At 51.6% G+C, this 71,399-nt stretch overlaps 1 protein-coding gene across 1 annotated transcript; it reads left to right on the top strand.

Annotated features, from left to right (window-relative positions):
* Positions 1-10,752: 10,752 nt before the first annotated feature.
* LOC119103933 (arrestin domain-containing protein 17-like) lies at positions 10,753-43,892 on the top strand. Its single transcript, XM_037227633.1, has 6 exons — positions 10,753-11,085; positions 18,541-18,657; positions 29,206-29,423; positions 33,554-33,736; positions 38,119-38,304; positions 43,297-43,892. Exons 1-6 carry the CDS (start codon positions 10,965-10,967, stop codon positions 43,474-43,476), a joined length of 1,005 nt encoding a protein of 334 aa, XP_037083528.1. The 5' UTR covers positions 10,753-10,964; the 3' UTR covers positions 43,477-43,892.
* The last annotated feature ends 27,507 nt before the right edge of the window (positions 43,893-71,399 follow it).

Here is a 71,399-nt window from a genome sequence, read left to right as displayed (position 1 = left end):
CCTGTCGCAGAGTCTCGCCTATCGCCTCAACACACGACCACGATAAGTGAGGACGCCGAAGAGAATTCCGAGACAAAAAGCCAGGGCCCTTGTCGAGATAAGCATGTTTTTAAGGCCACACAGACTATTTTGGCGCAGGTTTGTCTGCACATTCCGAATGAAACCGCTGTCGAAAATCACAGCATTGTTGACGATGTTCTACAGAACGTCCGAAGCTCGGGCACTTACCAGGCCCCATGGAGACGTGGTACGTCCCTGGTATTGCTGCCAAAACGCTGTTTTTATTTTTAGTGTTTATATTTAGTGAGGACGCCGAAGAGAATTCTGAGACAAAAAGCCAGGGCCCTTGTCGAGATAAGCATGTTTTTTTTAGCAACGTTCGGCGACGACGGCAGCCCTCACATCGGACGACGGCAGCCCTCACTAGAACATTGGTTCGTCCCGTTAAAAACAGCTCAGCAAATTGCGTACGTACAATACGTACCGATTAAAAAAAAAACATGCCAAGAACAGTTCTAAGTAAATTCCGTACGTGCCTTGCATACCGAAGATTACAGAATGGCAGGGCAATGTGCTGAGCTTCCGTTTCGTATCCTTCTAAAAACCGGAACAATTGTGTCTTGATTATTTGCTCCAAAAGTGTGCGTATGGAGGAGGCAAGTGCGGCCGGGTGGTGCTCAGACAAGTCGATGCCACTCGCAGCCGGCCTCAGCTGCGAAACTAAGCACGGCTCTTGCCACAACGAACCTAGAAATAAGGGAGGGCTCTCGCCAGGACGACGGCAGCCCTCGCTTTGCCCACAGCTGGTTGAATACCCTCACGCATAGGTACAACACTGCTTCACCGACATCCGTGCAGCAAACTTCAAACTACGGAACTACTGGCTAGATTTTCTTCAAGACGGCATCAATCGAAATCTAGTATGCGGTTCCATTAAACGTTCTGAAACTGCTGACCCCGGGTCACCATCTTTACCTTCAAAAACCGCCTAAACCACTTAGGGCGTCGTTGCCAAGTCCAAGCTCGAAAACCGCTCAACCGATCTGACCAGAAATCTTCACCAGAAAATAGGGCACATCTGATTTCATCAGTCGTACTGAAATTGGTGATCTCAGATTTTCATCCTCCTCTTCAACACTTCCTCACAACATTGCTCGCGCCGAAGATCGGACCAAGCTGGACAAACTATGGAACATTTTATGTCGATATTTTGCTATCTGTATTTTGGTATGTGTATTGTGCATCTTTGCTGTTCTTAGTGTGAAAATCGAGAGGCTGAAAGATCAGAAATTGAACGAATATGCACCCTAAAAACACATAACCATTTCGAGGCACCGAAGCCAAGCCCACACTCGCAGGTTGCTCGGCTTACCTCTTCGAGACTTTATCAGCGAATAGCACATTGATGATCTCATCTGTGGTTCTGAAACTGCGGACCACATGCACCTTCAAAAAACCGATAAAATTTGACATTCGGATAAGCATCGTCCATAGAAGGGACCGTTCCACGGAGGTATGGGGTTTTGAACATTTGAAAGCCATCTTGACGGGCACTCGGTCACAACTCTGTCCTTTTTCTAAAACCCTCTAGTATCCTCCAATCTTCTTCCAAGCCCCTCTAGTAGCTGAGCCTTACCCCTGTGAAGGTGTGCAGACTATTTTAAGGGGACTATTTCAAGGGCACCCATGCATCCATGACGCCATGATCACGCCATTCAAATTCTGTCATGACTTAGCCATGCGGCAATCAAGGTCAAGAAAGATATCATTGACGACTAGTTCATATCCGGCGTTCGCGAGCAGCATTTTTTATGTAACGGCCGTCAATTGGCCCTCAGTCAATGTTGTGCAAGGCACGGTGACGTTATGAAACAATAATGCACTGAGGAGAATATCTATCAGCCTGAGAAATTATGTTTTCCAGAGCAGTCTTTTTCACGTAGGCGTGTAACCGTTGTCATAATTGAGCTTATTTCATCATATTTCATGCATGCTTCAATTCTTCAGGTGAGAAACATTCCCATGAAGACGTGGTACGTCACGGGTGCTGCTGCCAAAACGCGTGTGTAAAGCTTACGTTGCTTCACGTTGTATTGACGACGCAGCTCCACTCTTCGAGCTCCAGCTTCTCCAGCTCCACGACACTCTTGCAGCGCCATGGCCCTCCACCGTCGGCTATGGGTGCATGCCCCCTAACCGGGGGTCACACGGCAGCCTTATGGCGAGCACTACGAGTTCAGCATCCTGAGTGGTTTAAGGGCTTTGTGTGGTAAGAAACAGGCTTTCAAGATTTGTAGCTGTTCAACCGGGTTGTTCATGATGGGTAAGTTTGGCGTGTTTGATATGGTTCGTTAGAAGAAGGACTTGCAACAGAAGGGCATGAGTGCTTGAATGAGGTATCAAATGTTATCAAGGTGGTATCTCCCTTTTCACCTGGGTGGATATCCCTCCTCCCCCCCCCCCCCCCCCGCCCTCCACAGCAGCCTCCACTACCAGTATCTACGCATTGTGAACAACAGGCCCCACAAATGGTTATACATAGGTACAGTAGCTAGCGCATAAATAAGCTATCCATGTTGGCGTGCCTCAGTGGCTTAAACAATATTATTTCAGCTGCGCACTGTCATGTGCACACGGCTTTCTCCTGGTCTTGTCACCACCAAATTGTGTGTATCAGGTTTAACAAGGGCCCGGGTGACCGGATGACTGAACTTGACCCCCCAATGAGACCTCGAAAAAATAAGAAGGCTATAGACACCAAATTCACAGGGTAGGATGGCCTGTGCGTTAACTCACTTGAGTCAGGATTTGTGGTTCCTAAGTCTTGATGTTGGGGCCAAAATAGGTTAGATAAGTTCACTCTCTAGATCAGTGTCTTGGTTTGTTGGTTGTTTTTACAAATTCTATTAAGCTATCACCTAAGAAACTATTTCAGATCCGTATGGCTTCGTCCAACACTCCGTTGTTGCTTCATATTAAAAGATTCCGTAGAAATGCCCTTCGCTGACGGCCGTGACCTAGCTTTGACCTTGCAGAGGTCAGCGACCTTGCGAGATATATCTGATTTTTTGCATTAAAAGGTCCGCTTTTAAGCTATCTACAGCTATGCAAAGTTTGGCGCGGCTACGCCGCGCCGCTCAGAAATCATTCTGGAAAAACATCGGGGGAGGGGGGGGGGAGGGGGGAGGTAATTTGACCAACCACCCGAGCGCGTGTTAAGCCTTGCCCTGATTCGCCGTTTTTCATAACGCGGACTGATAGGGGGCTCAGCGTGACCCCCTGGTGTTTCGAAACTGATAATGATATGGCACAACAGGAGGCATCAGTGGATTGTTTTCAAAGATATCTCGCGATAAGCGATAAATGCAAGCGTTTATGGTGTTAGGTCAATAGCTGACCATGTTGTGCCAGGTCAAAGGTCAAATTTTCCGGAAAATCGCACTTAAAGCTTGACAACGTCATGCATGCGACAGCATGTCTCGTGACGACACAAAGCGTGCACAGGCGTATTCCTTGTTCAATTTTGGGCACAGTGATACATATTCTGAGGTGTTTTGCGAATATCTTTAAGAGGCTCCGTTATGTAACAATGTCGGCCCGCCGCGCGTTCCACGGCATCGTTGGTTGCCGTCCGCCGCATGCACCGGTCATGCAGTGATCTTCATAAACCGTCGCTGCTCCGCAACCATAGAACCTGCAAACAAGTTTTTGGTGTCGAAACACACGCAATGGATGTCCCATAGGCTGCTGAAAATTCGGGCGCAGTTGCAAAACATCCCGTCGAGGTATCCTCGAAAAATTGAGAGAGGGTCGTATCCCCCCAATTAGGTGAGGGTTAAAACTATAGTAGTTTTCCTGATCATCAAATTCCAGAATTATATTCATCAGTGCTGTGGTGATAACTGCGTTCGAACCCAACAGAGGGGGGAGGGGTAAGCCCGTGAGCCCACCCGTTGGGCTTTGACAGGAACCCAAGTCAAATCTGGAGGAACGCTGTTTTCTATGTGCATTTTGATGGTTGGTTTTCCAATTAACCCTGTAAAGACCGTTCACTGCATTTAGTAAACTTTATCCGTGCATGGCATGCCCGATATCTTCATCCTTGATGCATGCTTGATAACCTTAGAGCCAATACATTCACCATATATGCAACAGACATACTGTTCTGCTCTATTTAAGGAGCAAATATCAGTGCGGATGGTTCAGAAAGCTGTGGGCATATGCAAGAGATCTGTGGTGTTGACAAATCAACAGTAACTCAGTGATATGAATTACAGCCAACAACCAGATGGCTCGGGCGCAGCAGAGCCAGCGAGGTAGCGGGCAACGCGACGCCAGAGGCCCAGCCGGAGTCTTGGTAAGGGGGGAGAGGCACAGGTTTGGCAAAGGGCCCGCTCCTGGCGGACCGTCTTAAAATAAGGTAACAAGATGCACACACACACACACACACACACACACACACACCACACACACACACACACACACACACACACACACACACACACACACACACACACACACACACACACACACACACACACACACACACACACACACACACACACACACACACACACACACACACACACACACACACACACACACACACACACACACACACACACACACACACAGCGCGCGCACACGCACACGCACACGCACACGCACAACGCACACGCACACGCACACGCATGATGGAAACCTGGGCAATTCGAGTACGGCAACATCAGTGGGGACGGTGCACACTCTGTGGACCGTCGCCTGAACAGCTAGATTTCCTAGAAACTGATGATAATGCAAGCCCTTCGAGCGCAGTGGAGACGATAGACACGGAGTAAAGCCTATCACCTCGATTTTTCCCAGTTCGCAGTGGGGACCCAGACCTTCGAGTCCCGCGGCGCCGTCTATGGTAACACCTGTCGCAGGGTCTGGCCTATCGCCTCAACACACGACCACGATAAGTGAGGACGCCGAAGAGAATGCTGAAACTGAAAGCTAGGGCCCTTGTCGAGATAAGCATGTTTTTAAAGCCACGCATTCTATTTTGGCGCAGGTTTATCTGCACATTCCGAATGAAACCGCTGTCGAATATCACAGTATCGTTGACGATATTCCACAGAACGTCCGAAGCTCGCGCACTTACCAGGTCCCGTGGACTGAACGCAGTGAGTTTGACGTGTTCAATGACAGTCTGGAGGTATGGCGTAAGTATAGCCATGTTGACAAAAATAATTCAAGCATCAGAAGCTGTAGAGTTGATAAAACACGATATTTTGTTCGCAACAAACGGCTCAAAAGAGGATTTACAGTGCAACGAAACACTGTCTTAGAGACAACACGAAAACATTTTGTTTTAAACGCAGATCCATGTTTCCGAACAATGATTATCTTTACCAAGAACGCTGATAACAAGGAAAACCTTGCTATAAATTAAAAAAATACATATACTGCATGTATATGCAGTACACAGATAGTCTTCGGAAATACTTTTTCCCAAGCTCGCATGGAAACGCGACGAAACTAACAAATCTGTATTCAAAGACATCACGTTTTGCACTTAGAAAACGTTGGAGGAGCACGCAGAACACCTGACTGCGAGAGCACTTTACCGTTAAGTAGTGGTCGATAAAAGCGAGCCTATAAAGCCGCGAGATCTAAAACAAGTGGAAAACCTAAGACCCTAGGTTAAACGACAGAAAGTGAACCAAGCCTCATCCTCTGTCGACTTCGGCTGTTCTTATGGGGACCTTTACCTAAAAATTTTGCAATGCTGTATTGCTGAGGGCAAAGCATGTTTCCATGGAACGCGTTTTCTACGCGAAATCTCTTTCTCGGATAAACCTATCATATTTCTTCACACCGAACAGCAGCAAGTTGACGTTGGCAGGTTCTGTTGTGATCCACACAATTATTCCATCTTCGGTGTAGACATGACGTTCAACTTATGTGACTTACTTCACTGTGTCAACTTACAAAAACCTCAGCGTCACCTCAAAAGCTAGACGGAAGTATCCAACATCGCTAGGTCCAGTCATGGTCCATGTGAAAAAGACAGAGGCCCGTATTTGGCCTTTGCTTGCAAACTGCGCCACTTGGTAGACCATAAAAAGACCTTGGCATCATATGGTAGCGGCGATGACGAAGCTCTCCACAGTGCATTTAAAGCATGTTTTCCCCACGCTGGGCCACATTCATTTCAGGCGTAATACTGAGCATAAGCTTAGTGATATGCCCACCGGGGTATCTGAGCAGAATGTCGTTTTAACAGATATTTTTTACCCAAATGCTGGTTTGGCTCATAATACCATTGCCGATTTACTCTCTCAACACCTCGAGACATTTATGGTCAAGCGGATAAGTGTCAGGGGTCAAAAGGGAGTAAAAATTTCGAATTGGATCAAGAAATGCAAACTTGGCAGTTTTAATAGAGGAATTGTGGGTAAGAAATTTTCTACCAACCGCACTGAGAGTATAACTAATGTCATTTCCGCAGCATCCGGTCGGCAGCGTCTCGGCATCTGCCACATCGTTGAGACGTTACGTGATTTGGTTATGTACCAGCAGCCCGAAGTGGGCAGAGGTTATGACCGCCGAGGATCGTACACAGTCCATAGGTCCTATGAACATCTGACTACAGCGGCAGGTGACGAAATCAGCTTATATCAACGCAAAATAAGGCGCGATCAGTTTTTCAACCAAGCACCGAGGCCGTTATGCACCAAAATTAGTGAGTCACCGACAATCCCACCTTCGGTAGGGAGAAAGCCACATCAACGACCCCTCAAATATAAGACTCCAGTTTACCATAACTTAGAGCCATTCTTCATAGTTGCAAGCTCTCCTAAAGCAAAGAAATGTATATCTTGCAATGGAAAAATTGACTGGAGAGCGTTTCGCGAGCCTCGCGACATCGTCCTGCCTCATAATGAGCGGTGGGAGTTTCCAAAAGTTGTTGGAGATGTGGTGGCAAAAGTAGCGGTTGTTAAAAAGATGACTAGGATGTTTTATCATATTACGAAGGCATGTGTTGCGTCGCGGTTTCCCGATCTCATAGGCAAACGTGATTTTATACGAGATGACGCGTTTGTGCTTCCAGTACTAACAAGCGTACATAAAGAACACATCCTGGAAATGTTGGGAGTCAGAGTTTAACTGTGTGTGTGTGTGTGTGTGTGTGTGTGTGTGTGTGTGTGTGTGTGTGTGTGTGTGTGTGTGTGTGTGTGTGTGTGTGTGTGTGTGTGTGTGTGTGTGTGTGTGTGTGTGTGTGTGTGTTTTGGGTGTTTTCACACAAACACCAAAGCACACTGGGTTGTTCGGGCCTATTTATTGGGTCTTGGTGTTTGAATTTAGGCCCTACACTCCTGTTTGGGCAACCTGATAATCTGCTCGGATATACTCCATCTTTCGGGCGCCCTCCGCACTGGGTTTTGGCTACTTCTTATTTCGATGGAGGGCCTTACGCTCTCGTCGGGCCCCTTCTGATGTGCTTACCATTCGAATCGAGGGTCCTACGCTCAGATAAGATCGATCAGGTTGTCCACGGATTTTTCTCATTCGCCCGAAAGGCTCTTCACGTTTTTTTCCGGGGTGCTATATGCCAGAGTACACTCAGCTACTCAGGATTCCTTCATATAAGTCTCGGATTCTCTCCACTTGCTTGGAGGGCCTTGTGCTGTTGCTAGGGCTGTTATAAGGTGACGCACGGAGACACCCGATGCTCAGTGGCCCTCGATTCTGATCGAGGGCTCTCCCTTTGGTCTCATTTGCGGAAGACTCTTCGCTCCTATCGAGGGTCATGTTGTTAACCTGCCCGTACACTGTTGATTGCACAGGGGTATCGATTCATGACCTTGGATAATTTCCCTATGCTCGGAGCATCCTGTGCTATGGCAGGGGCCTTATATGTCAGGCTACCGGAGCACTACCGATCGTTTAGGGGCCCATCACGTTGGCCTTGGGTTCGTTTTGCTTGCCCTGAAGGCCCTATTGGTGTTGACAGGAACCACTTTGTTGGCCTCCTGCGGCACCCATGCTCGCTCAGTTTCCGTCCCTATTGGCCTCGGTGCATTTGTCTTAGAGCGGCAGTCGAATATGCGCCGATGAATTTTTACGCGTGATTGCCGCACGTAATTGTACATGCCGCCGGCGTCGTATGTGTCATTTCCATTGGCAATCAAGTGTGTAACACTTTTTATACTAGTGTATCATGTTCTTAACATATTTTGAATGCTTAGATATGTTGCGCTCTTTTATAACGAAGAATAAAATTGCATTAGTTATCAGCCATCAGCTGATTACATCGCCCAACCGGCTATACATACAACCGTAAATACATAAGCTAGGAATCAAGTCCATGCTTGGCTTTAATGGTTATTAGCAGCCAATTCAAGTTTATTTTGCCTGCTTTTCCAAAACACTTAGCCTCAAAATCATAGCATTTAAAACGATCTGTAGAAAATGAGTGAGCTCTGTGTGCATGTATGCGTAGCACGCCTATGCCTTATAAGTCTGTGCACAGTAAGATGAATTTCCGTATTTATGAAGTATATGAAGAAGTTAATACATACATACATATACACACACACACACACACACATATATATATATATATATATATATATATATATATATATATATATATATATATATATGTATTAACCTCTTCATATATATCATAAATACGGAAATTCATCTTACTGTGCACAGGCCTATAAAGCATAGGCGTGCTACGCATACATACACACAGCTCACTCATTTTCTACAGATCGTTTTAAATGCTATGATTTTGAGGCTAAGTGTTTTGGAACAACAGGCAAAATAAACTTGAATTGGCTGCTAATAACCATAAAAGCCATATACCATAACCGTAAAGCCAATAACCATATTTCATAAATATGTATATATATGCATGTATATGCATATATATATATATATATATATATATATATATATATATATATATATATATATATATCGCATACAACTTGTCTTGAAATGTAATGCCCGAAGTGCAAGGATATTTTTGGGAGCGGGCCCCAAACTCCAGGGGCCCCACAATGTTGCGTGCCCCCATCTTTTAACGAAATCCTGCATTCGCCCATGAGCTTTTGCAAAAACACCAGCACCAGGCGTAGCAGTCTTCGTATGCCGCGCTGCGTCAGCCCACGTTGTTGATACCAGGCGGCGGCCAACGGGCAAGCAAAATTGGCTATGTATCGGAAAGCAGCACTTTGGAACGCCTCAAAAAGTCAACTTCCGCATGTGGACGGTTGTCTGAGTACGTAATTTTGCCTCAGGAATTTTCATATCGGTTCTCAGAACGGATTATTTACAGCATTACGAACGCTTCACGTGGTGGTAAAATATCTATCATTCGTGTATCGTGTTTGCTAATCCTATCAGAAGATCAACATGAAAATGTGTGTGTGCTAAATATACGGCCCAATATAACACTTAAACAGTGCCAGTTTAACCCATATGACTTTTGGGGCATGATTTCTACCACATGTTCGTTCTCTCGCACCGGCCGCCCGCTGCTTGGTCTTGGTGTTACGGCCACCGACGCCGCATGGCCAGCTGTGCCGGTGTCTTTGTTGCTTGAGAGTGAGGCGCGAGCATGCTTCAGTGAATAGCAGATTATGTGTATATTTACACCACATTATTTTGAAAAAGAAGGACATTTACAGCCAAACATGAATGAGTTAGCTACGTGAATAGAGAATTTTGGCCCCGTTTTGATTTTGGACACTAACGGGACCTTTTATCTATACGAGACTTTATATCCCGGACAGAGAGCACTGCGGATAGACCACTAAAGGCGACCAATCACCTAGCCAGTCAGGGGCGGAGCTGCCCGACACAACCCGTAGTTACTATTGGTTGCCAGTCGGACGACAAGGGCAGGGGGAGGCAGCGGTAAAGCCCTCAGCTGGACGTCTGAAGTACTCCGAGAGATTTACCATATTTGGTTCTGTTCACTGACTTGGAGGGCCTTCTGACCGGGGTAGTTGGCCCCGGATCGACGTAAGGGCGCTCGCGGACTCAAGAAAATCAGTTGCCGGCGAAAGAGTCCTTACAGTTGGTTTAGACACTCCAGTTCAGACTGTAAGGGCCCTGAACGACATGGGCCAATGAGCTCTCTGTTGGGTGTTGAGCTCCCAGCCTGATGCAGCCCCTGAAATCGTCCCATTTGGAATATTTCGATTGCCATTTTGATGCGCGTTTCCATCGGCGGAGAGACAAGCCAACGTGAGAGGCCCTACTGCGACATTCGGTCCAAATCCTTTCACTGTTCAACACATGCGCCCGTGGTCGACTCAGGGCGCTTTGCTGAGCCTGTTAGGCACTGTGGGCCGCTGACATGCGCCGAGGTCCTTCATTGTTTCAAGGGTCTCGTGACCAATGTAGGAAGCCTTTTGTGGCATTCGTGGGCCCAGTCGTGGTAAATGCCTGGGACATTGACTCCCAAGGCCTCGAGGACACTTAGCCGACTGCTCAGTATTGGTAGAATCAGTCAGACGTAGACCTGCTCACTTCCCCCATGGTGTCCCTGATCGGCGTTATGGGCCAGCTGCCCACGCGACACCACACGCCACCTCGCGCTCCTCGCTGAGATGTCCAGGCGCCCAAGACAAGCTCAACTTCCTGATACCGTAACTAGATGGCGCGCAGTGCCACGGCAGCTCTCGCCGTTTGCTCTCGGGGCCCCAACTGTGCGTGGCGAAAGTGGTGGTGGCTCAGGCGTGGTGAGGGGCGCGCGGCGCCAGGAGGGTGGAGGCGCAGTGTCGCGAGGTGCGTCTGGAAGGCCTGAGAGGCAGCTCCCACCGTTGCTGCCCAGGTATGCGGCTGCGCTGTGTGTCGTCTGCCAGACTGGGACCGCGCCGTGCTCGGCTGGGCTGCTGACCTTCACGTGGGCGCCCGCCCGCGCCGCCGACTCTGTCGTGCGTATCACGCCAGGCGACGCGATGCCGCGCAAGCTGCTCAAGTTCCTGATTTTGTTCGACAACGCGAACCTGCTGTACTTCCCGGGCCAGTTCGTCAGCGGCCGGGTTCTCGTCGAGCTGGAGGATGAGACGCCAGTGCAAGGTGAGAACGCGCCGCCGCGGCCGTGCAGCGCGTGGTGGGAGCGCAGCGCACTGGAGGCTGGAGCACTGGAGTGCCCTAGCCGGGAGCTCAGGCCACTGGAGGCTGGAGCAGTGGAGTGCCCTGGCCGGGAGCGTGGAGGCTGGGGCACTGGAGTGCACTGACCGGGAGCGTGGAGGCTGGGGCACTAGAGTGCACTGGCCGGGAGCGCAGGGCGGTGCAGTCGAACGGCGGCGGCAGGGACGGAGACGGCTCGCCAGCTGTTAAGCACGTTGGTTGAGATAAATGTGATATTAGCCATACGCGTTTCATCGGGGAACTAATCCAAACATGCGCAACAGAGGTTTTCAATTTTTTCCGGGTCAATGCGTAGGTCTGAAGGTGCCGCAGCGTTTCACTCTCGCTGGGAAGAAAAGTGTAGTTGTGATGCTGATGATGTTGGCGAGCCAGGCGATGGCCTGTACGCGAAAGTTTGGCGCCCACTACAGATCTGCATCCTCGTGAAAGTAAATATTTGAGAGGCCTGGCGCCATTCAGTCAAAGCATTCATCATGACCAGCATACCAGGGACTACAGACCTTTACGGACACGTGCTACCTGGCTTGGGCAGCAGCCCGTCTTGGCCAGTTGGCCTGGCCATGCTCGCTTCAATGTCATTAATGATCAGTCCGGCCCTTCCGTGCTATCCCTATTCACATTTTTACAGTAACTTAGGTTGACGTGATGAAAACAACGAAAAAAACGGTTCAGACCTTGGCCTACCCTTTTAGCTTTGGTAAACGTCTATATCGTGCAGCTATAGGTAATAATGAATTAAGTCAAGGCAGCCACTGATATATTTTATCATTTCTTAAAGCCTTTGCCTACAGTTTCGAAAGTCGCCACAGATGCCGCTTTCCTTACTCGAAGTGTTTGCAGAAGATATGAATGCCTTAACGCATGATGTATTCTGCGTAGAATGCATGGAATTTCCCATTTCGTGAATCACTTTACCATAGCCCTCCCAATCCCCCAAGCCATCAAATTAAGAAGGCCTTCCTTCACTGCCAACAGCCAAATGAAGAAACACGTCCCTATCTCAAGGAGAAGGGTTCAGCGCCGCAAAGCACGTCACTGCATGGATAAATAACTTTTGTGGGATTATTTCAATGCACTTTCGGCTCTTTGTCTACCATGTCTGACCTAATGCTGGATTAGCTGTAGAGATTTTCTACATTTCATATACTGCAAATTTTCCTTGCGTCTTTCATATGCTATCACAGGTCAAACATGAGATAAAGGGCGTCACGGACTGTAGCCTTGCGTCTGCGTGAGGAGTTTGTCACAGTAAATGCAATTTCTACCAGTTTCGATTATAAAGTTCGATCACGCCTATTGTCACCTCGAAAACTTTGCACTTAGCACTTGTCTTTCGCCAATTTGGCTCAGAACTCTGAAATCAGTAAATGATGTACCACCAAATCGTATGATACCATCTTAATCTGTTGAAATAAAAAGAACTTTGCTAGTCGCACTTACCACTCCCATTCCTCTACACCACTCGCAACCAGTTGGGATCACCTATCTGGAGACGACAAAGGATGCATCAAGAAACAGGAAACAGGACGTCGCCTTTTTGCGGAAGTGTTCGTATCCCTGCAAGGGGACGGGTCAGCGCAAACCGGTCCAGTCTGGCGCCAGCTGCGGCCGCCGCGCCGGCGCGCGCACGGGAAATACCTCTCTCCCGCCTGGCCTTGAGCTGACGAGGCCGGCCTGGCAGACGCGTGTCCGGCAGTCAGGCCGACACTGATGCGTGTGCTGAGACTGATGTCGGAGCTGTCGGCGGACCTGTCGGACCGAGGCTGGTGTCGGGGCTGACCGTCTGGCTGAGATGCTTGTCGGACCTGTCGGACCGAGGCTGGTGTCGGCCCTGTCGGACCGAGGCTGGTGTCGGGACTGTCCAACCGAGGCTGGTGTCGGGGCTGTCGGACCGAGGCCGGTGTCAGACCTGTCAGGCTGACGCTGGTGTCAGGACTGTCAAACTGAGGCTGGTGTCGGGGCTGCCAAACTGAGGCTGGTGTCAGACCTGTCAAACCGATCGGACCTATCGGACTGAGCCTGGTGTCGGGACTGTCCAACCGAGACTGGTGTCGGGGCTGTCGGACCGAGGCCGGTGTCAGACCTGTTCGACTGACGCTGGTGTCGGGACTGTCAAACTGAGGCTGGTGTTGGGGCTGCCAAACCGAGGCTGCTGTCGGACCTGTCGGACCGAGGCTGGTGTCGGGACCGCCATGTTGAATTACCGCATTCCAGGGATTTCCGCAGTTCCCACCAAGCGCGGCGAGCCCCGATTACCTAGGCCATGGCTGTCTGAAGCGTCATTTGTGGCGACGGCTCCCGTCACCTCTCCATGTTGCTTTCACCGAAAACCGAATCCTTCAGCTCCTGGGAGGTCGAGCTGGGTCACCACCCATCGGAGCAGGAGGAACAAAAACAGCAGCAGCTTCTACAGCACATGCGGCACATGCGGCACATGTATCACACGCAGCTTTGCAGCTGTCGAATCCTGCCTCAAAAGCGAAGTGTTCTCAAATCGTCACCTGGCCGAACGTCAATGTTTTGCCGTGTTTCTTATTCATAGCTACATAATGTGTATATGTGTAGGCAAATTTTTAGTCTGTGTGTGTATCTAGTCGCGCGGCCACAGCCTTGGCAATTGGGGCACATGGTTGACAAAGGGCCCCTGATACTGAACGGCGCCCAAATTGCCAAATTTTGCCCATTCGAAGGCGTGCTTTTTTATATTTTTTTCATTTGTTGCCTTCCTTCACTTGAAAAGAAACCTGGAGCTACCGCGATATAAAGTCTGACTGAGTGTCATAGTCAATAAACTGAAAAATCATGTGTTCAACCATTGCACGAAATAAACCACCAGCGCCCTCCATCTTACAATGGCCTAGTGGACTCTTTCCATGGCGACAGAACTCAGAAGCTTCTTCATAATATTTATCTGGGTTCTACAGAGATATCAGGGTCCCGTGAATGTAGACTGTTGGTCAAAATGTTAGGCCATGTCATCATGTCACATATTTACCACGAATCGTTCCATATGTATGGCTTAATGATGATGTAAAACGGGTCAGCAATTTCTGTTAACTTTTCCAAGCCATGTTTGCCTGGAAATGTTCAACATACAGTCAGAATCAACTGGTGATGCAAATTATGTACATAGTTTTAAACATGCGTGCTCGCAAATTTTAGTAACAAAAACCTCGACGCCAGGCACTGCGGTCTTCGTGAGCCGCGCAGCGTCAGCCCCGCGGATAACACGTGGCCAATGGGCGGACGAAACTGATATGCATCTAAAACAGGAAATTTGAACGCTTTAGGAAATCAAATCGTACATTTAGAGGGTAGTCCTGGCGTATGTTTCACCGGCGCGATTTTTAGATTGATGTTAAAACGGACTGGCATTTACAGCACCGCGAGATGGTGCTGGCTGGAATCTGGTGGTGAAACTGCGAGGGTAAAGGTAGAATCTCTATCTGTCGTGTTGATGAAGCTGTTAATTTGTCCAGAGGGCAACCTCAACATTTTAAAAGGTACCCCAGTGTTTTTTTGAACGAATTAATTTTGAAAGACATTTGGACATTACAGGCAAAGACAGACATTGTGTCACGAGTCTTTCCCGCGCGGAGCGGGTGGCGCTATCTACAGTGGCTGACGCCGTTCAGTTTTACGGAAACTGCAACCCGGACAATCGCTACTCTTGCTCCTGAGATTTCGGGCGCGCAGGTCCAAACCTTTTGATGTAATTTGTTTCACTAATCCATTCTGCAAGAGGCTGAACGTTCTCAGGCCAACATGACATGGCCTCGTTTGTTTAAAAACTGATTTCGATTCACTCTTTTCAACGCTAATGAAACCCCTTTTTTCGTGTAAGGGCTTCTCTTGAGTAGAACACTAAGGGGCATACTAGAACACAAGAACACTTACTTTTTCCGGTTAGGAGCCGAACGTCCATTCCGTTCCACCGCAGAGTGTCTTACGGCTGCCTTTCTGGTGTCACGAAGCGGAATCCCCTGGTCCCTAGGCCCTTAGAGGGATACATCATAGCACATTGGTCTCTTCCTGCCGTAGGAGGCCTTCTGACCCGCACAGTTGGCCCTGGATCGACGCAGAAACCCTCATTGACGCAAAACATCCCTCATCCCTGCAAGTGGTGCAATAATTGGCGCTTAGACTCCAGTTCGGCCTAACGGGCCCATACTGGAATTGGGCTTGAGGGCCTGCCATAGGGTACTGAGGGTCCTGACTGACACAAGACCCTTCCGTTATCTCACCGTGAACACTCGTCATAAGTTATCTTGCCCCTTTCATTGTTAGAGGCCCCCAACCAACGCGAGACGTCCTATGCCATTCGGGTCCTTTATCCGCCCTGTTAAGCAAATGCCCCTCTGACCGACTCGAGGCCCCCTGTTGACACAGAGCACCCTGTTAAGCACTGGGCCCCTGGCCGACACAGGAGCCCCGCATTATTGCAGGGGTCCGACCAATGCAAATCGCGGGCCCGGCCTCGTCCCTGCTTGAGAAATGGGGCCCGGGAGCTCAGACAGACACGGAATCGACTGTTCGGTTTTGGTGATCTTTTGCCGAAATAAATAAACGTTTTGACTCAGGGGTCCCCAATCGGTACAAGAGACCCTTTTACTGAAATTTGAGATCACGGTCCTACGGGCGGGGGCATTGAATGTGACCCTTTGGGCCCTTCAGCCTTCCAATCGGGCCCTTGATCTTTGGTCCCGAGGGCCTTTCGTTCCCTCTACGGAACACCTTAAACAAAGATTGTGACCGACTTGGGACCACAAGTCGACATACGACCCCTGTTAGGCGCTGGGGCCTCTGACCGGCACAGGGTCCCAACCATTGTTTCAGGGACCTAGACGAATGCAAGCCGTGGCCCCCGGTCTTGATCCTTCCTGGGAGAGGGTCCCCAGGGTTTAGGTTGACAGGGAATCAACTGCTTCGTTCTCGTGATCTCTGGCTGACCGAGATACCTGTGTTGTCTCAGGGGTTCTCAAACAGTGCAAGAGGATCTCTGACTTATATTTTGGGTCACTGCCCTACGGACCGCTATTCTTTAAGTGACCGACAGCCAGCCCTTCGGGCCCATATGCCCACCAATCGAGCCCTTGATAGTCGGTTCTGCTGGACCTCCCGGGCCCCCCTCCGGGTCTCATAGAACTCTACCCTTGGCCGGCTCGGGGCCCCTTGCGAACACAGGACCTTCTGCTGGGCACTGCGGGCCCCTGTTATATCTATCGCCGTCCTGCCCCGACCAGTGTAAATCCCTGGCCCCAGCTTTGTAGCTGATTGGGAAGTGGGCCAGCAGGCCCACATCGACACAGAGCTAACTGTTCGGTACTGGTGGTGCATGACCAACATATAGGCCCATGTCAACTCAGGGGTCCCCGATCGTGGCAAAGAATCCTCAAAACCTAAGCGGGGGGGGGGGGGGGTACGTGCTCCTTTGCCCCCCCCCCCCTGCCTGCGCTACCGTGTGTATCGTGCATTTATGTTTTTACAACTGGCCTGCTTCCGCAATTGAACCTTTGCCGGCGGATTGCTTACGCCTTAAATAGACAGATAAACTATGTAAGAGCGGAGTTATAGGATGGGTTTACCATTAATGAGCTCTGTCAGCCAACGTAGGGTAATTCATAGTCGCGTTCCTCTCGTCTTTTCCAGTCGACTTTCGTTAGCGTCCACAGAGTGCGCGATTGTTTACGGTCCGGCTGGTACCTTTCTCCACGCTCTGTAACAGAACTGCGTGACCAGTTTGTTCGCCGGAATGTCCTGTTAGCCGCGTCAGTTCGTGCGCCGCCCAAACGTATTCCCAGCAGTGTTCTGTTAACTGGGGCGACCGATGGGTGGCACGGGTGTATTCGTGACCCCACTGGCTGTGGCTGGCGCGTTTACAAGCACGCTGGCGGTTCCGCTCCGACTTTTTGTGCACCGCCTCTCCTCACGTGAGCCGCACAACTGCGACCCCATCCTTCGAGAGCTAGGCCCATCCAGTGGCCGCGGGCCGGTCGGCGCACTCTCCGACCAGACAATGCGGGCTGGCCGTCACGAGGCCGCGACAGCCGCGTATGACCGCCGACGGTCAGGAGGTGACCCCGGCGTGACCTGGCCAGTCCTCTCGCGTGTCGAGCGGCGCCCGCGCTGGCTCCCACATCCGCTCAGCCGCGCCGACGGCCCTCAACAATAGCGCTCGGCGTGCCTGCGTTTTTGAAGTTGGTTTGGTGACCTGGATAGATGTCTCACAAAATAGCCGAATTCGGACAAGCGGTCCCTTGTTCAGTGCATTCTGGTACGATTGCGAAAGTGTCACTGAATCTTTGTTTGCTTCTCAGCGACTGAGCTAAAAAATGCAATTTTTAGAGATGGTTCAGCACAAGGAACTTAAGTGGCTACCACATGAATTAAACGAGAATGTCGAAGGCTTGCATGGCTCAAGTGGCCGCCTGTTTGCATAACTATTAGCACGCCTACCGCCGTTTTTCCATACAGTTCCTTACCAAACCTTCCTTGCAGTTCTCATACAGATCGCTCCCATCCCAATACGGTCCATTTGTTAGCCGTGACAATGACTTCACCTTTTTCCCACCGAGCCATTATAACTGAGAATAACGAGGCCTTTTAGCCGTACCAAACACCTCTCCAAATCATCCCGGTAACATCAACGACGCACATAACAGTACCCAGCGCCTCCAACGCCCCTATATAAAGCCAGCCGGGCTGTGCCGCAGACCGCCTGCACGAGCTGGCGTCGGGCCGGGCCACGACCGACGACACCGCGAGGCCGGCCGGTCCCAAGACCTGCCGGCCGGGCCCAGGACCTGTCGGTCGGTCCCAGGACATGCCGGCCAGTCCCAGGGCATGCCGGCCGGTCCCAGGACATGCCGGCCGGTCCCAGGGCATGCCGGCCGGTCCCAGGACATGCCGGTCGGCCTGAGGAATGGCCGCGCCCCGTCGCCGCCCGGCCGCCGCCGGCTGCCCCGGCTCCCATCCATCACGGCCGCCAATCTCACCAATGGATGAGCGATGTCGCGCGACGGCGCCGCGCGTGTTCCCCGGCGTTTTGACAAAAGCCTGATGGATGAAAATGGCCGTCAATTGGTCATTCGTGAGGAGCGTTGAGAGAAATAATTTTTAAGAGGTTCGTTCATCACGAGAACTCTCTTCTGTTCGTCACTTTAATTGAGCGGAACGGTCCATATTCAAGAAGCTCTCGTGGAAGTGCTGGAAGAACTGAAAATTCACTAATGGGCTCCAACGACTGTGTGCTGAGCGAATAATTAGTGTACCTGGTCATGCTAGTCGTAACAAGCAAATGACTAGCAACATTAACGTTTAAAATTGCATACCTACGTGCCTAGAAACCCGCTTATTACATCAACTTGTGTTCTTTTTCAGGAGTTTTCTTCCACGTGGTGGGCGAAGGTACTGTCAAAGTTAGTGACAACCAGAACCAGAGGCACACCGACAAGGAAAACTACATCGACTTCAAAATGAGGCTTCTCGGCGAGCACGGTAAGACAACCTAAGCGAAACTGAGATGAGCACGGGTATGATCTGAGACTATGGCCGGGGAAGCCGGGGGCCAGGAGAGCGGCCGCCCCGGTCCTCGGGCTGGTTTCGTCACACGGGGCCGCTCACAGCAGTGTGACATCACTGCAGAGCCACGTGCTGGCGTAACGCCACGCCTGAGGCGGGCCGTGACACGACGTCACGTCACGACCGGCCACTAGCGCGCCTCGTCGTCACGTCACGACCGGCCACTAGCGCGCCTCGACGTCACGTCACGACCGGCCACTAGCGCGCCTCGACGTCACGTCACGACCGGCCACTAGCGCGCCTCGGCGTCACGTCACGACCGGCCACCAGCGCGCCTCGGCGTCACGTCACGACCGGCCACTAGCGCGCCTCGACGTCACGTCACGACCGGCCACTAGCGCGCCTCGACGTCACGTCACGACCGGCCACTAGCGCGCCTCGGCGTCACGTCACGACCGGCCACTAGCGCGCCTCGACGTCACGTCACGACCGGCCACTAGCGCGCCTCGACGTCACGTCACGACCGGCCACCAGCGCGCCTCGACGTCACGTCACGACCGGCCACTAGCGCGCCTCGTCGTCACGTCACGCAGAGGCGCGCTGGGCTCGGCTCGGGGTGTGCTCCCCTTTGTCAGCGAGCCCATCGCCCGCTGCACGTGGTTTGCGCTTCCATTAACGCAAGCTGCGGATGCAGTGTCACTGAATTGCAAAGCCTGAGCAAAATATGCAATTTTCTTACATCATGTAGTTTAGTGAAAAACGATATGAAAGCGGCAAAGGCGTAGATGGCCATGTAGATATGCATACATGCAGATAGCCAGTTCTTCCCAGTTTGGAAGAGGGTTCAAAGATGGTGAAAGTGAGCATAGGACCACAAGTTTTACGCAATGGAAGTACATAATATGCCAATCAAACTGCTATACGAGCATTCGTAAAAAGTAACAAATTTGATAACTGGGATGCAGCCTACACTTAAGCGATAGAAATATTATGTTGGGTCCCAACTTTAATGACATTTATGAAATACTGCACAAAATTAAGACAAACTGGATGACCACGTGTTTGCGTCGCGTTAAACGAGCCATTCAAATAAAAACGAATACAAATGGTAGGTGTGGCGCGACTGGATCGTTACCTTTCGTACGGACTCTTTTATCGTATTCACCCCATTCGGTAAGATGGTGAAAGCACTTGGCGTGAAGCGAAAGAGCAGTATCGCGCGGCCAGACGCCGGGCCGAGGTAGTTGGTACTCGGTGTCGCAGCGACAGTGTGTCGGTGTCGCAGCGACAGTGTGTCGGTGTCGCAGCGACAGTGTGTCGGTGTCGCAGCGACAGTGTGCCGATGTCGTTGAGACGCTGGACGTGCCTTTTCACTAGATCCCGGTCGATATACCACCGAATCTCCACCCCGTCAACTCCAGCAAAGCACAAACTTGTTGACGCGCTGATCTGCCTTATCTCTATTGGTTGCGAGACGTGTCTGCCCAGAAGTCTAAATTTTTGTGTCCACTATTGACAGCTCTCCGCACGCTATCTCCCGGCTGGTTGCGTGCCGCGTGGGATGTGCAGTTGGTTCCAGGACCTGCCCATGGACCACCTATTCGGTGGCATTCTTGATATTTACCGACGTTCCCGGATGAACCGCGTGAATGTCTTCATAAATTCAAACGTTAAATTTGGAGTCGTATCCAGGATGATCTCCCTGAGCTTTGCAACTGTTTAAATTTATCAGAACTTAAAACGATTTTTCTTGGTAGGCAGTGAGTGTGGAGGTTTCACCACCGACTGCACAGTAAAGGCTGTATGATTCACCACTCTCGCTCTGATCTGGTGAATGTCAAATTTGACCTAACCCAGTATACTGTCTTGTACCAGACTTGAACAGGACCGAAATCTAGGTCGGCGTCGAAGTTGATCGCGAAATTCTGCTGACACGCATGACCTAAAAAGATAATGAATGCAAAATGGGATGCCGTGTGTTTGGTGCTGTTTTCAAAATGCTGCGATTAGTGGAAAGATACTTTGTCACACAAAGTCATGACTTCCATGACGATGCATTCAACTAAACGATGGATTAAAAAACTCCAATCAGCCACTCTGTGGGAAACATGGAATGCTTTGATGGCGCCGCGCGCGGAGCCTGTTTCAAAAGTCGCAGGCTTCAATGCTCCCCACGTGTCTGGAGCTCCCCACTCTTGAGTCTGGTTCGACCGTGCAGTAGCCTGGCATCTTCCGGGCCGCACCTTTCCTGTCATACGCCGTTCATGTCGGCTATGTGCCAATGGGAATAACAGTGGGATCCTGCCGAAGGTTTCCTGTATGGGGCAGTGGGCAGGGAGTTATTGGAGCTTCCTCCGTGCTAGTAAGCAGTCTTTGCTCCTGTCCTCGCGCCGACACGCCGGCTACTCGTACTCCGGGTGGCTGAGGACCGTATCATGAGAATCGCGCGGCACCGTGTCCTTTCTTTTGGCCCTGGATATGGCGCAAACGTCGCATGTCGACGTCTCTCCCATTCTTGCCGTCAATCACCGTCCTCGCTGGTCCACAACGGCGACATATTTATTCCGTGATTCATGCAATCACTATACAATGACCCATCTTTCATGACGTATGATTACGTAGATAGTCAAGGAGATGCTTGCTGAATATTGATTGAAATGAAGTTTCATTGACTCAATAGTACAGATATTTGTTTCTCTACGCATCTCTGAAAAATACAGGCAGCCATTTAATCAATACCCTGAAATATGGCTTGAAGTAGTTGTTTGTTTTAACAAGCATAAATATACCTACCATGCCATGGCCATGATGTCTATCATGTGACAACCTCTTCGGTGACTCATGCTCCACAATTCCATGGCGCCATGGCTCATGCCCGGCCGGCCGTTTTCGCCTCGTTCGCGCTCTCTCCCGAGCCCGCGCTGACCAACTAGAGCGCCGACACGCCGACAAACAACCGGCCGATGCGCCGACGACAAACAACAACCAAGCGCCGGCGGGAGCGCCGGCGACGCATCCTAACATGTGTGCCGGTGATTCGGCCGTTTATTTGCGGCCCCGGCAGTGTCGGGCTCGTTTTTGTCCCGTTTATCAACGGGCCTGGTGGATAAACTGATGATGGTGTCAGGTGATTACGTGAGCCGTGGGATAGGTGCTGGCCGATAAGCTCACCGCGGTAAGAAACCACCATCCAGGGTGAAAAAGACATTATGCTGATAAGTCAGTGCCTGCTAAAATGCACAGTCTTACTGGGTTATCACGCGAAAAGTAAGCAACTACTTGAGTAAACATAGGTAAATATGGCTTTCAGAGACACAATCAAAGCTAAAGCGGAGGAGAATTAGCAAGGCACGCATGGAAATCTATGCGCAGTAGGCCGGTTCGATCCAGTTTTTTCTGGCATTTCAGTGCTCCCTGTGGATAGGCCGATGGCCTAGAGTGAAAAATAGAATGTGTTGTTTTTATTATACGTCATGCCTACGAACGCCGTGGCCAGGCCAGTGATCCTGTGTGGTCTGCACCCCGAAAAATACACGCACAATCCCACAAACTCGGTCGTCTCCCACTGCGCACGTCCAACTGCTGCGGGGCTTGCAGGAATGAAGGCCGCGGAGTGTCGGTGTGTCGCCGCTCTTGCAGACGTCCGTTGTTCGTCCGTAACACCGCTGGGACCGGACCGAACGGCAGCCAGTCTGTGGTACGCGCAGTGGCGAAACATGCCCATGGGAGGTGCCATGCTCTGAATCTTGCGGGATCGTGAAGAGCAAATCGGCATCTCGAGAACAGGGATAGCCTCAACTGTCTGCTGATAGATCAATTAAAAAATGATGAAAGTCTGGAAGGAAATCCAGAAATACCGGCGGCGGCAGTGAGTATGGACTGGCATGGCAGACTGTAACGACAACGATCTTTTCACGAGGCGCCGCTCACAACGTCCGACTGCAGAACATCAGTAACATCGTTTGCATGCTGAAGCGAGGGCTTCCAAATGAAGGTCTCATGCTCAACTTTCAGTTGCGTATCCAGTGACATACCCAGTGACGTCACCCAGTACCCAGTGACGTCACACAACGTGTGGCGCAGCGTCAAGCGACGGCCAGGCGGACGCGCCACCCACAGTACACCGCGTCTGTCGTCGACGTTGGACGCCTCCGGGCATGCGGGTCCAGCGGCTCACATGCGACTGCGGGAAATGAGCGATATTAGCGAATTGTTGGGTACTCCGAGTGATAAATCACGCGGTTTTGTGCGGGCGTACTGCGTCCCAGGACCTCGGCCGGCCACATCTCACCATTAGGACAAACCGCACAGCTACATTACCGCAACTTGTTTGCCTCATAATTTGAAAATTGGTGTTTACTGATCAATTCATGAGCAAACGATGCTATTTCTTGTCGAATTCGAGGATATCTGAAAGTTTTTACCGCCAGCTCAGGCTGGAACAGACCTTGTGCATCAGTCTGATGCCCCGGTAGATACATGTGGGGATACACTCCACATGTTCCAGCTCCAGAGTGAACGATGTCAGGCGCAAGCAACCAACCTGTCAGGTGCGGGCGGCCAACTTGTACAGTCACACTCCGTTTTCTTAGTTTATAAAGGATCACGGGACCAAAATTTGAATTTATCCACATTCTAATATAGCCAAAGGCTAGCGCTTACTACCACCAAACAATACACAATTCTCTGCGTTAAAGCCTACATCTCAATCGGTGCTACGTCAGCCTATACCGAGGCAGCCATGAATGGGCCCAAAGGCGACACTGGTCAAGCCCAGTGGCGGCCACCGCCGTGACCACGGCGGCCGGCGCTCCACGGTGCTCCGGGGTTCCCCGGTACAGGGCCGCCCGCGCCCGCGCCAGGCGGGGCGGCGCCACGCGTCCTCGGTCGGCCGGACTGCAGACTCGGCACAGCCGACCCCATTCCGGCCCGGCTGCGGCGCGGTGCGCCACGTTAGCCGCGGAGCGCACGGCGGTTCATCACCACAGCGCCATTGTCTCCCGGGCCCTCACAGCTGTGTCGAATCTAGGTCTGGAGGAAGTACGGGCCGGCGAGAGCGCTGTCCCCGGTTCGCCGCCGGCTGGGGACGTCTGTCGCCGGCTGGGGACGTCTGTCGCCGGCTGGGGACGTCTGTCGCCGGCTGGGGACGTCTGTCGCCGGCTGGGGATGTCTGCCGCCGGCTGGGGACGTCTGCCACAGGCTGGGGACGTCTGCCGCCGGCTGGGGACGTCTGCCGCCGGCTGGGGACGTCTGCCACAGGCTGGGGACGTCTGTCGCCGGCTGGGGACGTCTGCCGCCGGCTGGGGACGTCTGTCGCCGGCTGGGGACGTCTGCCGCCGGCTGGGGACGTCTGTCGCCGGCTGGGGACGTCTGTCGCCGGCTAGGGATGTCTGTCGCCGGCTGGGGACGTCTGCCACAGGCTGGGGACGTCTGCCACAGGCTGGGGACGTCTGCCGCCGGCTAGGGACGTCTGTCGCCGGCTGGGGACGTCTGCCGCCGGCTGGGGACGTCTGCCGCCGGCTGGGGACGTCTGCCGCCGGCTGGGGACGTCTGCCGCCCGGCTGGGGACGTCTGCCGCCGGCTGGGGACGTCTGTCGCTGGCTGGGGACGTCTGCCGCCGGCTGGGGACGTCTGTCGCCGGCTAGGGACGTCTGTCGCCGGCTAGGGACGTCTGTCGCCGGCTGGGACGTCTGTCGCCGGCTGGGGACGTCTGTCGCCGGCTGGGGACGTCTGTCGCCGGCTGGGGACGTCTGTCGCCGGCTAGGGACGTCTGCCGCCGGCTAGGGACGTCTGCCGCCGGCTGGGGACGTCTGTCGCTGGCTGGGGACGTCTGTCGCCGGCTGGGGACGTCTGCCGCCGGCTGGGGACGTCTGCCGCCGGCTGGGGACGTCTGTCGCTGGCTGGGGACGTCTGTCGCCGGCTGGGGACGTCTGTCGCCGGCTGGGGACGTCTGTCGCCGGCTGGGGACGTCTGCCGCCGGCTGGGGACGTCTGTCGCCGGCTGGGGACGTCTGCCGCCGGCTGGGGACGTCTGTCGCCGGCTAGGGACGTCTGTCGCCGGCTAGGGACGTCTGTCGCCGGCTGGGGACGTCTGCCACCGGCTGGGGACGTCTGCCACCGGCTGGGGACGTCTGTCGCCGGCTAGGGACGTCTGTCGCCGGCTGGAGACGTCTGCCACAGGCTGGGGATGTCTGCCGCCGGCTGGGGACGTCTGTCGCCGGCTAGGGACGTCTGCCGCCGGCTGGGGACGTCTGCCGCCGGCTGGGGACGTCTGTCGCCGGCTAGGGACGTCCACGACAGGCAGCTGTACGCTCGGCCCGCCGCTGTTCTGGGTAGCTGCACCCTCGGCCAGCCGCTGGCCTGAGCAGCTAGACCCTAGGCCCACCGCTGGTCTGGGCAGCTAGACTCTAGGCCCACCGCTGGTCTGGGCAGCTGGACCCTAGGCCCGCCGCTGGTCTAGGCAGCTGGACACTCGGCCCACCGCTGGTCTGGGCAGCTGGGCGGTGGGCAAACCGCTGGTCTTGGTAGCTGCACCCTCGGCCCGCCGCTGGTCAGGGAAGCTAGACCCTATGCCAACCGCTGGTCTGGGCAGCTGGACCCTAGGCCCACCGCTGGTCTAGGCAGCTAGACCCTAGGCCCACCGCTGGCGTGGGCAGCTAGACCCTCGGTCCGCCGCTGGTCTGGACAGTTGGACGCTCGGCCAGCCGCTGGCTCTAGTCTCTGGTGCTGACGCCGTGGTGACGAGACTGAGACTCCCGGGACCGTGACGGGCCGACTCTGTCGGCACGTCTACCCCACACTCAGGCAAAGGGAAACCGGCGCTGGACGTTGACGGCGGACCGCCCACTGTCCTAGATTTCGACAACATTCGGCCTCCGTTGTTGTCCCATGTGACGGGATGTGGCCTCTGTTGTCGTCCAGTGTGACGGGATGTGGCCTCTGGTGTCGTGCCGTATGCCATTCTGGAGCCTTAGCAAAGGTCGATGCTATCATGAAAGCTGATAGCCTTGAATTGAAGGGGCTGGCGGCTGCGGCAGCCGCAGCAGGCCTAATGTCCGGAAGCCCCGGCACGAACCCTGCAGCACTTTTCTCCTACGCAGGAAGCGGACTTTGCATAATTATCATTCGCAGCAATGTTATGACACTTCATCCTAAGCACTTAAGCTGCCTCTCGCAATAAACGCACAATTGAACGAGGATTAGTTATATGTATGTTACCTACCTAATAACGAGAGTGCTGGGTTTGATTCCTGGCGGCGCTCAGCCTTCCTGCCACGCTGGGAGGCAGGCGACGCTTTATAGCCTCAGGTGCATCGTGTAGACGTAGTGACGACGACGGCTAAACAACAGACCGAACGTGATGACAGGAGGCTCCAATATCCCATCGATCACTAGGAGACCATTACAGCGATGTCTGGGTACTTCTAGAAACGTGCGTATTAAAACGATGCCGACTCATCTAACGTAAAATTATTGTCGTGCCTCGTCCCGCAACGAGCAGTCCGTCTCCAAATGTTGTGTTGTTTGCTCTGAAAAGCACGAAACTGTCATCATTCGAAGCTATCCATTGTTTGACGCATTAATTATGTAGGCACAAGTAACAGGCCATATTCACGCTGCTCAACAAAAGCGCGATATGTGTGAACGATGAGCTGATGTGTCTCACGATAAGCAAGTTTCCCCGCGCCAGTATGACAGCTCTGCCTCAAGGGCCGAAGAACGGCTCGCTTCGACAGAAGACAGCGGATATTAATATCGCGCCGTGCCGGTTACAAAACTCAGTCTTGCACGAGTTGCTGAAGTGCACTGTGTTACATGCACTAGTGTGCGCATGTAAATGTCACATGATTTTGTTGGCTTCAGTTTGTTGTATGATGCCCTTCATCACGCCATTTGGGTCTACTCGCCGGGATAAATGCAGTGAGCTGGCTGGCTAGAGATAACAGGGACAGCTTATACTATGGGAGAGGGATCTTTTTTACTTCAAGTACTCAGGTCGTTCAGTCATCCACTTACCAGCAGCTCGACTTTAAGGCAGCGGCCTGCATTGATGTGTTGTCTAGCCCGCATTGGCCTGTCACACAAACGTGCGCAGGCGTATTTAGCCTTCAGAAGAGATATTCTTCAGAGTCAACACTTGCAGAGCTGCCCAGCGGTTTTTAAATGCTTTCGCGAGCCAGAGCAGGCTAATTTCCAGCAACGTAGACGTACACGTGACGTCAGTGATTTTTTAGTGGTTTATTTAGCAGCGAGCTCTGATTTCGCTGGAAACACGTCACGTGGTCAATTCTGGAACGAGAGCACTGAATCTGAACTGGGATATCAACCAGTGCATGAACTAGCGTCCGTCACAGTCCTGTCTCATAACAGTCCTGAGCCCTCTAGTTCACAATTAAAGGTTGAATTCAGGCTCAATTGGCGGATAATTTTACACCACCCAAAAGTTAACGGCCGATTTCGAGTATTTAAGGATCAAAATATTTACCAACTCATTACATAGCGTCCTATAAGAAGTCCTGACCTCTTAATGTCATTTTTCAAAGTCAACTGACTGGGAACACCACATTACCCGAAAGTTACCGGCCGATGTCTGTGGCAATGAGAGACAATCACGTGATACAATCAATCATGAGATCAATCAGTCAATCACGAGACCGGAGCAGAGTAACAATGAGAGACCAAACGATTTTTAAAACGGCGCTTGTTTATGCGCTGCAGAGATTCTGATGCGTAAGAATCCCAAACTGGCTGACAAGATTTGAACGGTTTGAAATTTCTGGTCATTTGAAGTTGAAGGACAGCCGTCACAGGTCAGGACTCTTTGAAGAACGCTACTTCATGCGCTGATAAATGTTCTGATGCTTGTAAATCTGAAATCGGCCGGAACATTTTGGGTGATGTGGGGTTCCCCGTCATTTGAACCTGAATTCGACCTTGAAGTGAGACTTCAAGAGAGAAGTGAGAGTTCATGACTTCTTGGCGCCCACTAGTTTATGCGCTGGGAAAGATTCTCATCCTTAGGATTTTGAAATCGGCCGGTGACTTAATTGCCGATCATCTAACCTTGAATGGTGGCTTTGAAAGGTCACGATTTCTTGACGGCCGCTATTTCGTGCATTGGTGGATATTCTGATGCTCAACACGCGCCTGGGTGGTCGGTTCGATACCCTTCGCTCGGGTTAGAGGGTCGATTTGACCCCTCTGAGATCTCAGTAACTAAGAGACACCAAATTCACAGGGTGTGCTGACGTATACGTGAATTTACCTAGGTCAAAGTTTGAGATTCCTAGGTCATGACCTTCGAGTCAAGTAAGGTCAAACAAGGCCAATCTCCAGGTTGGTTTCCAAAGATTCCCTAGAACCTAGATACCTGTTCTAAGCAAAAGTTCACGTGCGCATTTAAGGTCAGTGACCTTGCTTGACCTTTTGACGGTCATGGTGACCAAAATTTTACAGGACCGCCTTGAGATTTCCATTTGAATAAGCGACAAAGATTTCGCTGGGTGGTATGTTCCTAAAACAAATGTTGACGTGGGTCATTCTGTGTCAGTTACCTATTCTGACCATTAAGAAGTTCATGGAAGGCGTATAATGTGGTTCTTATTATCAATGAACCTGAAATGAGCACCAGATACTATTCCATACAACAGGCCCTAGAGTAATAAAACGGGTTGGTTTTGACCTTGAAATGACTTTCATACATGACCTTAGATCAATTCGATTTGTTCATTCAATTTTTTGTTGCGAAAAATAGCTCAGAAATGTATGGCTTCGTCTAACACTCCGTTGCTGGATCAGATTGAACGATTCCATAGAAATTGTCTTCGCTGAAACCATGGCCTGACTTTCACCTGCCATAGGTCAGCGACCTTACAAAATGCATCTAAGTGTTTGATGCCAGACGATCCACTGTTTAACTGTGAACAGCTACGCCAAATTTGGCGTGGCTATGCCAATTTTAAAACCAACGCCTTTCGGAAAACATTCCGGAGAAACCTTCGGGGGGTCAATTTTACCCCCACCCCAGCGCGTGTTAATAATCTGAAATTGGCCGGTGACTTTTGGGTGATGTCGAATTCCTTATCATTCCAGCCTGAATTTGACCTTGAATGGTAACCATGAGAGATCAGTACTTCTTTTCAGACGCTATTTTATGCGCGGAGGACAAAAATCGGCCGGTAACTTTGGGGCGATGTGGAATTCTCGGTCAATCGAATTGAAGAATGGTCTTGAGATACCAGTATTTTTACGAACGCTAGCCCATACATATGTGAATATTATCATTTAAAAACCGAAATAGGATGATATATTTTTGGTGGTATTAATCTCCCTGTAATTTGGCCTTGAGTTCAACATTGAGGGGGACGTGATATTGAAAAGCATACGTCAGATTTTCGGTGATGTTACGCCGTAACGGGCCATGTGACGGATTTCGGCCAAAATGGAGCCCGACACTAAATAAACTGCCTAATGCACAGCAAACTTCACGGATATGATGTTGACCGCCTGCCTCCTCTGTTTGCAGGACACGCGCCTGTCCTGCTGTCGGCCGGCATTCACAGCTTCCCATTCAAGCTGGGCCTGCCGCTGGGCCTGCCGTCGACCTTCCTGGGAAAGCATGGCTGGGTCCAGTTCTTTTGCAAGGCCGCTATTAAGGAGGACAGCGGGCTCGTGCACAAAAACCAGCAGGTCTTCATCGTTATGAACCCGATCGATCTGAATGTGGAGCCTCCAGTGCTGGCGGTGAGTGGGAAGAACCGGCAGACTGTTTGAGTCTCCAGTGATGACGGTGAGTGAGAGGAACCGACAGACTGCTGGAGCCTTAGTACTGGCGGCGAGTCAGAGGAACTGACAGACTGCTGAAGTCTCCAATGCTGGCGGCGAGTCAGAGGAGTCGGCAGGCTGTTGGAGCCTTTAGTGCTGGCGGTGGGTCAGAGGAACCGGCGGGCTGTTGGAGCCTTTAGTGCTGGCGGTGGGTCAGAGGAGCCGGCAGGCTGTTGGAGCCTTTAGTGCTGGCGGTGGGTCAGGGGAACCGGCGGGCTGTTGGAGCCTTTAGTGCTGGCGGTGGGTCAGGGGAACCGGCGGGCTGTTGGAGCCTTTAGTGCTGGCGGTGGGTCAGAGGAGCCGGCAGGCTGTTGGAGCCTTTAGTGCTGGCGGTGGGTCAGGGGAACCGGCGGACTGTTGGAGCCTTTAGTGCTGGCGGTGGGTCAGAGGAGCCGGCAGGCTGTTGGAGCCTTTAGTGCTGGCGGTGGGTCAGAGGAACCGGCAGGTTGCGTCACACTCTGCCGCCGACTGGAAGACAGACTGTTATTCCTAGCAATTTGACGTGACATTGCACAGCATCACTTCTTTCACTTCTTGTAGCATGCATCCGAGACGCCCCACAGACCTAACCGTAGTCATACGTTATGTGCACACCTGCGAGATAACGGTTTAGGTTTGAAGCCATGCAGGGTTTACCCACATGCAGCACGCAGTGAGTAAATAGAACTTATGTAATTTCTCAATGATGAAGACTTCCAACCGCAAATAAGATATTCATGAGTCAAGAAAGACGAGCATTTCAACTGGTTTGTGATGGCTTCAGATGTTCCGTGGTCCTCGGGCCAACGCGAGATCCGCTACGAAGTCAAAAGCAGAGATCATTTCCTGCTGAGGGCTGCTGACGTCTGCAAAAGACTAATGCCGTCTAGGGGCTAAGAGACAAGGTCCAGCACATCAAGAATGTAAAGCAATTTGCATCGAGGTAGATCTGCCGCACGCGGAAGCATCTGATCGGCTGGTTCGCCTCTCGCGCCTCTAGAGTCGGCCAGATGGGGGTGAGGGGCTCTCTGGCGCACCTCTGGTCGGCTGGTTCACCGCTCGTGCCTCTAGAGTCGGCCATCTAGGAGTGTGGGGGGGGGGGGTGTCTCTGGCGCACCTCTGGTCGGCTGGTTCACCGCTCGTGCCTCGAGAGCCGGCCGGCCGGCCGGGCGAGGGGGGGGACTCTGGCGCGCATCCGGGGCAGCAGCCTCCGCCGGACCGGTGAGCCGTCAGCGCCCGGGCCGGCCCGGCGCCGAAGCGTCTCATTTGCAAGTCAGATGGGCACGCCGGCCCGGGGCGAGTCCTGATTGGCCAGGCGGCCCCGGCTGCTGACCCCGCGACCCCGGTCGCCGGCCGCACGCCGAATTTGTCTGCTGGCCGCGCGGCCCGCTCGGCGCCTGCCCAGTGTCGGCCAGATGCTGCTCGACTGTCGATTATCACGGCGCTAATGACGTGGTGTGCTCCTTGGGAAATGGTCAGCCTTTTGGCGCGCGTTAGACAAAAAATCAGGCCGCAAACACGGGTGAAAGGAAACGAGGACGCGTAGTAGCGATTTATTTCGAGTACCGAGGCGGGGCGGTGCGATTTTGGTAATGGCTGCTCCAAGCAGCGTTTTCGGACGGCAGCTGCTGCTAACGGAACAGCGGTCGGTTTTCGGGCGTGGACGTGAGCGACTCAATTACCCGGCCTCCCACCGACCAAATCTCGGCGGTGGCGGAAACGGCGTCCTAGTGCCCGGAGTGGAGCGCCAGCTGCGGCTTGTCCACCTGACTGCCCGTCTCGGGGCGTGGCGCTTCCATGCTGATAGCCGTGGTGGAAGTGGTGACTTATCTATTTGCTGACTGTCTGAAGTGAGTGATAGGAACTGCAACGCTTCTGCACCTCACCGAACCGCCTGCGCGCTTGCGCCTTGTCTGCACGCGGGCGCCACCAGCGCACAACACCACGTCCACGCACACCATGCCCACCATGTAGGCCGTGTGGTGTGATAGAGATGTCTGGGAGGATGTTTTTCCATCGTTCGCGGCGTCTCGTCAGGAGGGCGGTCATTATCGGGTTTGGTTAACTTTTGACGCTTCGTTAAACACCGGTGCCCGGCTGGCGGCGGCGAGTGGTGGCTTTGGGCGGCGTTCGAGAACCGAGGGTGGTGGTGGGTGGTGGCCCTGAATGGCGCTCGAGGACCCAGGGCGGTGGCGGCCGGCGGCTCTGAAGTCCATGGCGGTGATGGGGTGGCGGCTCTGAGCGGTGCTGGAGGGCCGAGGGCGGTGGCGGGCGACGGCTCTGAGGTCCAGGGTGGTGGTGGGCGGCGGTTCTGAGCGGCGCTCGAGGACCGAGGGTGGTGGCGGGCGGCGGCTCTGAGATCCAGGGCGGTGATGGGCGACGGCTCTGAGCGGCTCTTTAGGACCGAGGGCGGTGATGGGCGACGGCTCTGAGCGGCGCTCGAGGACCGAGGGTGGTGGTGGGCGGCGGCTCTGAGATCCAGGGTGATGGCGGGCGGCGGCTCTGAGCGGCGTTCGAGGACCGAGGGCGGTAGCGGGCGGCGGCTCTGAGGTCCAGGGCGGTGATGGGCGATGGCTCTGAGCGGCGCTCGAGGACCGATGCCGGCTCGGTCCAGACACAGACAGCTGTAGCATCTCCCACGCTGTAACTGAGGATCATACACTGTGCCGGACTGGAAACTCTGGTGGAATGTGGGACCAATTGCGTACGTGCACAGCTGCCGTGTTGACTGAGTATTTCACTCAATGATGGCGGTGGTTCGATATTTTAGGGTACGTGGGCATCAGGGCCACTTTGCATCCGCACCCAACAGTTCACTCAAAGGTTCCCGATTTCCGAGCTCCTGTCCCGCGTATGAACCAGCGCAGCTCAGACTGGCAATGAATTGCTTTGAGCAACTCAATGGTGCGTTTGTGGTATTTTTAGCTGTCATCCAAATCTGGGCCGCACCGACTCTGCGCCAACAGCTGAAGGCGAAGGAACTCTGCGCTGAGCTAAATAATGGGGCATTGTTCTAGACACGATTCAATTTCGTGCTGTCATTTCGATTCCGTTGGTTATGGCCTTTGCTCCGACATCTAAAAAGCGCAAATCACCTGTGAGAGATGCTATCGACATCGTGGCTGGTGCTGTCAATCGATTAGATAAACATCGCTTTCCAACTTGACTTATCTCGTGTTGTGGTTACAGTTATGTGGTTTGCAGCTATTGAAATCGTACCCGAAGGCAAGCAGAATGCTTGCTAGTATCGGTGACGTGATCAAAGCCAACATACGCTTTGGGATGAATTTTGTATACTGCGGATGTGAAACATTGCTGACCACTCCCCCAGATGGATCCTCCCTACAAAAGATTCGTCACCACAGGTCTTACAAACGTGATCTTTCCGGACAGCCGGGCTAGCCCGTCAGTTGGCCGTGCTGCCGTCTTGTCCGTGCCCGCCCCCCTGACCGGAGTCCCGCTGCTGTCTTGTCCGCGCCCGCCCCCCCCCCCCCCCCTGGCCGGAGCCCGCTGCTGTCTTGTTTGTGCCCGCCCCCCTGGCCGGAGCCCCGCTGCTGTCTTGTCCGTGCCCGCCCCCTGGCCGGAGCCCGCTGCTGTCTTGTCCGTGCCCGCCCCCCCCCCCCCCCCCTGGCCGGAGCCCCGCTGCTGTCTTGTCCGTGCCCGCCCCCGCTGGCAGGAGCCCTGCTGCTGCCTCGCCCACAGCCCTCTCACCTGGCCGGAGCCCCGCTGCTGTCCTGTCCGTGCCCGCCCCCCTGGCCGGAGCCCGCTGCTGTCTTGTCCGTGCCCGCCCCCCTGGCCGGAGCCCCGCTGCTGTCTTGTCCGTGCCCGCCCCCCTGGCCGGAGCCCCGCTGCTGTCTTGTCCGTGTCCGCTCCCCTGGCCGGAGCCTCTGCTGGCTGTCTTGTTCGTGCCCGCCCCCCCCCCCCCCCCGGCCGGAGCCCCGCTGCTGTCCTGTCCGTGCCCGCCCCCCTGGCCGGAGCCCCGCTGCTGCCTCTCCCGCAGCCCTCTCACCTGGCTGGAGCCCCGCTGCTGTCTTGTCTTGTCTTGTCTGACCGGTGCGCGCTTTCCACAGCAACCTTTCCACTGCGAGATCGAGCACAAGCTGGGCCTGACGTGCGTGACGGCGGGAGCCGTGGTGTGCCGGGTGCGGCTGGACCGCGGCGGCTACGTCCCTGGAGAGACCATCGGCGTATGGGCCAGCGTCACCAACCACAGCAAGGTCACCATCAAGAAGACGGCCGCCTGTCTCAGCGAGGTACGGATCCAGCCACCGGCTGCATGCAGATGAACTGTTCACATGTTAGCATTTGGCTGTCATTACTCAATGAAATTCATGTATTTTTTTGGTGAATTCATCGTGTTGTATAATTACGTCATTGTGTGTAGTTACAGGCGATGAAGTTAGATTTTCGGGCAAAGCAGATCCGCAAAGCTAGTGCCATCTACTTTTGCATGCCGAAGTGAGCGTTGTGTCAGTTAACAAACGCTGCATTCTCTGGCTCAGGTCATGCCTGTATGGCATGCTCCCAGCACTATCGCCCGGCCACTGAACAGTTCCCGTCTACTTGCGTGTTATCGAAGTCACTAATATCGTTGCACCAGCGCACTATGTCCGTTTTGAGGATGAGTTCACGGTTCAAATGCACAGATCTGATGGGTTCACCCACCGGACTCCCAGCGTCCTAGGCAGACTGTGAACGTTAGGGGAGCAGAGGCGGCCGGGAGCGACACTGCGATGTGCGGCGACAACGCTAAATCTTCAAGTCATGAGCCATATATGCAGTAAACGTCATACTAGTCACAACGTGCTTCAGGCATATTCTGGTCAACTATCTGGCTTCTATCAACTTTCAACTATCAACACACGTGCTATTGACCCGCGTTTGCAGATTCCTTCAATAACCGCCTGATCTAGGTAGAGACAGCGAACCTTAATCGAAAGATCTCGGTGGGAGCCGACGCATAGCGGTGCCGTGAGGTGAGAATGAGCCATTCATCGACCACCACTGATAGCAACACTCTTACCGTCTTTCGATCTTCGGTGTACTGCGTTCCCCCTGACCATTGTCTGACGTCTGCCTCTCAGAGGTTGGTCTGCTGAGAGCGAGTGGCCCCGACCACAGCGGCACGAGTCTCTCACCAGGCGCAGGTATGCGCTATTGACCTTGTCGGAGCCGGCGCAAACCCACAGAGTTTAACGTGTAGAACAGCAAGTCATGCTGACCTGAGAACACAACCACTGTGCTACGGCCGGGCTTTGTAGTCAGGTACGAACGCTGAAAATGTAGACATAAATTGTCATGACCCGTTTAAGAGTTAACACGCCAGTCGTGATTATTTGTGCAGCTGGAAATGAAAAGGTCTGAAAATGGTGGGATTTAAGTTACTTGTTTACTGACGTAAACTTGCATGGTTGGCTTGCAAGTTTCTTCTGGACTGAACTTTTTACTGGCTAGTTGTGTTATGAGACAGCAATTGTCACATAAACTCACTGAACATCACCATCCCGCTCGCTGGGGAGGCATCTGGAACCTTAAGCGCTATCGTTGAGTAATATCTTTAGCTTTTGGAAATCAGGAGCACATCTCGGTCTTGATGAAACACCACTTAACGTTTTATTGCTTGAGATATTTATGCCATGCGGCGTGCGGTACCATGTGAGGCTTACTGTTAGATATCGACCGAGAGAAAAGATGCATCTGGAAAAGGGCACCAACAAATCTTTAAGCACGCTATTGTTGTAGTATCGTTTCAACAGTTCCATGATTTCAAAAATATCGTCTACGGCTAATCTTAAGGCCTATTAATTCCATTGACATTGAGGTGTGAAAAGCTTGTTTAAAGCCCGCTACAGCGGGTGCGGCCATTCTGGCGAGCGGTGGCTGCGGCGGGTGGGCCCAGCCCGGCTCGTGACCAGGAGCTGTGGTGGGCGTGACCAGCCGGTGCTGGCGTCGCCCGGCCACCCCGGGCACCGAGCACCCGGTGCCGTGCCCGGGTGGCAGGTCGGCCACGCTGACACCGGCCACCCCCGGGCACCGGGCACCCGGTGCTGTGTCCGGGTGGCAGGTCGACCACGCTGACCCCGGCCAGCCTCGGACACCGGGCACCTGGTGCCGTATCCGGGTGGCAGGTCGACCACGCTGACCCCGGCCGGCCGGGCCCGGCTGACGCCGGCCGACGGCTCTCCTGCAGCGGTTAACATTCCACGGCCAGCCGGCGCCGTGATGGATGCACCGCTCGGGACTGGCGCCGCCGTCCCGATAAAAGAGGCGCACATTAGCCCACTTACGCGGAAAACAGGGGTTAATTTAGGCGTGCACCAGCTCGCGACACGGGCAGTATGGCGCGCACGCACCGGGAGGCTGGGAGACCGGGCACACCGGGAGGTTGGGCGCACCGGAGGCTGGGTGCACCGGGAGGCTGGGCGGCTGGGAGGCTGGGTGCACCAGGAGGCCGGATGGTCGGGTGGCCAGACGGCCGAGAGGTGGGCGCGCCGGAAGGCCGGGCGGCTGGGAGGTTGGGTGCACTGCGACCCCGGGCAGCCGGGAGGCCGGGCAGCCGGGAGCGATGGAGCGCTGGCCAGGCTCACCACACCGCCGCGCCGGTGTCTGATTATGTTAGTCTGCTGATCCGCTGATGATGTCGCTGTCTGATCTGATGAAAACATCGCTGTCTTTATGTGAGACAGGTGCTTTAATCTCAATAACTATGGAGGAGGTTGTGCGCGGACACGACTCACGTGATCATATGGAACAAAAGCGGACATGTTTTTTGCGAATAGGGCTTGGAACCAGTCCGATAAATTCATCAAGCTTTCCAAAATAATCTCACGGTATTGTTTCACTCTGCTGCACCAAAGTTGAGGCATACTAGTTGTAGCAATCTAGGCGGGACATTCGAGTAAGCACACGTCACGACTGCTCCTCTTCTGTGTAAATGTGTCTCTGGGGAGCGTATAAAGTCATGTTACGTTACGTTACGTTAACGCCTGCACCTTTTCAGCGCCAATTCAGTGCACGTTTCGAGTTGCTCTCTGTTGACAACATGATCGTGATGCTGTTGGGTGTGAGGATGTGCGTGCGCCGTGCACAAGCACATTCGGGCATGTCCCTTCCGGCATAGTCCGCGCTCCGTCTCTGATTGCTTTGTTTTGCTAAAGGGCACAAATGTCCTTGGAGCTAGAAGTCCGTGGACTTAGTTTTGGGAAGGACTAGGGCGCTTACTCCGCACTATCAGTATACCGGACGCGTCCGGCGTCCTACTCTCCGAAAGCTTCACGTATATGTCACGTGACGCCGCGTCATGAGTCGCGTGTTCTCTGATATGGCTGAAACATGTGCTTGAATGTTAAACCACTATTTGTTTGTGATCTGGTGAGGCATTTCACAATTACCACTAATTTTCTCCCAAGCTCTGATCATTCCTGTATTGAAAACACACGCACAAACCTTGGTTTACGTGCAGTTTTGCGTTTTGACCTGTCCAGTAAAAGTTTCTGTCCGCCTTGTATGCCACATAACTAAATAACTATGCGCTGAACCATGGATGAAATATAATCCAGCTCTGTATGGAATCACTGTTTCGTGGAAAACTGCAATGACAGGAACACTATGCGACTCATGGTGAAGGACACATTCGCGTCAACGGTCCTACACAACTGCAGCCATGTTTAAATGGACACCCACCTACACTGCAGCTGAGCTAGCCCGATGAAGCCGGCCGGGTGCGGCGAGTGAGTGACGGGCACGTGCCGGGCCGGTGCCCTCTGCCGAGCCCTCTGGTGGCAGCCGGGTCAAGCTCGCGCTGAGCGGCCACCGCCAGCCGCATACTGAACAGCTGCGACTCCGCGTCGCCCATGCATTACTTATGAGCGGCCGGCCAGCGGACCTCCCCGGCCGGAAAATATGGCGCTTGGGTTACAGAGCATGTGTTTGAAGCCCGTTTAACAGTATGTAGGCCCTCGTAAGTCAGTGTTGATGCATGCGCTTACTTAGCGGTGATTTGTCTTACCACACGAACACGTAAAACCTGACTACATTTCCTCGAATTCTGTTTTGTCGGCGGTAGGACGTCCCTTTGCCTGCCATCAGCATGGTCTGCTAGTGAAAGATGATAGAAATAGACGACTCAGACCCGGCGGGCACGCATTCTCGTCACGTCGGCGAACTGCCGATATCTATCCCGTCGATTACTCTTTAGTCAGAGATGGGGCTCAAAGAAGTTGACAGGGAGGCTAGGAGATACCTGGGCTCGTTTACATGCATTTTATAGCGTATCACCATTGGTCGTATCTAGAACTCTGATGTTGGCAGCTGGGACTAAATCTGATGAATGTTGGTTCATTTCTACCCTACATTGAGAGTCATTCAGGCTCATGGGTATGCAGACCTATGTTAGTTTCGCCCCAGGGAGTTTACTGTCTTGCACCCCCAGACAACGGGCACTGAATGCCTCTAAGTTGAAGGGAGCGGAGCGGAGGTGGTTTACAAACCTGACGTCTTTCCCGATGCGCGCGTCTCTTCCCAAGGGTCTTCTTGCGGCAAGCGCTCGGATGAAAATGGACGTGTTAACTAACGAGGGCACTTTGTGTTCCACATGTTCCGCATATGTTCCGAGGTGCATGTGTTCCTTTTCCAGACCATACACTACTTGTCACGGAGCAAGATCGTCAACACCGAGAGGAGAGAGCTGTCAAGGGTAACGCGCGGCAAGATTCGCGCCGGCGAAACGGACGACTGGAACAACGAGCAGTTGTTCGTGCCGCCCCTGCCTCCCACTAATCTCCGCGGGTGCCATCTCATTAAGATCCAGTATGACGTCTTCGTAAGTATCTGGCGAGATCCAGACAGCGTGAGAGTAATCCACATTTCGGGGTTATATGATACAGATTGTTCTTGACATCACGCAAAGCAACCTGCATGTCCGCAGTTCTGACTGATTTACACCATTGCATGTTTAAAGTTTATCTGTTGTCTTTATATCACACATGAGATGGCTTTGAGATATGTTTAAGTATGACAGGTGCGTAGTTGCATATCAGAGCCATGATTAGTGGCCAAAGGAGCCACAAGGGCTATTTCGTCCTTGGTTTAAAATCATCTCACGTCGTAAAAATCAGTAGAAAGGACCCAGAACAGAAGAAACGGCTTAAGATCATGATGCATTTTTGTTTTTTTATGAAAATCAGACAAGTGCCGTGAAAACAAAAGTCGGTGACAGCACTTATTTTAGGATATACCCAGGGCTGCTCCCGATGAGTCATGACGAAACAGCACGAAGCGTGCTAGCATGCCTATAATAATGCCACGATTGTAGTTGCACGTCTCAACCGCCAGAACCATTTCAACACAAAAGCCTTGATTATGTGTCACGTGAGACGCAGTAGTGGCGTGACCGGAACTTGAACCCAGCATCGACGGGTACAGAGCTGAGCCCTGTGACCACTACACCACCACCACCGCCTCAGTCCTCACGTGCTCGAGGGGCGCTATGCCCTCCGGGCATTTCCTGGCCGAACCCGCTGCCGACCGGAAGTGCGGTTTGGCTTACAGCAGGCTTGCTCGCTTTCCCTTTCCTCTCCCTACAGCTGGCCACGTCTCTCCAGACATTCTTTTTTCCATATCTCCATCTCCTTTGATTTTCCTCTGCTGTCCTCGTTTTTCATCTTTTGTGTCTTTGTCACAGTTTGCACTTTCCATTTTTATGGTCCTTTTGTTTGCCTCTGACTACAGAGACACGCACCGTGCTCATTACGCTCCATCCACTCGGGCGAGCTGGGGTACGTCCGCGTACTGGCGAAACCTCTGCGTGCTCATTTGAATTCAGCTTGCGCTTGGACGACGCGGCCAAAAAGGGTCGCTGAAAGGTGCACACCGCTTGGAACGCGTCCAGCTTTCGAAGCGCCCTATCGCCACGTCGCATGCTGGCGTGCGTGACATTATGAAGGTGCCTTTTTAGAGCGCAGTACTTTCTCATCAAGACTGCCATGCCGTGTGCTTTGAAAGCCAAAACTATGATGAGTACGACAGTGACTGCTCCCTTTGGAAGACATGTACACCATATGCTATATATATACATGTATATATATATGCATATATATGTATACATATCAGTATATAGGTATATATATATATATATATATATATATATATATATATATAGTTATATGCTTAGGTGTATATATTAACCAACATAATTTATAAAAGAGCACGTCACTGCACATTTGCAGCCTGAAATGTGACTCACCCATGTTCGACTAACTCACCGAGCCTCATGACTCACCCAAGTCTCAGCCCCAGCGAAATGACTGCAGTGTTTGTGAACGCGACCCGCATCGCTGATGGGTGCACACACCCGCTGGCCCATGAAAAGTATGTGTGTTGGAAGAGCATGAACATCGCTGCACCGACGTACACGTTCAGTCCTGTGAAAACACGTGCTGCGCGGTGGCGCGCTACACTCGCACGCACACCGGTGAATCGCCATAACTCCCAACCCACTTATGGTAACCGTCCTATTTGCACGGCGCTCGTAAACAAGCGTAATTGGCCAGTGATCACAGGTCTTGCAAATGACGTTGGGCACTACCTCAAACTGTGCCACCGCACCCCACGTCCCCTCTGAGCGGAATCCCGGTTGGGGAGCCGACTTCGTGGGAGCCGATGCGACTGGGCTTGCCGGATCCTCACCCTGTGACCTACCTGAAGGAGCCTACCCATGGAAACGGGCTCGAGGGTCTGGCTTTGTTCCAGGCCGTTCGTAGCCTTAGGGCGGATCACCTCGTCACTGGGCAGGAAAGCGTGACATCCAGCTAGCTGACCGCCGTGAACGTGCATGCCCATGTTGGAAAATAACGCCATCTACGTGACCGTCAGCATGACGAACCGCAAACCAGGCGACGACCATCTGAGGGCCCTGTTCAGCAGACATGTCCGGGCATTGGGAGACCGCCGGACGGCTAGACCGTTAGACGGGTCCGGTCCTGGGAGGACCGCCCGCCCGCAGTCTGCTAACGTGTCCAGCTTCGAGCAGACGGTCCGAGGCACGGCGCCTCTCGAATGTGTCCGGGCCCGGGCACGCGCCAGCCGTGTGGACCGGCCGGAATCCGCCGGGGGCGGCGGCCGTCGCGGCCGTCAGCAGGCGGTCGCAGCGGTGGGGTGTGGGCCGGGGAAGGCCGCTAACGGGCGCACACAGTCGTAAACGGCGAACGACACACGCCGCGTGCCCACCGCCCCGAGCCGCGCCGGCACGCCGACCGCCCAGGAATGCGGCCGCCGCAGGACCGCGGGGCCTGCGCCGCGGGCGCCCCGTCCGAAGTATGGTGGGCAAGTCGCTCTGGCGGCCCGGAACAGGTCGCTCCTGGCGGCTCGGGGCAGGTCGCTCCAGACGGCTCGGAGCAGGTCGCTCTGTACGGCTCGGGGCAGGTCGCTCCAAACGGTCTGAGCAGGTCGTTCCTGGCAGCTCGGGGCAGGTCGTCCCTGGCGGCTCGGGCCAGGTCGCTCCAGACGGCTCGGAGCAGGTCGCTCCGTACGGCTCGGGGCATGCCGCTCCAAACGGTCTGAGCAGGTCGTTCCTGGCAGCTCGGGCAGGTCGCTCCGGACGGTCTGAGGCAGGTCGCTCCGGACGGATCGGGGCAGGGCCGCTGCGTTGAAGCGATGCATTGACAGGGTTGGCTGGACCGGCGGCGGATGAGGGCTTACACGGCGCTGTAGGCGTAGCGGCTTGGGAAAAACACTTGCTCGGGGCCGTTTCATCACGCATCGCATGCAAGGCCGATTTAAAAAATACGCCACAAAAGACGAAGACACCAAAGGCTCCCTAGATTTCTGTCACGCAAATACATTCATCAGTAACACGTCCGTCATGCCATACGTGTTTGGCGTGGTTTATCGGTGTCACCGCGAATTGACGTGAAAGTGCGACGTCGAAGTTTTCTAGGTTGTTTCAGTGTTATGAGCTACGTCGAAATGAACGATCTGGAATATACTGGTTAAATGACGTTGATCAGCTGGGTTTTATAGCGCGTCGACTGCGTAGTCATATGGAACCCAATGAATAAACGACGCTGTACAGCATTGATTGGTATACGCATTGGTATACGAGGGCGTGTTTCAAAGCAGTGCTCATGGTCGTGGTTGAACAAGGTTAAGTGAAACTGAACGTTGGAATTCATATGGAACGTAAAAGACAGAAATCTTGGGAACCTGCGCATGCTTCGACAAAGAAGCGATGTCAAAACAGTCAGCCACAAAGATCACAAAGCACATCGCACGTCCCATATCACAAATCACACAAACACACAAATACAAACAAATCTAAAGAAACCCAGGATATTCGTCCCAATGGCTCATTTGGTTAGAGCGCCTGCCTCGTGATCCACCTGCCCGTGGCGGGATGGGCTTGAGTCGCTATAGGCGTTGACTATTTGCCCTTGACAGGCATGGCCTGCGGCCGGTAGCAGCGGCCGCCATCAGGTCAGACGACGTCAGGGGGTAGGACGGACCGTGCCGTATTGTATTGTATTGTATTGTATTGTATTGTATTATATAATGTATATTACAATTTATTATATTATATATAATGTATATTATATTATATATGTGTAATATAATATAATATTATACAATATAGATACAATATATATTATATATAAATATATATTGAGTATTGCGGAAGCATGCGAGCGTCTTTTGACACCAAATTCTGCCGTTGGCTTGGAATTGCGCGATCGGATGGTAGGGGTCAGGGCTCACACAAGCACTGCTTAGCGTGAGCTCTGATCCCAGAAATCCATCCATTCAAAAGGTTCGGATTAAGCGTTAAAATTTTTCTAGCTCCCACATACTAACACCATGTGCACGGAACTGCCCTGCAAACTGTGCACTATAGAGCTTGCTATGGCCAAGAACCTTACCATTCGCCCTGATTCACCTTTTCATAACGCAGACTGATAGATGGTTGAAGGTCGATGCGTCCCGCTGGCGTTTCCGAACCAACACGATGGAGCTTAGGGTGTTTTTGTGTCGCACAAGATGGACAATAGGCTATTGAAAATTTAGCCGCATTGCACAACACCCCGGGAGGTCCCCCCCCCCAAACGAGGGTTAATGGTCCCGACCCAACAACGCAACCCAACCAATCAGGGCGAGTGATAATGAGCTCAACCGAATGCGAGGTCAAGAACATCGGTGCCGTCCTTGCCGCGTGGATACTTGTTTCGGGGACCCCTTAGCATGGCGCCGGGCATGGGTTGTAAGGGTCTGGTGCCGGACCAACTGCAATGCTATTTTTGGTGGGGGGGGGGGAGAGAGAGAGAACTGCCGATCTAACCTGATACACAGTTTGAGCGCATCTGTGAAGTTGGATGCTGATTAGAGCTTAGAGTCTTCTGGATCGTGTCATTCTCTATCTTTCACGCGCCTTTGTTTTTTAATCAAAGCTAGTACTCACGCCCGTGACCGTGACCAGCCTTCAACCGCTGAGTTTTTCCCATAATGTATACGAAATAGTGCTTCTTTACACCGTTGAAGTACCCACTCGGCTATTGAAGATGTCATTTTGAATAAATAGGTTGTAATGGAATGATATCGCCCGCCAGGATATATTTTCGGGTGCTTTGAGTACTGTATTTGGGCGTTGTTTTACATTATATACGAGAAGCATGCCTGTGAATCTGGCCGGCCACAAAAATGAAAAGACAAAGCTCAGTATCAATTCATGTCGAGTTATTGACGTTGTAACATACCGCACGACAACCGACTACCGCAGCGACCGCTCGGTGCGTGCTGTCCTGACCACCCACGCCTCTCACTGCAGTTCATCATCAAGCCGGACAACCTGGAGAAGGAGATCAAGCTGCAGCTGCCGATCATGATCGCCTCCTACCCTTATCGCAACGCCGACGGCACCCTGAGGAGGAAGCGGGGCGCTGAGTACCCGGCTAGTCTGCCGGTCTTCCGGCCCTGGCTCGACGTCAAGCAGAAGGTGCTCGTCTAGCGCCGCGCCCCGCCTGGCGCCCGCTCTCGTTGGTCGTGATGCTGAACGGTGTGCCACGTGACCGCCGCCAGAGAGCCACCAGGAGCCTGGGAAGCTACCCCGTCCATGTGGTGCCGGCCGGTGGCAGCGCCGCGCTTCGGTGCCCGTGGCGATGCGCCACTGCCGTCACGTGACAGGCCCGATGTGAGAGGCGGCGGCAGCGGCCGGGACGGGAGCCAGGGCCCGCCAGGATTGATCACCGACGCGGCCGCACTGCCGTGCCAGTAATTGTCGGCGAACCCGATCGTAACACCGGCTCATTATTTTAAATCCTGCGTGATGAATCGCGTGCTTAACGGAGAGATTCCAGTGGCGGGCCGGATCTCTTCACACCAGCTGATGGCGGCTGAGCGGCCACCAGCTGAGTGCTGGTACACAGGGGGTGACCCCCGTCCCCCGTGGATGGCGAAGCTGCGTGGCGACGGCCGGTCCCACCGATGGCCGACTGTGCGGACGCCACCCAGTGATATGCGTCTTTGTTGCGATGTGACGGATGTGACGGTCAGGCGTCGCTGGCCACCCCCTGACCGTGACACGCGCGCCGTGCCCTCGCCACCGCGGTCTGTGGACACCGCCAATTGGTCTTGGTCGGGTCGGGCCTCTAGGTGAGATGGACATAGCTTTCGAATAATTACTTGCGTTGTTACGAAGCGTACGGCCCAGCACTTCTGTAACGGCCCGCGCATAATCACGACGTTTGCGTCCCACTTGACTTCGGAGGCTGACGGCAGTTTCTGTAATGATGCTGCCACAAATCAAGGCAATCTTAGTTTATGTGCCCAAAGTTGACAGATCGTTAGCCAGCATTCCTGTTAAGTGATGATAAGAACTTGTTTATATGTGTACGCGTCGCGGCGTTGCTATGCGATGACGGGCATAGAACTCGTCTAACGACTCACGAGACTTTCCGCGTAAATCTGCGTCGTTCCGCGTTCCAAACTCGTGTTATCAGTTCGTATATTATTAACCACAGTATCGGCAATAACACATAACACAAATATGAAATGCGCTGTGTGGTCAAATGACACGACGGCGAGGTTACGAGAGTGCCGCGGGTACAGAGCGTCGATCCGCATCACCGCGATTCACCGCATCACCGATGACCGCACCACCGAGATCTGATCCCCAGCGCTTAGCCTGGCGACCTCCACTCTCCTATCCGAGCCCGGCCCCACTCCGGTTTGGCCGCGCCGGACTCGCCTGCCTAGCTCCACAACAATGACACATGAAGGACATGTCTGCGGGCTACAGCCACTCCCAGTAATCGCATGAGTACAGTACACCATAACGCCTGACGACTACAGCCGGGTCCAACACCTGGTTGCTGCAGCGGTCTGACAACTACAGTCAAGCACCACATCTGACGGGTACGGTCTGGCACCGCATCTGGCGGGTACGGTTTGACACCACGTCTGACAGGCACGGTCTGGCACCGCATCTGTCAGGCACGGTCTGACACCGCATCTGACGGTCACGGTCTGACACCGCATCTGTCAGGCACGGTCTGACACCGCATCTGACGGTCACGGTCTGGCACCGCATCTGTCAGGCACGGTCTGACACCGCATCTGACGGTCACAGTCTGGCACCGCATCTGTCAGGCACGGTCTGACACCGCATCTGACGGTCACGGTCTGACACCGCATCTGTCAGGCACGGTCTGACACCGCATCTGACGGTCACGGTCTGACACCGCATCTGAAAGGCACAGTCTGACACCGCATCTGACGGTCACGGTCTGACACCGCATCTGACAGGCATGGTCTGGCACCGCATCTGACGGGCATGGTCTGGCACCACATCTGACGGGCACGTTTGAGCAGCATGGTGGCATTAGTGGGAAACGTCTGGAGGTCGGCCGAGTAACACAGCGTATAGAAACACTCATGAATGCTACAGTCTATTACCGCGGGGCAGCGCTGTATCTGAAAACTTGTCTAGTGTCACGTCCGATGCTCCAACCCAGTCAGATGTGGTGCTACAGCCAAGCGTCACGTCTGATGTTAAGCTCAGCGTCACATCCGAGCACTGGTTTCTTTGCGCATCGGGAGACATGACAGGGGACGTGGTAGGCTTCCACCCCTGCTGGCTTCAATCACAGCGGAACGCCGGCGTCACGTGAAGACCACCCGAGCCTCACATCTGATCGCTACCGTCCGCGACGCCAGCAGCGCCGCCGTCTCTGGGCCCACCGCCGGGCGCCAGCAGCGCCGCCGCCCCCGGCCAATCGCGGAGTGTCGGCACCAGCGGCGGCCGCTCGTGTGGCAGCCTCACTCCTCGAGGAAGGTGGCGAACACGGCCCATACTGTTGGCGGTGGAGGTGGCTGCCTCGGCCTCCTGGTCCAGGTGCGCCGGCTGGTCCTCATACGTCACGGCCACCTGGCGGTCACGAAGGCAACTGTGGGTACGCTGAGTGGCACACCAGTGATGGGCTTCGCAGGCTTGGGGACCTTAATCACATTAGCAGTCATGTCCTTTAGACCAGTGACAGAAGCCCATCAAGACACGGTGTATTATTTGATTGAATACGTGCTGTGCAAACAGTTTGTTCAAATATTTGCGTGATGTTTCTAAAACTATATTGCGAATATGCCACAAAATTTGCCTACATGATCGGGCCAAATAACTGATATTGCATTCATGTACTCGACATTCGATGCGGAATTCAGTTTTTAATTCGTTAAAAACTGCATGACCAAATCAAACCCGAGCATGCATAAGTACGCACATACACGCGCCGAACGGTATCAACGAAGCTTTCGAACATCAACTATCATAGTTTCCGGTTGTTCTAAAACTATTCTGACCTGTTTGTCCAAAATATGAGGCATGCGTGCAGCAAACCAAAGCTAGCGTATTTGCTTTGATGCAGTCTGAGAATAGCTACTACTGACATTGCAGGGCACACACTATTTGTGAACGCCTCTCTCGCGACCTACCTTGAAGCTTAAAGGAGGACGTCACTGTCCAGCGGCCAGTTTGGAATCCGAACCGCGATAAGGTTTGTTTGCCGCCCTCTAACCGACAAATCAGGGACCCCGCCCAACACAAGCGGACCTGTAGTTGTTCGGACCGTCAGCAAAACCTTCCGCTTGAGGTCAGACGCGTGTCCCAGCAGCAGAGGCAGAGAGTGGCGGCCGAAGGTAGACCGGGCCTGCTTCGAAGTCGCCATCCGAGGGCGACGAGAAGGCGCTCTCCAGCGCATGGGAGGCGTGCGAAGGCATAATCAGCGCCAGCACCCGCCTGCCCAAGTGCTGGGCGTCGCTGGTCCACCTGCTGAGTACGGCGTCCTACGACTGGAGCGCCACAGCGATCGGTCAGCGGTTGGGCTGTGGTCGGTTAGCGGTTAGCCGGTGGTCGGTCCGCGGTCGGTCAGCGGATGGTCAGAGGTCGGTCAGCGGTCGGTCAGCGGTCGGTCGGACGTCAGCCAGCGGTCTGTCAGCGGTTGGTCACCGGTCGGTCAGCGGTCGGTCGGCATTCGGTCAGTGGTAGTACAGCGGTCGCCCAGCCAGCGGACGGCACGGCGCCACCACCAGAGGAGGCGCGCCACAGACTGCCAATGCACACTTGTGGCAGCCGTTGCCAACAGATATCACAAAGGAGGGATAGTAACCAGTAACGTCACATGATACGTGACTTGTGGCAGGCAAATCATACACTACAGTATCCGTTAATTTATCGGCAGACGTGGCCAGCATACGGTATAATATATAATACGTTATGATACAACACAACTATACAACACACGTACACACACACACAAATATATATATATATATATATATATATATATATATATATATATATATGCATATATATGATATCACAAAATGAATACAATCATCCGTTCTGCTGAATGGTGCACTGTTTCCAAGCTCATTTTCTGAGCTCTCCAACATCGTAGCCATCCTGTGTAGCTGTTTGATGCGCACCATCGCCGCTCTCCCAACGCACAGCGATGGCTCTCCAAGGAAGATCGCACTTCACGAGCACCGTTGCCAAACTGCCGGTATGGGCGGGCGGGGGAAGGGGAGAGGCGATGTGCTGACCCTCCTCATCAGGTGCAGCTTGGCCTGGCTGTCTATCACCGAGTGCGTGATCATGTTGAGCAGCAAAATAGAAGTAGCTCCGCTCCTTGGTGGTTAGCACGCCCCTTTCCACTGGTTCTTCGCCGGCCGTTCGCACATGTAAAGCTGGCAGTACAGCTTCAGCGGGTTCCATGTCTCGTCTGCGACAAGCGGGCCTCCATGCTGTCCCGGATTGGTTTCATTCGTTTCGTTCTCGCTCCTCCATCATAATATCTGTTGGCGACGACTGCCACAAGTGTGCGTTGGCAGTCTGCGGCGGGCTTCGTCTGGTGGCGGCGCCGCGCCGTCCGCTGGCCGGGCGACTGCTGACCGATGCTGACCGACTGTTGACCGGTCGCTGGCCAACCGCTGACCGACCTCTGACCATACGCTGATAGACCGCTGACCGACGTCTAACCATCCGCTGACCGACTGCTGACCGGTCGCCGGCCAACCGCTGACCGGCCGCTGGCCGACCGCTGACCGATCGCCGTGGCGCTCCAGACGTAGGGCGCCGTACTCAGCAGGTGGGCCAACGACCCCCAGCACTTGGGCAGGCGGGTGCTGGCGCTGATTATGCCTTCGCACGCCTCCCATGCGCTGGAGAGCGCCTTCTCGTCGCCCTCGGATGGCGACTTCGAAGTAGGCCCAGTCTGCCTTCGGCCGCCACTCTCTGCCTCTGCTGCTGGGACACGCGTCTGACCTCAAGCGGGAGGTTTTGCTGACGATCCGAACAACTACAGGTCCTCTTGCTTGGGCGGGATCCCTAATTTGTCGGTTCGAGAGCGGCAAACAAACCTTATCGCAGTTCGGATTCCAAACTGGCCGCTGGACAGTGACGTCCTCCTTTAAGCTTCCACGTGTAGGTCGCGGGAGGGGCGTTCACAAATAGTGTGTGCCCTGCAATGTCAGTAGTAGCTATTCTCAGACTGCATCAAAGCAAATACGCTAGCTTTGGTTTGCTGCACGCATGCCTCATATTTTGGACAAACAGGTCAGAATAGTTTTAGAAGAACTGGAAACTATAATATTTGGTGCTAGAAAGCTTCGTTGATGCTGTTCGGCGTGCTTATGTGCGTACTTATGTGCTGTGCTTATGCTCGGGGCTGACTTGATTCAATAGTTTTGTTTGCTAAGTTGGCACTGAATGCCGAATTCTATTTCGCATTAAGCGCCCACTAAATGATTGAAATATAGCATTCATTTGGGAAAATTATGCAGGCAAGTTTTGTGGCATATTTACAACATATTTTTAGGAGCATAAGAACTTTTTTAGGAACTTAGGAAGTTTTCCAAGTGGGCAAAGCCCGTCACTGGCGTGTCGCTCAGCGTACTCACAGTTGTGCCCGTGACCGCCAGGTGGCCGTGACATGTGGGGACCAGTCGACCCACCTGAACCTGGAGGCCGAGGCAGCCACCTCCACCGCCAACGGCATGAGCCGTATTCACCGCCTTCCTCGAGTGAGGCTGACGCGCGAGCCTCCGTCGCTGGTACCGACACTCCGCGGTGGGCCGGGGAACGGTGGCGCTGCTGTCGACTGGCGGTAGGCGGCGGCGCTGCTGTTGACCGGCGGTGGGCCGGGTGGATGGCGCTGCTGGCGGCTGGCGGTGGGCCGGGAGACGGTGGCGCTGCTGGAGGCCGGCGGTGGGCCGGGAGACGGCGGTGCTGCTGGAGGCCGGCGGTGGGCTGGGAGACGGCGGTGGTGCTGGCGTCACGGACGATAGTGGTCAGATGTGAGGCTCGGGGGGTCTTGATGTAGCGCCGGCGTTCTGCTGTGATACTCGAAGATTAGCTGTGGTGCACCACAATCAACAGGCGTCTAACATGGCAACAGATTCAGATTAACAAGCAGATAAAGATTCGCCCGACAGCAGGCTTCATTCACCTGAAAATGCGCCTGCAGATCTCGACGTGCTATTCTCGGATCGCATCGAGTTCAGAAAACACTTAACTTCCCGTAGGTCCTGCTCCTATTGCCGATTTCCGGAATTTTAGCGTGTTCAGTCATATCGTTGAGAACTTGCAAAACAACATTGAGTGGAAATACATCTGACCTCTGTTATATGACGAACAAAAAAGCCGAGACAGGCAAGACCTAATGCCGAAACGGGAGCAGGTCAAAGCCGCCTATGATGATCTCAATAGGAATCGGAGCCTACATTCGTCCCTCCCATGTGGTACATGCCGAATGTTACTTGCACAAACAGTGAATGAAGAAAAACAACAGCATAAGTAAGCCAGCACATAGATTATTCATGAATAGATCGTTTTGACGAAAATTTACAAAGCAGCCGACTTCTATCAAACCAATAGTTGTCTCGATTTCACCAACAAGACAACATTTCATCGCGAAAAAATAGAGCAAAATATAGTCCGCAGAAAGTTTTGATGAATCTTTTGAGAAGATCCCAGCTGACCTCCACTTTCCTATGTCTTTCTGTAAGAAAATCTTTCAGTTGTGCACTTAGGTGGCGTTGTGATTTTCCTACATTTTTTAAAATTTTTAGGACACCTATTCGGCATTTGTGCAATCGCGCCCAAACTAACAGTAATCTATGGGACGTTCACTACGCGCATTCTGAGTTAAAACGTGCTTTATTTTTTTGGTGTCGGAGTAGCAGCGCTTTTTGAGGAACACTGCACGGCGGTCTGCGGTCGGCTCGGGCGGCGACCGACGATGCTGCGGAACGCGCGGCGGGCCAACATTGCAGCATTAATGGGGTAACATATCATGGACTCATCCTCAAAACACATAAAAATATACACCATGGCACTCAAATTGAACAAAAAACGCACCTGCTATGTTTCGTGTCGTCACAAGGCATTGTCTCGTATGAGCGATGTTGAAAAGCTGAAAATTGCGATTTTGTGGAAAGTTTGAGCTTTGACCTGCCACGCTGGGGTCATTTATTGACATAATGCTGTTGTTAAGATGTTTTGAGATGCCGTACACTGCCTTAAAACGGCTCCAGCTTTCTTCCATACTTTTACTTTATTTATGGACTGCACTTTCTGGTCAGTTAATCTCAAATGTGCAACATTGATTTCCTTTCCACGTCTTAGACCCAAGAAGATCCTGCCGAAAAGTGCTAAAAGTAACGTTGATTGAAGATCATGATCACAATGCGCAAGCCCAGTGATATCCATGGTGAAATGTGCCGAAACACAGGCATTTCTTACGAACATTTTGCACCCCTAATTTCTGAAGAATTTTAGAAATATCTCTCACGCTTCTCTTGCTTTAACAAAAACAAAAAACAGCTGAGAAATGCCTTTTATGCTTGTCAAAGAGCCGAAGATTCAGAATGTATTCCGACGTTATCTAATGTGATTATTCTATACTACTCCAAACACAGTGACAAGATTTCGTCCTCATGGCTGTGGGAGCCGGATACTTTTCCTGGGAGAGAGAGGTTAGGCCCCCCCCCCCCCCCATTTGTTGTGTTGGATTGGGCTCTGAGAGGCACACTGGCGATGTTCCAGCTATGCTATCAAAAATACTTTTCACTGCCCTACGGCTACCCAGTTGTAAGTTCTTCGAGTTGTAAGTTAACGTTGAAACCTTTTTAATCATAGGGTAGATAGGCTACTTGCATGTTAATGCATAGGTAGCTCCTTTAAAATCCCTTTACAAGCACAAATATCTTGTTTCCATGAGCTATTAATGTTGCATGTAGTGGGCAAACTCAGTATTCATGTTTTAAAAAACTGTTCCAAACCCTTTGAATGGATGGATTTGTGGGGTCAGAACCCATGCTAAGTAGCGCTTGTTGTGCGAGCTCTGACCACTACCATGCCATCGCGCAATTCCAGACAACGGCACAATTTAGTGGCGAGCGTTTAACGCGCCGCAATACTCGGCCCCGTCCGTCCTGGCCTCTGATGTCAACTGACCTTTAGCGCGACCGCTGCCACCGGCCGCAGGCCATACCTGCCAAGGCCAAGCAGCGAACGTCTGAATCGACTCGAGCCCACGCCGCCAGCGGTGGGTGGATCGGAAGTCAGGCGCTCTAACCAACTGAGCCGCCGCGACGGACTCGCCTTTTACTACTCCCCTCCCTTTATAATATGTTATACTGTGCCCTACTCCTCTTAACTATACTGCTCCCTTTATTGCCCTTGGGCCGACCTTTGGCTGCAGGCCTTCTTCACAAGTTGTCCAAAACGGGATAATTCTTGATGCTCACTACCGCGATATAACACCCATGTCAAGCATCGGTCGAGCGCAGTCAAAGAACAACGGTGACGCTTTCATCACAAGCAGTGCGTGATTTACCTTGACATGTCACCTAAAACTTTTCTCGGAGCTTTTGAGCAGAAGCCTGTGCGAGATGCTTGGCTCAAGTTTCGGTAAATAGTATGAGATCGATGGGAGGGAAAACTCATAAAGCTTTAGAATACCAGGTTTATAATGATTTTAGCGGTCAGGTTACCCCTCACGGAAATGAATTAAGCCTCCTACATTACGTCTGTTTTCGGTAGTTGTTTCTTGGGTGTGCTCAGGATGGCCTGTGGGCCGACTTATACATGTTACCCTCATTTCGCGTTTACAGCAATGTACTTATCACGGACTCTACGTTCACTCATGCTTCTTATTTGGTGACCCCAAAACGTCAACGACAAAACAGTGTCACTCGCAAGTCACTAGGAGCCCTCGTCTGCCCGGCCTGACCATCGCTTCCGTGATAGTGCGGGTGGACGCAAATTACAAAGCCATACCTTGTGCTCATTTGAGCGCGTCGGCTCATCCGGTGTCCTTGCCAAGGCCCCCAATTTAGGCGACGAGCCGGTCTGTAGCCCGCCGTGGATCCCACCAGCGATCAGTGACCGCGAACCATCACATTCTACGCCGTAAAAACCATTCAGTGTGGAGATCTGTAGTGTCCACATTTCCCTACAACAATGCCACGGATTTCAGTGGCTCTCACAGCAAGAAAGTATGCCAATTTTAGTTTAATCTTATCGGAAAAATTAATAGTTGCGAGTTATTTAAGGGCTCTTGTTTATAAAAACACCGTTGAGTTACATATGAAGAAGGCTGTGGCATGTCATGTCGATTTCATTTCGATTTCATATGTCATTTCTGTGCCAGCCCTCGGTCTTGCCTTATGATTTAGTCCGCAAAGTTTAACTTCAGCATAAGACAACTGGAAACAAACCTCCATATTCGCAATAGGCCAAGTGGCCTCCCATAAATGTGTGATATATATATATATATATATATATATATATATATATATATGCGCACACACACGCGCGCATGCACGTGCGTGTGCGTGTGCGTTTACGCATGTGTAAGCCTCTATGGGTGCAAGTGCGAATGAAAAAGCGAATGCAAGTGCGAGTGCAGGTGCGAAACACTGTGCAAAATATGGCTTGAGTATTATTTAAAGTGTTGTGCTTCATTACTCTACTTAATGCAGACTAGGTATACCATGAGAACAATTAATTAACGCAGAGCTGAGGAATGCGTTTAAATTCGTCGAAATGCAGCCATCCTTTGTCTCTTAGCGTCGTTCAGCCACTCACAGGGTAAGCATAACTGTTGAGTTCGTGAGCTCGTTCCCTGAGCTTTCCTGCACTGAGCACGCAGGCAATGGGTACTTAACTTTAACACAACTTGAGTACAGCTATGGTAAGACACATCGCTATAACAAAACATACAGTCAAGCTAGGCGAATAAAGCCTCGCGTATGGGAAACCAGAGGCACGGGCCTCGATTCCCCACTGTGCCCGCCCTTCCTGCCACGGTGAGAGGCAGGCGACGTACTGAGCCTTAAGAGTTGAGGGTGTTGTAAAGCCCCAATGTCATGCACACACACACACACGCGCGCACACACACGCACACACACACACACACACACACACACACACACACACACACACACACACACACACACACACACACACACACACACACACACACACACACACACACACACACACACACACACACACACACACGCACACACACACACACACACACACACACACACACACACACACACACACACACACACACACACACACACACACACGCACACACACACACACTCACGCACACACACACACACGCACGCACACACACACACAGGTCAAGCTGTTGTAGCACGCTAGAAACAGTACATCTATTTTGTGAAAATCACAAGAAAAAATGCGCTGCCATAGCGCCTTGCCGACTCTTCTTCGCCATATCCTAGACATATATCTCTTAATGAGTAAGAATTTGCAGCGTCATCTGTTGATATATTCCTTTGCCACTGACACGTAAAATGTTGGGCCTACGAAGACAGGTCGGTATTTATATGCTGAGCCAACACATAGCCCAGCCATTTTCCATTATAGGTAGATTCTCTGAGTGTAAGGATTCTGCTTTCTCCTCTTGATCGTGCACCAGCTTTTCTATGGTCACCTCGGCTGGCTTTAAGGCGGATAGGAGCATCTTTTTATCTTTCTCCATTTTTTTCGCTTCCTTTGATTTACTCCATTCCTTCACTTTATTTGAAGTGAATTGTTATTACACCGTCAAATCAACTGACTGTATGGAGCGCGTTTGATGCCTGGTAAAGAACGGCACAATTTCCGACTTCAAATAAATAGCATAATTTTACCCGTGTTAAAGTTAACTGTTTCTCTCTATTCTACGAAGCAGTTTCACTATTTCAAAAGTGTACGCCTTATGACATAATACAGCTTCATGCAGGATCGGATTATCTTACTGCCGAGTGACTGCGTCATGACAATGCATGGTACGCTAACTTTCGCGATGCTGTATGACGACAGTCTGGGTCGAAATTATTACATACTCTGAACTTCTCGGTCTGAAGTGGTCAGCATTCTTGGAGTGAATCATTCTTAGCTAGCACTCTGATCCCAACGCCGCTTGAGCCTTAAGAGCTGACTTAAACTGAACATGAAGATGGTTGAATAAACCATATATGTAGCGGATTATTTTATATGAAATATGTAATGGGTTATGTGTTACATGAATATATGTGGTATATTATAGATGCATTATAATACATGTAACGGATGTGACGGATTAGTATAGCGGATTGTTATGTAACGGTATGCGATTTGTTTTTATATGTAACGGATTGTTTAACATGAAACAGGTTTATATTAGCCTATATTTTAAGTTTATCGTCGCGTCTGCGCTGTGCTACGCCGTATGTTTTGAACATGCCGTGATACGCTATGCATGAGACCCAATTCCGCTGCAACCAAATCGTGTCTCGCTTACACCACAACACGACACCATCGAATGGATTTACATTCCGATCCAAGAACAGTCCATTCTACGTAAGCACTGACACCCATCCGAAAGTGGCGCTGTTTAAGTTTTGTCAGTTTCGATCCTGATCAAGACATACTGCAATATATGCAATGCTGCAATATGGCACGGTGCGCGTTGACCTTTTTAAAAGGCAGAGTGAACAAACTTCCATGACCAACGAAGCAGTAACTGATGTGGTCTTCCACCTAGCGCAGCACTAGCTGGGCGAATCAACATGGTCATATCTCAAGATTTTACAACAAAAAAATTGGCACCAGGGGTTATCTGACGCGTAGAATCCACCTGACTCTAAACCAATTTCTTCTGACCCATGAATTACAAGATATTCTCAGAAGCGTTATCATGGGATGAGTTAGAACTGATATGTTCTTACCACCGTGGCCTCCATAGTACTAAACGGAATATTATCAGTGAAAATATTTTTGAGGTTATAACGATTTCCATAATGAAACTAATTAAACGAAAACTCGCCTCGGTCAGTGTCGAAAAAGTGACCTGGTTACCTAAGTTACAGGTATTCGTTTCAAAACCGCATGATATCTGTTCTTAACTTTATACTCGGCAGATGACATCTTTTGTATGCCATTTTTCCAAACCACAAAATTGCATTATATGACACGAGTGTCTAAACAGGCTACTATTGCCCGAAACATCACATTTTTCATTAATTGTGGCATTCGGACGCCACTGGAATCGGACGTTTGTTAATCAATTGTCATGCGAATCTAATGCATTGCTAACTGCTCAGATTTCTTCACAAATTGGTATCAAGGTTATTTCGCGCGTTCAATCCACCAACACAGAATGTTGTACCTCTGTCAGACCTATGGAACATGATATAGAGATATAGTCCGAGATTATTTGCAGGGTTTGACCTAACGCTAAAATGTGTCTGGCGTCTTAGCACCGTCAAAAATACACGAACTACCGCCACGTTGTATATTTTCGGATTGTAAAAACCATTAAATATCAACACCGAGTGAAGATGCTAATGCAGGTGAACAAGCCCAACGAGCTAGAACAGAGGTCACCATATTCCCTTTTCGTAGACCGGCAAACACAAAAAAGTGTCGGCACAAAAGACGCTAGGTTGTACCCAAAGTCTGGGGATATCCCGTGCGCATTTGTGAAGATGATTGGTAATTTCACTCTTTCTCTTGCGTTTTGAAAGATATTCCCGGGTTTTCCGAATCATCCGAACGGTTCGCTTATCGTCGCTGGACAGCTGATGCATGGCCATTGGCAGGGGCGTAGTTTCCGAAAAAATTATCGGGGGGATGCTGAACTGCGAAAAAGACTTCGGTTGCCTCGCTTCATTTGAAACACCACTGGTTCCAGCTGATGGTTCAATGGCTTCATTGGAACACAACTTCCCCGTTGCAATTGATGGCGTCATGTATTCATCCTTGTTGACTACGTGTGACTGCATTTTATGTCACAGGTGACATATTGTGCCAAAAAAGCTAGTGAAGAGGCAATTTACAGCCCCAGTAAGCGGCAATTTGCCACCCTCGTACTCACCTGTAGCACTTCAGCTCGTCAAGGGGTGGCATTAGCGGCACTGGAAGTGTTCGCTGAGCCAAATATCGGTATGTGCTCGTGTTTTGGCACGGAGTTTTGCTGCATTCCCATATGCTCGGTTATTGCGCCGTTGTTTAGCTATCTGATTACAAGACTTAATTTCGTATGAACTGGCAATCATGTCCAACTTTTTTTATTAAGAAGCACAAAACATAATTAGGGGTTGAAAGTTGCACTGCTTGCTCAGCATTGATACATCCACTAGACTTTAAAATCGTGCTCACGAACGAAGTATTACCGTCGAACTGCCGGATCTGGACAGCTGGACTGTAATGCTTTTCCTCGCCTTGAACACCGCATGGGCTATGAAGGGGGGGGGGGGCGGCAAGATTTGAATGGCGTTGATATGACGTGTATGCCTGAATGGCAGTGAAAAAGGCCGCATGAAAAAGTCTGCACACCTTCGCGGGCGTATAGTTCAGAAACCAGAAGGTTTTAGGTTTAAGGAGAGCAGGGCTGTGAACTGCACCGAATGATCTTCAAGGTGGCTATGTCAGTTCAAAATCCCATACAAATGTCGATCCGGCGTTGTAACCGACACATTCGCCTACAACGTGCACTTGGTTTGATATCTCCATGTGCTCTAGCTGCTGTAATTTGGCATCGACACTTGAAAACGATCCAAACGAGTATATCAACTGCTTATACTTAAGTGTGCGTGACCGTCTACTTTTTCTGATCTTTCTTTCCGTTTTTTCAGCTTGTAACCTTAACACGCGCTCGGATGGGGATCAAATTGCCCCCCCCCAAAAAAAAAGTATTTCCAGAATGGTTTTCGAACGACGCGACGTAGCGACGCCAAATTTGGCCTAACTGTAGAAATTTAAATAGTGGATCGTCTGGCGTCAGAAATGTATACGTACCTTGTAAGGTCGCTGACCTATAGCAGGTCAAAGTCAGGCCATGGTTTCAGCGAAGGTAATTTCTAGGGAATAGCTAAATCTGATCCAACAACGGACTGTTAGACGAAGTCATACATCTCTGAGTTACTTTCTTGGGCAACACAACAGTTACGTGAATAAATTACATTGACCTAGTGTCAGGCATGAAGGCCAAACCAAGGTCAAACCCAACCTGTTTTATTAGTCTGGAGCTTGCTGTGTGAGGTAGTTTCTGGTGCTCATTTCGAATATATTGATGACAGGAGCCGCATTATGCACCTTCCATGGGCTCCTTTGAGGTCAAAACATGTCACTGACGTGAAATGATCGAGGTCAACATTTTGTTTTAGAACTATGACCTTTAAAAGGTCAAAAAAGGTCACTGGCCTTATCTGAGCATGTGACCTTTTGCTTATAACAGCTATTTAGGTTTTAAAGGATCTATGGAGACCAGTCTGGAATTTGACCGTTTTGACCTTATTTGACCCAAGGTCATGACCTAGGCACCTCAAGCTCTGCCCTTAGTGAGTTCATGTACAGTTAAACACACCATGTGAATTTGGTGTCTCTAGCTCTCTTAGTTCCTGATATTTCAGGGAGGTCAAAGTGACCCGCTACCCGAGCGAAAGGTATCCAGCCGGCCACCCGGGCGCATGCTAAGTTTTTCATGTTCATCGCGTGGGGCGGTGAAATCGTGGGGACGTAGCAATTAAGCACAAGAAAAAACTCAGTCTCTAGTTCTTAATACAAAGACAAAGCTATAGAGTTAAGCCTTTTGACCGACAATGGTGCGCGCTTGCACCAAATAATTGCAACGATTTTAGCTTCTGGAGAAGGTGATTTCTTGACCAGCCAGTCCAAGCTACCTAAGCTGAAATTTTTTGCGGGTCAAACAGGAATCATTCTGTCTGTGGCCTTGCTTGTGACGGAGCCACATTGTACCGGGATGGAGTGGTTTGAATGTCATTGGGAAGTCGCTGCAAACTGCTTAACTTTTTAGGTGGGCTCACAACCAGAAGGCATGAGCGATCAGTATAACCTGACCCGGCACGACCATGATCCTAAAAGACCGAAGTTATTTGAATTTTGTTGACTGGGGCCTCAAGACCTAATATTTTTCTCTTTGAGGTGTTGATACTAGTGTATTTCTTTGAATAGGTATGCTGTACTTTAACCACAACATGGGAACTTAGTAAAAAAAATTGGCTTTTCCGGCAGTCTCAATGTTTGTGGAGGAGATTGTCACCAGTAAGCATCCAGAGCCCCGATCCAAAGGCTAAGCATCAATTAAAGGGCAGTCTTTGACGCAGGAGACAAATCCTAGTATCGTCAGCACCGTCAAAGCCCAGCGGTAACGCCTCTCAGTGAATTGGTTAGGAACTTCAATATTTGTTCCGTGATTGCCTCCCAGCAAGCGCGCTGATGAGGGTGGTCAGACTTGGTGTGATATCTACAGCCTTGGGCACATCGAAAATGGAAATTCCGTTAAAACTACTGTCATCCTGTAATTGTTGTGCTGCATGCTCACTTGCGAGGGTCCGCAGAGCGTTTTAGTGATTGCCTCTGAAGGTGACACTCTATTGGGACTCCCGGAGAAGCCTTTTCGGCGTAGGCGATCCCACGCCAGGGCGCCCACGCCACAGGCATGCCCTGCACCTGTCAGCCGAGTTCCTCCACTGGCCGGTGTCCAGGACGGGTGGCCGGCGGATAGACAAAGGCGCCGGCACGCCCCAAGGCCGGCGCGGTGGGCCGCGCGTCGCCGGCGTCCGAAGGCGCACGACCGCGCCGGTCCCGTGTCTGGCCGCCGCTCTACTTTCACTGGGAGGCCGGCGCCGGGGCAGCGCGGGTGGAGGCCGCCGACGGCCGCTGGCCCTGCGCGCCCCTGCGGCGCGCCGCCTGCCCAGGGGTGGAGGTGCACCAGGGGCGCGATGATGACTTCGAGTTGAAGGTCGGGAAGGCAGGGGTGACTCAATGTTCGAACCGTTAGCCGGACAGAAACAGGCAATGGTCTGACTGCATTCGTGGATGCGAACAGTTGGTTTACAAATGTTCACGTAAGGCTAGGAAATGTTTCGGAAGAAACCGCTGCTTTTCCTGCTTTGGGAATACTCAAGTCGTCAAGTATTGAGCCTTTCACCACTTATACAAAATGTGTGATTTCCCCACTGATTCAGACAGCTGATCTACACACGGAACTTCGCTATGAGCAGAGCGGCGAGTAATCGGCAAGATATGTTCTAGATGTGGGGGGAGGCGTCGTGCTGCTCACAGAAAGATCGACACACCACGGAGGAGGGCGAGCCCGTCCGAACTTCATGTGCTACAATGCTGACTAAGAGGTGAACATCTTGTAACTTGGACGGGGCTAGGCAGAGACTGAGAGTAAGTCACCGGCAAGGCTGTTACGCACTTCTTCATCTTCCTTACACAAGGAGAAAATAGGGCTAAGCCTAGCAAACATTAGTGGGTCATATCGTCTATATCGTCAATCAAGTAAGCTGATGATCACGGCTCGCACAATTAGGCACAAGCGCAACAGTTATTTGCAAACGTATATCGAAATGCCGCACGATTTAAGCCTCAACACCTGAAAATACACCACAAGCGTGGTGCAAACGCTCTAAAACCACTGGCCACTTTACAACGGGTGGGTTACAGACCACGCACTGGCACAAAGCCACCAGCAGGTCCATTCGGTGAAATATATCCGTAAAATCATGGCCGGCTCCCGAAGTTGGGAAATGAATGAGCAATAAGAGTGGAGATCGCTAGGAAGGTCATAGACTTACCCATACTCGAACACTCATCCAACACGGCTTCCCTGGAAAACTGAGTCTGGCGGACTAGGGACTGAAGGCAGCTACCACCCCATTATGGAAACTAGAAATCCAAGTAATGCTATAAGTAAAATCTTATGTGTAGTCAACAATAAAAGTAATCCGAGAAACCTGAGTATCAGTCGTGACAACCTGCCTTTGTTCTCAAACGTGGGCAAACCTTTCCTGCAATAGGACTGCAATTTGGCCTCCAACACTGCGATGAGCAGATTCTGGCATGAGTTCTGTCATTTGACACACCGTGGCCGCATACATTTCCAAGAACCAGCCTTTTCGTTGTGAACATTAAAACGTGCAAAACCAGGGACTATTGTCATGAATAGCCGTTATTAGTCAAGGCCATGCTGTTTCCGAGCGGTGCCTCCCGTATCCATGACATGACTGCGGGTGGATTACAGCTCCAATGATAATGCACGGAAATAACTGTCATCAACATGGCGTTTTTTCCCGAGTCTTCGTGGTGTACATATGATGCTGGGCATATCACCGGACCAACAAGCTATAATCCTTACCTGGGTTGCCGTTCAGCGGTTGAGTAGACGGTTTCGGCTATAGCATTAACAGGATTCACAACACACCCGGCTGTGCAGGCATGCCACCGCACGCGTGTTTTTGGTTGTGTTTATTGCTGTAGATGCAATGGTTACTCTTGAAGTCAGTGTTGCAGAATATTTGATGTCAAATAATAGGACACTGATTTCTGTGTTCTACTGTCAGAACAAAGCCCTAAACAGATTGCTCAAACCGGGAATATGATCGGTGAATCGAAAAACATGCTTTCCGAAAGTGGTCGACATATTGCCGAGAGTGCTTGCCTGGCTTATACACTGTTCAAAGAGAGTCCACTTTGTTTTTTTGTGTTAAAGCCATGCATTATGAGATGAATTCACCTAATCGCGCGTCAATTCTTAATGTTGGCAGTCCGGCACATGCCTCGGTATGCTAGGAGAGGCATAGACTCGCGAGAAGACAGCTGTATTCTGGCACAAGTGAATACAACACGGTGCGCTGGCCGCGAGGCACGCTCGCAGCGGATACTTGCGGCCCGCCAGCTCGTGGCCCCGCATCACACTGCCGTCACGTAATGCTAGTGCGCGCTTGCCTGCTGCACGGGGAGCATGGTCTCCAGTTTCCGTGTGAAGCTGGTGCGGATGCACGGACTCCTGCACACGCAGTGCTGCGCCCAGACACTGGGGGGGGGGGGGGGGGGTCCGCCGGTCATCACTGAGGCGGAGGAGGGTCCGCCGGTCAACAGTGGGGCGGAGACGGGTCCACCGATCAACAGTGGGGCGGAGGAGGATCCACCGGTCAACAGTGGGGCGGAGGAGAGTCCGTCGGTCAACAGTGGGGCAGAGGAGGGTCCACCGATCAACAGTGGGGCGGAGGAGGGTCCTCTGATCAACAGTGGGGCGGAGGAGGATCCACCGGTCAACAGTGGGGCGGAGGAGGGTCCGCCGTTCAACAGTGGGGCGGAGGGGGGTCCACCGATCAACAATGGGACGGAGAAGGGTCCGCCGGTCAACAGTGGGGCGGAGGAGGGTCCGCCGGTCAGAGGCATCTCAACGTGCCAGCCAGGGCACACAGGTGTCACCCCACCCAAAGGGCCTGCACCGTCCCAAGCAGCTAGATGGACGTAATATTATATCCCATTACATCGGCAGTGGTCTACGCCGATTTGATCCTCACAGGGTAGGTATGTCACCACCCCATCCCCTGGTGTCTTGGGCTAGAAAAGGGTTAAAGAGGAAACGAACTGCCATTTGGTAACTCATGAAAAACTTGACAAGGTTTACTGCGATGATATTGGTATCTGTGGGGCGGAGGGGGGTATAACCTGATATAGCCAACCTTATGGCTGTATCAGGTTAAGCGACATTTTCCAGATGGATCTGGTCTTCTCCTTATAACGTCTCTGGGGGTACCTCTGTGGAGGTGTTTCCATGTAATATGCTATAAAATTGCGTTTAAAAGATTAGTTTCAACCAAGGGTGCTTGTCGCAGTTTAGTGTTCTGATGCCTTTGCTCAAGCAGGGTCTTTACCAACAGTTGTGTTCCTTGTAACTGGCAGGGGTCGTGTATGAGAACAAAATCGAGTGAATCAAACCCCAGTTTCGGCTTTAATTCAGGTCAGTCACTTACGTTTGTTGGGCGACATTCTGTGGTCACTGTACCATGTCTGCGAAATAGTACTGTGCCGATGTAAGAGAGAATAACTTTAAGCATTGAAGAAAAAACGCAAATAATCAGAGACCTGAACTCAGGGCCATCCTAGTCTGAGGCCACTATTCTAAATAATTTGCTTGATTTGTCATCATACCACTTACAAATGTTTGTAAGTGGCATTGTGTAGGTGGCAATATGGATTGATAGGGCAACTGAGGCTGAAAAATACCGGCGCTGATCCACAATGTGTAAAATGTAAGCCCACAGGTCACTTAAGGCTGGTGACGTACGCCGACTTTGGAGGTAAGAGTGCCACGTGCGGGTGAAGAAACGATGATGTCGGATAACAAGGGAATAAAACTGACAAATTACGCTACCAGAATGGATTCTTCTCGGCGCCAGGGCTTAACGTTGAGCTGGGTCATCGACCTAAGATCATCGCACAATTCCGTAGGAAGTTCAAGGAGGGCCATCGTCGGGTCATCAAACTATGCTAGGTGAGATGACGTAGTCAAACAATAGCGTATTAAGATGCACATTTGCCAAACCGGGAATTGTGTTGTTTAGAGCAATCTTTTCCGCTTAAAAGTGTACCACAAGTTATAAATGAACTTATTTCATCATATTTGGTTCTTGATGCAATCCTTTCATAGGCCGAACATTCCCTTTAACGAGATCAAGTTTTTAGCGATTGCTCTCGCGCGGTTGACCTCCAGGTCGGGTCAAAAGAGGTAAGGCTCATTTCGACCGACATCGATGCACTGAAAAGCAGAAAAAGCATACAGCGATACAAATGACCGTAAGGTGTCTGTTCTAATCGAACCAGAGACGACGTGGGCCGAAGCTCTTCAGGATCGACTTTGCTATAATGCCCACCGTTTGGTCTTAACTGATTAATACACGAGTGCCCACTCCCGCCCAAAGACTTGGTGAAATGGAGCAGCACGCGGTGAGGTGTAAAGTGAAGTGACGCGACGGCGCGCCGACGACACCTGCCGCGGGCGTCGGCGGTGTGACGTCACACACAAGTCACGTGTGCGGCGGCTGCGATTTCGCCGGGGGCCAGGGCCGTCCCTCGTGCTGGGAAGAGCGGGGCGTGGCCGCGGCTGGCCGGCGCCTGCCAGTCGCTCGCCGTTTGTAGCGGAGCGCGCGTGCCCCGGGATGGCTCCGGCGCAGGTCAGTCAAGGTCACCATCAGCGTCGGTCACGTGAGCGAGAGGCCGTCAAACGTGATCGGTCGGATTGACCAATCAGGGGCAGGTGTCATTGGGGGCAGATGCCAATCGTTTGGAGGTGAGATTATGCGTAGGAACCTAATGTCGAAGACGCTAAAGTCTCAATGTTACGTAATCTGCAGGTCGATAGACGATGTCAATAATACGATAGTAATCATATGAGGCGTACTCGGTCTGGTTCGGGCAGAGGGATGTCCTGCGAGATTGGTAACGTTCCCTCAATCCTCCGACCGTACGCCCGGCCGACCCCATGCGCGCGCCTCCGACCTCGCCGTGTGGCAGCATCACAGAGCCCATAGCCTCCTGACATTGGTCCACGATCCGTCCACGTTCCTGCGAAAACCTGTAATCCCCACGGCGCGATTAGTAGTCATATCTAACAGCCTTGGCCGCTGGTTCCCGATGTTCTCTTCGCCCCCGACTCGTGTCGAGTCGGGGGCGAATGCGCGAGCATGATTTGAAGAGGATGGAGGCACTTGTTCTCCTTGTACTCGAGGTACTCTTTCTTACTGGTGAAGGCTGTCGAGAACCTGCTCAGCAGTCCGATGCTCGTCCACCTCTGTGTGCTGAGGGATGAGAGTCTCATGGCAGGAATGCGCCACTGACGTTAGTTCTCATTCGTGCGGTACAGGCGAAACAATTCAACTGTCTGCAATTCATGCCCCTGTGGCTCAATCACACCAGGTGAAGTGTAACAGCGTTCGTTTCCAAATGCAGTCAATTGTTATTACTTGCGTGCGTACTCCCACATGTCCGTACAGCTGGGGTTTCCTCGGTGTGAACAAAGAAAGTTACCAGTTATGCTATGGATTGCAGATGAGATGGCTGCAGGCCAGTGCCTGTTGTTTTCGGCCAACGCTGACTGCAAAGTGGCAGGTGTCAATGCCAGTAATGACTTCGAAGCCTTCTTGGGTTATCAAACCGTGAGTTGTGGTTGACAGGTCACCTATCAAACATTCCAACAGTAGAACGAGGAGCCCGCTGGTGATTATAAACTAGGCTATTGTCAGCACGGGAAAAAGAGTAGACATGCCCGTGCACAGCAATGCCTGTCCAGTCATGTCAACTGATGAACATAAAAACAACCTTCTGGAAAGGATCGATCCAGCAAGCAATGGCTTATGACTTTGCCGCACTTAAAGCACAAATGTGTGGAGCATGAAGCTCAGGTGAAAGGTGGTACTGGTTACATGCTTTATCTAAGCTTACTATGCAGTGATTTTCCTCTTGCCGTAGATCGTGTCCAAAGTCGTCTTAGGTAGCGGATGTCAATATTAGTTTGTACTGTTAGTCGCACATCAACCTGCTTGTGCGCGAAACTCGTGCTACCCGTACAAAATTGACAAAAACACGTGCCCATCTGGTACGAAGCAAAACGGCTGGTTCTTATGGCGATAGTGGTGCCGCCGAGCGACGTTTTGTGTCCACATGATATTTTGACAATGTTGTCAAGTGTGAGTGAAGATTGACACACACTGAGGCTTTTTGTAACGTCATGCGATGGCATGACTTGATTTGGTGATTATTTTGTGGCAGATGAACCGTCATCAGCTTCTGTCGTTTCGTCCCACGGCCATAGCGTGGGGGGGGGAGGGCCAACCTGTTAACGATTCCATAACTGGCGAACTATGATGCAAGTTCAGCAACGGAGTACTTACGCCGAACATGATCCAAAAATGTGAGCGAGGATATCTTTCAAGTTATACGGTTGACCTGTCGTGTTGGGTCAAACTAGGTTGCATGACGTTTTTGCTGTCTCCACGGTCCGTCTCTGAAAGGAAAGCATGCTTGGTGATTAAACGGAACCGGGGGGGGGGGGGGGGCAAGAATGTGTCATGCTAGTACAATCGCTGTCTACAGTAAAGGAGACGCAAGGTCAAGAGGATGTGATGGCTTATGATGATAGCTTACAATGAGTCATTGCAAGAGCCCTGTGCAATCAGGACTCTCAGTATCGAGGGAGGAGCTCTTCACCCCATCCGAAGGTCCGTTTGGCCGGACTGGAGTCTCTGTGCCAGCTTTTGGACCACCTGCGACGATAATGGATCTTGTTGTGTCAATGAGGGCTTCTGCGTCGATTTGGGACCAACTGAACGGGTCAGAGGATTTTCTGCGCCAGGTAGGTGATTAACGTATGACGTATCTCTCGAAGGGCCTCCGGATCGACCAGGAGATTCCGCCTCTTTTCACCAGGATGGCAGTCGATAGGCGCCTCGTGCTGAGACGGAATCGCCCTTCAGCCCTTGGCCGGGAATGATTATGACCTCCCTAGTATTCTTCTTACCGGGCCCCTTGCCCGGAAAAGGTTAGAGGTATCGTTGGTGTTCAGTAATGCTGAGCAAAATAATGTCAGAAACGAAAAATGCCAGCCCATGTTTGCTCGAGAGCGTCCATTTTTTGCAGAGCTGACCTGTGAAACAAATTCAATAAAAAGTTTCGAGCATGCGCGCTTGCAATTTTAGGAGCGAGAACAGCTGTGACCGCGGTTGCAGTTTCCGTAACATCAAACGGTGTCGGCCGCTGCAAACGACATCTGGTGGCGGGCATCGGGCGCGCGCAAACGAACGTCGTGAATAATGTGTTTGCCTTTCAAAATCAATTGTACTGTCCAAAAACTAGACTGAGGCTCTGTTGCTAGAATGCGACGCAACACCAAGATTCCGACGTAGAATACACTAAACGTTCGTGTCATTCATGCGATGCGATTTTGTAGCACACGCGCGTCAGTGTGTACACTTTTTAACGCAGCAATGTGTCCAGTAGGGCCATGCAGCTCACAATCTCTGGTACTCGAACCAATGTTTATGGCCCACAAGTACTCGACCGTGTCCCATCAGCCAGAGACATTCATGTTGACATGAAATGAAGTGCAAAATTGTTCTTTTGCTGTAAATGTTTCTTATGTTTATTCAGGAGGCATTCCAATGTTCTCGAATATTGAAATGCATGCTTGAATCTTCCCTGAATTGTAGCACGCGGTCGAATATTCTGATCTGACAAATCTGAGTGCACAGCTCTAGATTGATCCAAGAGACCACTGATGCTGGTGTATCCTGAATTGAGTTGTAACTGTCGCCAGACATCGCGCCATATTTTCACTACAGCAGCGACTGTGGGTCTTCTTCGGTCTTCAACGGCTTTTCGTGCGCATTGGATGTCACAGTTCATCTGAACGTGGTTGTAAACCCAAATAGCTTTAACAGGCCATTAATTAATCCAGGGAGGAAGTCAGCCATGTAGGCGGGGCAGGGGGAACACGGTTCTTTAACTGACCTGAAACTGAAGAACTAAAGAACTGAAACTAAACTGAACTTCAAACAACACGTCAAGGCATTGCTATTACGCATGCACTGCACATGATAGCTAGTTTAATGTTTCTCATGAGATGTTGTATACGGATAAAAACTACAACCTTCTTGTCGAACGTACGTTGGATATGTGGCGCTTTTCACGACCGTCGGAGGCTGTAATGATACATTCACAAATAGTGAGATCTGGTACTGCACGAAGAGGACTGTCACATGCTATCGGCAGCATCACCAACCCGTGATCTACCCCATAGATTGACATGATTTTAAACTGTGAAGAGGAAAGAGGTTTTCTGGTTGGTGTGCCAGTGCTCTAAAACGAACTGAATATCGTCACTCTTCACACACAGCTTCAAGTCTTGCCTCTAGGCTTCATTCTTTCACTGTACAGATCTGGAAACCAGAAAGGCGTTTAACAAACCTGTGGCAAACATTCGAAGCAAAAGAGTAAATGCTGAAACGCTTGCCAATCAGAGTGACGACACAGCCTGTTGCAGTGCAGTGCAGTGCATGTTGCATGTTTCATGTCTTTGCAGGCTGGTACGGTACCGGGCGGCGGGGACAACCAGGCCTCTCGGTATTGCCAGGTATTTGCAGCGGACCGATAAACCAAGGGGCATGCAAGCACATTTGCTCATCTCGTTAGCTTCCGATAGATCGCTTCGGTAATTAGCAGCGTTTGAGGAACGTCGATAGGTTAGAAGCCATTCACTTAAAGATATATTTCATATCATATTCATAAATGGGTATGGTATGGGTAACAATCGTATTGAAACGATTTTTCCGAGATGTCTGTTTTTCAGCCCTGGAGCTCAAATTTCTTGCGAAGGAATGTGTTTTCAGAAACACAGCGCATTGTTGTCAAGCCCCAGTTGAAGGTCCTCCATCGCAAAAGTCCGCGTGTTCGTGTCTGGCTTTGGCAGCTCCTCATTACCGTTTGCGTTTTGCTGTTGACAAGTGATCCTTGTCCGCATGCCAGCGCCGTTCCGTCACATGACGGAGGCTAGGCCGCACCTGCGACTGACCAACTGACAAGCTCAAAAGCAATGCGACGATCTAATTAACGCCTGCCGGTACGTTGCATGTGAGTTGCGTGTTGCATGTAAATCCGGTGCACATGCTATTTTTGTGTCACATGTTGTAGAAGCCAAGACACGTGCTTGCTCTAGAAAAAGATACCACTTTAATTGATCGCATTTATTTAGTTAATCAACACCAGACCCACTCAAATAGCGAGCCAGTGGCCTGTCCCACAACCCAAAAGAGCGTAGTTTATGTCTGCCACAAAGTACTTATGGTTCCTGAACTCTGCGGAGTGTGCTCCGGACCTTTCTTTTTCAACGCCATGCGTGTTGAAGGCAGGCATGAGCCAATTTACAAGTTTTGGTTCCTGATTCCCACTGGTTCCTTCGACAAAGCCAAACACTGGACGCAGGTTCATTCTGGTTCTTCAGCAGACCGTGAGCATGGTTCCTGGTCCCTGGTTTTCATTGGGTCTGTTGAAAACACCGGGCATTACATACTGGTAGTTACTGACTTCTCATACGTACAAGACCCTGGCTCTTGGTTCCAGCCGCGAAGTCATGGAAGCCATACAGGACGATCCTCATATTTGTTGCTTCCACACTCATTAAAAGCTGCACACCAAAGACAAGTCAAACAATCAGCATTCCTGATACCACCAATGCAACCAACAAGGCTTAACACACGCTCGGGTGAGGTCAAATTGACCCCCGAAGGTTTTTTTCCGGACGGGCTTCTGCACAGCGCGGCGTAGCCGCACCAAATTTTGCATAGCTGTATTAGCGGATCGTTCGGTATAAAAATTTAGAAGCAAATTGTGAGGTCGCTAACATAGGGTAGATGAAAGCCAGGCTATGAATACAGCGAAGTGAATTTCTAGGGAATCGGTCAATCGTGTGCCACAACGGAGTGCTATACGAAGCCGTACATCTCTGAGACACTTTCTTAGGCAACACATCTCTCATCGACTTCTTAAAGGTCAGAATAGGTAACTGGCCTAAAATGACTCAAGTTCACTTTTTGGTTTTAGAACTGTACTGCATAGCGTGAACATTATTGTTTACTCAAATGTAAAACTCATGACAGTCTTCTATGATTTTGTTCACCATGACCTTCGAAAGGTCAAACAAGGGCACTGATCTTAAATGAGCATGTGACCTGCTTAAAACAGGTATCTAGTTCTGGGGACACTTTGGGGATCAACCTGGAGTTTGACCTTATATGATCTTATTTGACCTGAAGAGTATAACCTAGGAGCTTAAAGCTTTCACATAAGTGAATTCGAGTACGGGTCAACACACTCTGTGAATTTGGTGTCTTTAGCTCCCTTAGTTCCTGAGACCGCGGGGGGGGGGGAATTGACCCTCACCCGAGCGAAGGGCATCCAACCAGCCGCCCGGGCGCATGTTAATTACTAGTTGAAGAGCATTACCTTCAGCTCAGAAATGAGTGCGTGGCAGCTCTCATGCCACCATTACAACCAGTGAAGCTTTACTGTCAGTTGAAGACTATTGCCTTCTACGAGGAACAGAGTGCCTGCAGCTGAAAGAATCCCCTGGATGATACACATATTTGCCATAAAGACAGATAAAAGTCATACACTGAAGATATATCAGCATGTTCTGATACCACCACTACTACCAGCAAGGTTTTAGTATTAGTTGAAGGTCATTGGATGGCATCTGCAAATGAGTACTTAACAGCTTAAACCATCTACAGAATGATAGGGATGTGCACCAACCGACCATCATTGCAGAGTGGTAGAAGGTGTATTTTATGAATGGCGCCCTAATCAACCCCATTATTATCTTGTGATACCCCATTAGGTTATATAGTAGTGCAAAGCTGTTAGAATTTTCATTATCCAACCATCAGGTTCTTCCTTAAATGCCGTCAGAGTTGCAGCTGCCAGAGTTGCAAGAGCATTTAAAGAATACTTTACATTTTCATCTGATGGTGGTGGCTTTGAAATATTTGATCTTGGCCCTTTCAAGATACGGGCAATGTTGACTATGCGTTGACTGAAAAGAAAAAAGAAATGTAGATCCCAGGCCTCCAAACTGGAAGTACTTCCATTGTCCCTGCTGTCTGATGTCAGCTAAAGTGAATAGCTCTATGTAATCTGGCTATGCTGTGTTCATGTTCTTCCCGCTTCAAAAACTTGCAGTTTTTTTCGGACGGTGCCCCTCTTGCTCGTATCGAAACAAGGTGTGGTCAGAACCCACGGCCGTGTAACAGATGAAACGTATGAAATAAAGGTCAGAAATCAGATACTGACAGAACCAGAGTAGTGTCGCTAACTCGGGGCGGCCAGCTGATAAGCGGCCCTCCACCCATTGCCTGAATGAATGTTGATGATTAAAGATTTTCATGAGTAGACCTATAGTCTAGCTGTTTCCAAGAGGATTGTTAGAAGAGCATCAGTTGACCAAGGTAATCTAGTGGAGCCTGTGTTTTTTCTCAGAAGCACACACAGGTTCACCGCTACCTAACTTATATCATGCTGGACAAAACGGATGTAAACAAAACGGCTGGCGGGATAGATCACTTGTAGTTGGGTCAGATACTGCCGTTATTATATGTGTTATCGTACGTGCCCTCTGGTCCTCTTGCTAACATGCTGTAATGGAGGGTTGCAGTTACCTGTGTTTGTGGCTGCTGAGGTTTTATTTGGTTGGAAAGGGGGTTTCTATGACAGTTAGCCGTTAGAAAAGGCTTGGTGGTGGGCACAATGTGAAGGAAAAAAACAAGCATTTCAGTGAATCCGGGGTTATTGTGGTGAAGCAGCAATGTTCCGTACCTGCAGGCATTCCACTCACCATCTTTGGAGGAAAGTTTATGTTGCAAAGTGTCAAAAGCAAATGCTTGAACCATATGTGCAAGAATACATGCATGCAGAACATGAATGGTCGTGCATTATATGAATGGTCAAGCTGACGTGGCTGCACATCCCATGTTCCATTCTGCAAAGCAGGACGAGTGTCTATGAGGGTTGCATCAAGCAACTGAAGTTTGGGCACCTTTCTCAAACGGTTGATGTACATTGTTTCCACTGAGTCAGGCGTTCCTTCATCAACTTTAAGGAACACTAGGCGCGTAGTTTCTCATTGTCGGGTCGCCTCAGACTTCCCGACTCTAAAAAGAAGGCGGGGATGTCACGACCATTCCCCGCTCGGCCTCCTACTCTATTTGGAAGGATTGTTCCGGTGAGTAACACCTTGCTGAACCTCGAAAGTCAAGGCGGACAGGAGCCTTAGGTAAGATTCTGGCTCTTGCTGCTTACTTCGGTTTTACTCCAGACTAGAGGCTGGTTTGGCTGGATCTTATCTTAATCCTGAGCTGTATCTCGGTTCTTGCTGGATCCCCACATTTTCCACGTTGGATCTGGGTTTTTGCTAGGTCTCTTGACATAGTGTTAGGCTGGATATTAGCTCTTGCTAGATCTCTCGGTATAATAACATGTTGGATCTTGGTTCTTGCTGGATATCCCCG

This window comes from Pollicipes pollicipes, unplaced genomic scaffold, assembly GCF_011947565.3.
Source record: "Pollicipes pollicipes isolate AB1234 unplaced genomic scaffold, Ppol_2.1 Scaffold_5724;HRSCAF=6776_pilon_pilon_pilon, whole genome shotgun sequence".
In the NCBI taxonomy this organism is placed as follows: Eukaryota; Metazoa; Arthropoda; class Thecostraca; order Pollicipedomorpha; family Pollicipedidae; genus Pollicipes; species Pollicipes pollicipes.
Note: the sequence above shows the minus strand (reverse complement) of the source record. Positions and strands in the feature narration are given on the sequence as shown.

Bases quoted from the DNA above. Each gene is read 5' to 3' on its own strand.
- LOC119103933 (XM_037227633.1), top strand. From the start codon at position 10,965: ATGCCGCGCAAGCTGCTCAAGTTCCTGATTTTGTTCGACAACGCGAAC. The intron at 18,658-29,205 runs GTAAGACAACCT...CTCTGTTTGCAG, and splicing joins GAGGCTTCTCGGCGAGCACG to GACACGCGCCTGTCCTGCTG. The intron at 38,305-43,296 runs GTAAGTATCTGG...CTCTCACTGCAG, and splicing joins AGATCCAGTATGACGTCTTC to TTCATCATCAAGCCGGACAA.